Source organism: Nyctibius grandis, chromosome Z, assembly GCF_013368605.1.
Source record: "Nyctibius grandis isolate bNycGra1 chromosome Z, bNycGra1.pri, whole genome shotgun sequence".
Lineage (NCBI taxonomy): Eukaryota > Metazoa > Chordata > Aves > Nyctibiiformes > Nyctibiidae > Nyctibius > Nyctibius grandis.
The window spans coordinates 28,725,154-28,790,248 of NC_090695.1; the positions used below are offsets into that span (position 1 = coordinate 28,725,154).

The following is a 65,095-nucleotide window of genomic DNA, read 5'->3' on the forward strand; positions in this document are numbered from 1 at the left end:
ACATGGAGAATGTTTCAGAATCACTTCTGACTCTTGTGACCTGCACAGGCTCCATCATCTTTCTGTCTATCTTTTTTTCTTCTTCTTTTAGCACACAAGCAGAAGATTTCATGATCTAGATGGAAATGTGGTTAAAAGTGACTCTGGTATATGGATTAATGGATTTGATTATAATGGAATATCTCACATAACTCCCCATGTACCTGAAATCAATGACACTATTAGAACTCCATGTGAGGAGCAGGCTCCTTTCTGTGGCCTTCCTTGGATTCTGCCGATACATTTCATGTTCCGGTCAGTGTGAACCCTGCTTCACTTAAGCACTTACTGCCAAAGCACATTGGTCATTTACACAGTCTTACTTTTTCTTGCCTTACATAAGCAAGGCTAATCTTGGTCTAAAAGTAAATAATCCTTCCACTTCAGGAGACACTTAAACTTCTGTCTGGTGTCTTCTGCCAGAATCTCTGCAAGAGGTTGCTGGGTCTCCTGCAGGAGCTCTAGAAGTTGATGTCAGCACTAGTGGAGAAAAAGGTGATGGTGGGGGGTGCTTCTGACGGGCAGTTCAGAGTAGAAGTATGTATGTCTCTTCCCTTCTTCCCCACCTCACCCCAGCTGACACCAGAGGAAGTCTAGAGTAGCTGATCTCCACAGAAGACTACTAGCTGCTGTGACTGTTTCTCATTCTTACTTATTTTATTGTTTTTTAAATTAAGGCAGATGAAGGTAATGAATGAACACACTGATGAATATTTTTCTATTAATATGCCCTTTAAATATGTTTGGCCACAAGCTGCTAATTTTACCTGCCTTCTGCTAGAATCAGTAGCTTTTGAATATTTCACTTAGTAACAGCACAGTCAGCTATATCATACAAGAATTTTTTCTTGGCTTCTAATATTTAATACTTCTGCATGTTGCATTGAGAATAAGTTAAAACTTTTTTTTTTAAAAACAGAAAAAACTGGTACCTTCCTGCTCCAGAAATTTTTCCAAGAAGCCCCATTCACTTTAAAGTTCTGTCCAAGGAGCTGATGCCCTGGAACTCTGTGAGGTTAAGCTTTGAAGTATCTGGTGAGTGACTGAAGCTTCTGGTTTGTGGTTTGTGTTCATTTTTATGCCTGTAATAAATCAGTTTGACTTCAGTACTGCAGGTTCTAGTGCCATTGCCAAGATAGTGAGCTTCGTGCGAATAGCATGAATTAATTCCATTTCATAACACACTAAAAGCTATGGGTGTTGAGTTGCAGTTGTTATTTGAGGGACTGATTACCTTCTCTATTTTGAGTAAGCCTTGATCTTTTTATAGCAAGTCCTTTCTTAAAGTCCGTTTTATAGCTCTGTCCCTCTCCTACATCATCATCATCTCATTTATCTCACTGCTTAGACATAACTGAAGCTTCTTCTGTAGAGAAGACAGTTATATAATGTTTTGGAAGACGCGAATAGTAATACACAGATAACATGCAACTATAGACAAAAATAGATGGTTATTCTACCTCAACCTGTTGATACATCTAGATACGTATTCCTATCTCTGCAGGTCCAAGTCATATGTCTCTGTATGTTCGGCCACATGAAGGAGCAGCTCTGTCCACCTGGTCTCTTGGGGATGGTGTGCCAGTTGCTAGCTTCGGAGGAGACTACTTTGTGTTTTACTCCCACGGGCTGCAGGCTACACCGTGGAGCTTCTGGGTAGAACTGACGGTGAGTATGCTGCTGCTGGAAGCCCGGCCATCTCTTGGTCTGCGCTGTTGTCACCATTTCTGCATTCTTATGTGAAAAACATCATAATAATTTTTCTTAAGCTTTGCTTTATTTGATAGATCCTAATTCTAGCTTCCCTCTTTTAATTTGTTCCTTAATTTTATATATCAGCTCACATATGTGTTTGATGCTTAGTCCACTAATTTGCCAAGCAGCCAAAAGGAGAATATTTTGCTTGTCTCCATGGCCTTAGGTCATAAGTTTGGATTTCTCTGATCTTAACCTCACAGTTCTTGAAGTTGTATCTTTATTACTGTTATTTCAGAATTCTTTTGCCTGTTGTGAGTAGTTTTCTTTTCATGTATTTTGTTTGCATGGTTTTGGAAATTACAGGGAGTCCTTGGTGGGAAACTTACCTGTCTTGAAGCTGGAGAGAGTTGTAAAAGCTTTGTTTTCTAAATTTTCTTTTCCATTATTTTCAGTTGGAAGCAAGGTTTTCAGCATTGCTATATTTCAGTGGGATTTATGATCCGCCCACCCACCCCTTAACATGACAGTGAAGAACTTTTTTCCTATCTGTGTTTATTACAGATTTAACAGTGTCTTATTCTTTAAGTAAATATTAGAAGAACCTTTGAAAGTTCAGGAAGCCCCTTGCTCGTTCCTGGATCAGGCAGTCTGAATACTTGACCAAATAGTCCTCTGAGGGTACTTGATAAAGGCAGACAGGTATCTGCCGTGTGACAAGCTTTGCAAGATTTCATAGTGGCAAAGTGAGGCAGAAAAGGCTTTTCATCCTAAGGATTCACAATAGAAGGGTCAGTATAAATGCTGTGTTGAGTCCATTTGACAGATATAAACGCTGAAGTTAAAGCATGTGCAAGCTATGTAACATGTCAGAGGCACTGTGATCTGAATGCCTACTTGCAAGTTCAATTCAAATTGAACTCACCATGTAATCAGACTGATACGTTTGAAGATAGTGTTTTAACATATAGTACAAAGAACTGCAGGATGAAGTTTGTTGCATAGATGCTAAATCAGTGGAAAAGTACATCTGGATTGATCTTATGTTTAAAAGCCATAAACAGTCATAAAGACTGTGTTGCCCTTTTCTCACTTTCAGGCACCAGAAAAGCATTCTGATGGAATAGTCTCCCTTGCCATAGCAGCACATTACTTTTTTGGGGAAGATCAAAAGTCACCTCAACTCTATGCCTTGTTGGAGAGGTTTCCAAACTGGACGTTTTTTTCTGGTTGGTCCTGCACTTACGACCTTTTTGTCTTTTAATGTTGACAGTAATGCAGTGCTAATAAGGTAGTCTCTCTGATGCAGAATGCTGTTGTAGCAAACAGTTCTAAGAAGATGCTTGGCAACAAATGGTGTTTCTTTGGCAGTTTGACTGTTTAAAGACTATTGCTCTCTTGGGGATATAGTGATACTTCGTGTCAATGTAAATACAGTTCACCTTGGTTCTTCCACTGAAGTGGCAGTTTGACTAGTGGGCTTGTTAAAATGAAAACTGCATTTGAGGAGGCAATGCTACCATAATGTGATGGCAATTGTAATCATTAAATTATTTTGATGTTCTGTAAAATATAACTGTACTTCACACACACGTGGGGACTATCACCTACCGATCTTATCCGTCCTATTAAAGTAAGACCTTCAGCTAAAAGATGCTTGTTCACATGGCAGGAGGCAGGGGGAGGACAGAGGTGGCAAAGTCCTAAAACATTACTTTTGTCACTGGATGAAGTCACTAAAAGCTATGATGCTTGTGTAGGTTGCATTCCCAGTCCTTGGCAAATGCACAATGCAGAAAAATTGATAGGATGATGGAATGTGGTAATTATTTACCTAGATTATCTTTTTCACATAATATGTTTCTGTTAAAAACTTCGTTCCTACACTTCTGCCTGTCTCTTCAGTGTTACAACTTGAGTGGGTAAGTTTGACCTGAAGATCATCTTGTTTTGTTCCTGTTGGGATCTTTCAGTATCAGCATATAAGCATGTGACTTGCTCTCTTGTATGTAAGAGTGCTAAGTCCCCACTCCTTGATGTCGATGTCTTATAATTAATCTACTCTAAATTTCAAGTTATCTTCTAATTTATTAGAATTGGCTAATTTTTGGTATCTCCTCTGGAGAGACTTTTGGTAATGTGATAGTATTGCACTTTGCTAATACTGTTTCTTAAAATACAGTTTGCTTTCCATAAGGAAAAATACCAAGAAGAGTCATCTTTAAAAAGATGTCTAATATCTCTGGATTGCTCTTGTTTAATTTCCACAGTGTGAGTGATTTAGAATATCTTCCAGTTTTAATTGACAAGCTTTGAGTTCAGAAGCCACTGACCTCTTTGGTTTTTTTTATACTCCCAGGTTTTTTTTCAGTGCAGCATAACAGTTAATGCTAGTTTCTGAAATTCAAAGAACTCTCTGTACCTGAAGAAACTTTTTCATGCTTTTTTCCAAACAATACATAAAACATTCTGTGACATCAATACCACAATACAGATTGTACAGATTAGTATTTTGTTTATCTCATGAGTATTGCCAAATTGCATGCAAAGCAGATTTTGTGCATGCATCATCATTTCAAGTAAAAACATGTAAGTACAGGAAAGTTTGCAGGGCATGTGAAAGAGAATTCTGTGACACTTTCATTTGTGTGGGCTGTGATGGACAGCAGCTTCCCAATCAGGTATTTTTCCTTCAAATTGTTCTGTAGTTGTGTATGATAGTGGCAAGAACCAGTCTTATTTGTTGCAAGTCAGCTGACTCAGGGATTAGGGTAAGAGGTTTAAGTACTGTAATCATAATGAACTGGCCATCAGTATCTTAAAACCAGTGGGTCTTTCTACACTAATGTGCATTAATCATCACTTGATTATATCTGATTTGAAATGACAATCCCTATATTATGCATTTATTTTTTTAAAAAAAGTGCTATTAATGATTTGAAAAACAGAGTTTTAGTTTGTAACTCACATGTCTCAAAAAATGTTTCATACTGTACTCTAGCTGATGCACAGCTAGTTCACTAAAGCTGCACTGATACTTACAGTCTTCCAGAGTTTTGATTTTTATCTTGTGTTTTGCCTCTGATTTAAAGCTTTGAAAAAGTGCTACGTGAAGAATTTGTACTGGGAGCCAAAAATATAAAAATGCCTGTTAGCAATTTTTGCAACTTCAGTGAAGCAATAACTTTTGCTAACTCAGGATTTAACCTTTATTAAATAATTTAATTAAGAGGGATGTCTAGTTTGTTGTAAATTTGTGTCTTTGTAAATAAAAGTGAAACTTAATGTTGAGTTGTTTTTATTCATTGCACTAATGTTTTATTTAAGCTTGGGGTAGAAATACTGCTAGTGATGCTGGAGTTAGACAGCTAGAGTTAGAGCTGTGTGGAAGATATGCATAGCCAAAGAATGTAAAAATCACCTAAGATGAGAAATGTTAAAATGAGGGCCCTGGCTGGTTGCCTGGAGCGGAAAGTTCTCCTTGAAACAGGATGTGGTATGGAAGAGTCACTGGTAGCAAAGCTAAGTATTCTTTGCAAAACTGATAGTTGAGAGCAAATTTATTGTTGATCACAGGTAGAAAAACAGGATGGAAAATTTCGCCAACTGTTTTAGTGTCCATCTGCTTCCCCATTCAGTACAATAGATTAGTCTTCTGCTACTGTGATTTATTATTTCTCATAAAAAGTATTGTGTGTCTTATTCTGTGAAATATACAAAAAGTAAACAGCTGGTACTTTTAAGGATAGAAGGGCATGAGAGTAGAAGTAGTCTTTATTCTTAGTGGGGGCAGTAAGCAGCTAGTTGATTGGAATTCCCCTATGTTCATCTGAAACAATTTACATGCACAGCCTTTTCTAAATTGCTTTACTCTTCCTTAATGCTAGAGTTCTTCCCTGACTTTTGATGGCTTTGAGAATCTGTTATGTTCTCTAGTAACATACATAGTATTCTGTTATGTATCTATAGGTAAAAGAGCTTCAGCTTGTCAGTTTAAGCATGTGGTGGCAAAGGAGGTCGGTACATGTTGTGGTTATACAACCTAATGTAGCATTAGAATGTGTCACCATACCTTCAGATTGCCTGTCAAATAGAAGTATGCATTTGAAGAAAGAAAGTGTTTGCATTTGAAGAAAGAAAGTGTTGGGGTAGGTGCAATTAAGAGAATTTCAGCTATTATACACAAAGTGACAGATTGTTGAGCTGAGTGGAGCTGTTCTGTGTTAGAAAGACCTGTCTTTAATGTCTGTTCAATCTAGGTTGGGTTGCAAGCCTGTTGTAAAAACATTAATCAAATAGACAAGATCTAACAAGCCTATACAGAGCTAATTGTAGCATATGGGACATAGCTGGTACTGCTGTTCAGTACTTTTTTCCTTGAGGGCTAAACCTAATCTGGTTCTTGATAATAATCTGGAAGGAGCCTGCAGGATGACCCATCTTAGAACTTGATATGTGGCCTTAGTGAAGGATGGTGTCTTAGTTTAGCTCACACCCAGGGCTAAACAATAAACAGTTTTTCTCTCACCCAATGTCCCTTCCTCAACTGAGGAAGGGAATTGGGAAAAGAAGGGAGACTTGTGGGTTTGAAATTAAACAGATTTAATAAAATAAAGAAACCAATATCAATAAGAACACAGAACACCCAAAATTATACTTACCTACAGAGCACTGGCAAGTTGCTCCAGGAGTAGCAATTGTTAGGAATGAGGAAAACGGAGAAGAGAGGAGAGCAAAAAGAGCCCCACTCCTTCCCAGCAAGCTTTCCTTTTTATAGTGAACTTGATGTTAACGATATAAATACACCTGTGGGCCAGCCAGGGTCAGCTGCCCTGGATTTAGCTGCTAAGGGCCTTGATCACCATGGCTGGCCACAAACTGAAACAAAATCCCCATGAAACCAGGACAGATGGTTAAAAAGCCATTGCAAGAGGAGTAACAGTAAGTGCTGTCACAAAACCATGTGGTTAGACAATGTGAAGTTGTCTACGTTTGGGGGTTGGACTAGATGATCTCCAGAGGTCCCTTCCAACCCTTAACCATTCTGTGATTCTGTGAAGTGTGACTTCTGTTTTAAACATAGAACATGGATTCTCAGTCTTCTTGAAAATCTATTCCAGTCTTGGAGGATAAATTAGTCCTAGAAATTAGTCAGGCTTCCCTGTTGACTGCAGAAGAGGTTCTGCTGGGCTGTGACACTTTATGGTTCTGTCAAAGCTGCAGACGCAGCTTGAGAACATGCCAAGGATAAAGCTGAGACTTCAGCAGGAAGTATAAGCCAGTTTAGGGAGATCTCGTCACTGCTACCTATATTTCAAGCAGAGTGTCATACATCACTGGCCATTAACAAAACAGTTTAAAAAAAATCTTCAGTTTCAGAAAGCTGTAAGAATCAGTCTTGAAAGTTAGGAGTAGTTTGTCTAGAAAGGAATAATTCTGTCAGTCCAGTCTGAGACTGGAACAAACACAAGCTTCAAAGCCAGTAGGTGAATTTAAGTAACTTAGAAAGCTGCCCATGCACTGTTTATTCAGGGATGTTGCTTTTTCTGTGTGTGGCAGTGGGGTGTTTCTTTTTTTGACAGGAAACAGTAATTTGAAAAAAGTTACGAAGGAGTAGTTAGGTGCCTTATATCTGAACTGTTTAGCTAGCTTCAGCCTCCAGTTGTGGGCTTTTGTGAAGTCTCTTCTGAGTGCTCTCTGGTAGGGAACTCCTTGAGTTTACCTATTTCAGGTGATACATGATAAATAGAAAACTCAGCAAGTCGTATCTTTCTTTCAGAGTGGTATGAGAAAGCTCCTCCCTTTTCTTTGTGTAAGAATTGGGACTACTTTGCAAATTTGCTGAGGGTGCACTCAATCCCACTGTCCATGTTGCAAGCGAAGATGTTAAACAGCACCGGTCCCAATACCAGCCCCTGAGGAACGCCACTTGTCACTGGTCTCCACTTGGAAATAAAGCTGTTGACTGCTACATCTTTCTATGCCATTAAATTCTAAATGCTGACATAGGCCAGGCTGGCAAGAACCAGGGCAGCCAGTTTTATGTGAGCTGGATCAGCAAAGTGAGAGGAAAAACACGGAGTTGGAATTCCATAGATGATGTTGATCCTCAACTAGTTAAATGGCCCTTTTTTTCCTGTTTAGGTTGAGGTAACAGTGCATGTTTGTAGATGAATAAACCTTTTGTGGTGGGTTAACCTTGGCTGGCTGCCAGGTGCCCACCAAACTGCTCTCTCAAGCCCTCTCCTCAGCAGGCCAGGAGGAGAAAATAACATGAAAAAGCTCATGGGTTGAGACAGGGAGATTACTCACCGGTTACCATAATAGGGAAAACCACCTGGCCTTGGGGAAAATTAATTTAATTTATTGCCAATTAAAAATGAAGTAAGATAGCAACAACCGAAGAGAAAAATAAACACACCTTCCCCCAATGTCCCATTTCTTCCAAGACTCAACTTCACCCTTTTACCTCCTCTTCCTCAATGGTGCAGAGCAATCAGGGATAGCCAGTGAAGGGTCAGGTCATGGTCAGTCTGTAACAGCTCCTCTCTGCTGCTCCTTCCTCCTCACACTGTTCCCCTGTTCCAGTATGGGGTCCCTCCCATGGGATACAGTCTTTCATGAACTGCTACAATACGTATCCTCTTCTTGATGGGGTAGTCCTTCAGGAACAGACTGTCTGGCATGGGTCACAGTTCCTGCCAGAAAACCTGCTCCTGTGTGGGCTCTCCATGGGCTGCAGCTTCCTTCAGGGCTCATCCACCTGTTCTGGTGTGGGGTCCTCCACAGGCTACAGCGTGGCTACCTATCTGCTCAGATGTGCTCCACAGTGTGTGGCATGGGGACAGCCTGCTTCACCATGGTCTAAAAAGATTTAACTGCCAAACAGTAGCACAGTAGTAAGATACTAATATTAAGAATGTTAGTATATCAGTTAATGTATGTGTTTGTTTACTCGTACAGATCCACAGGCCCCAGCAGATCTCTGCTCCAGTGCCTGGATTACCTCCTCCTGCTCCTCCTTTATGGGCCTGGCTGTCTGCAGGACTGTTGCCCACATCTTTTCCTCACTCATCTCTCACAGCTGCTGCACAGCATTTTTTTGCCCCTTGTTAAATATATTGCAGAAAGGACGCACCTCCTTGGCTGATGGGCTCAGCTGTGTCCCTTGCTGGGTCTGTTGGAACTGGCTGTCTTCTGACACATAGACAGCTCCTGGCCACCCCTACAGCCCCCCTTGCTACCACACCCTTGCCACCTAAACCCAACACACTTCTTTTCAAAACAACAGGTGGATGTAACTTCAAAGATGCACTGATAAGTTAAAAATTAACTTAGAAGCTTGATATATTAATCCTGTAAAACAGGCCATAGGGGTATGATGTGGCAAACTAAAACAATCATCATCGGGTAGTTTGAGAGCTTTGTTTCTCTGAGCCAAGATACTTGAATTCTGGTAATTTACTGTTGATGGCTTGAGGTCAGAAATAGTTATTTTCCACAGAGTAACTTCAAGTAAAGTTGAATAAATTTGTCTTTTAATTGCAGGTATAACAGCAGTGAAACTGAAATACAAAATTAGCACATAAGATTTGCATAGAGATAATTACTACTAAAGAAGTACAAACTTCTAAAATTTCACAACTAAAAAGATTTAACTGCTAAACAACAGTAGCACAGTAGTAAGATACTAATATTAGGAATGTTAGTATATCAGTTAATGTATGTGTTTACTTGTATAGATCCAAAACCTGAACAGCAGAAAGCTGATCAGGATGGGCTTGGCTTACATCATTACCACAGAACCACAGAAAAATATTAACTTGAAGCACAGTTTTTATTTCTTTTAACAGAGATTAAGCAGGTTTTTTATAATAAAAAAGCTTTAAGTATCCCCTTATAACAATAATGGATTTTGACGTCAGATCACAACAGGCTTGTAGGTATGATAGACATTACCTGTAACCAGTAGCTACAATGCAGACTAAGCTTAATGCTTGGACTTGTGAACCAGATTCCTTTCCTCTAACGTCAATATTAGTTTCAACTCTTAAATGGAAAGTCAAGCTGCATTCACTAAAATCTCCAGCTTTCCAAGTAATACTTGCAATTATTGCACTTGTACTGGTTGTATTGGCTTAGTAAAGCCATTCTAAAGCAACAGTTTAATATTTGTACATTTTAAAGCACTTGATCTTATCTACAAAGGAAATAAAGATGATAAAACCACAATTTATTTCAACTTAATTGTGAATATTCTTAATTTTCAGAGTTTAAATGGATGTGCATTTAGTAACTACACTAGAAAAGCAACAGATACTGTAACTACCCTATGATGACTAGTTTGGTCCATGTCAGTAATCAAGTGATGTTATAAAAAATAAACTAGTTTATTTTGTATAAAATGAGTAATGTTGCATTTTTGTTCAGATTGCACAGTACAAACAAGCTAATGTCTAAATTAATACTGTTACAGGTAGTTATTACATAGGGACAGCAGCTAGAAAAAGAAAGTACCTCAAAGCAACAGACTTCTGCAGCCAGCTTTCCATAACACTGTATGAAAGTTAATTATGTCTTAGTTACAAGTATGCATATTATAAAATGTTAGAAAAATGTTTAAGTATGAGCTGTTAAACTAGTTTTCCATAGCAAGTGTATATGATTATTTACATTTTAAAAATCCATTTCTCAGAGAAGAATTTACAATGAAATAAATAACCTTCAGCAATCCCTTAAACCCAACTACAAGATCTGTAAGTGGCAGTAAAAAACAGGTAAGCCACCTTGTGTCAATGTTAGGTCAGTAAAGTATGCCTCATCCAGAAAGAAGTGCAACTCTGCTTTAACTTTACTAGTAATCTAGAACCATGCACAATACATATTGTGTACCTTCAAATATGGTACAACCTTGAATATTTGTACAAAGAGTATTCACAAAAACATACAATATATTTTTACAGTTCTTACATACAAAATATCAATATCAAACCAATCTGAACTGCATTGATCAGACATTCCTTAGGCAGGCAAGCTGCAAAGGATAAGTTTTAAAATTTAATCCCCTCTTCACCTTTTAAACTCAAGCAATAGGTAAGTAGTTTCTTCAGAACATGTGTTCGTAATGTAAAGGTACTGATGAACCTTAGCTGAACCTGTCTCCATATGTATTCACAGTCTGTCAACACTATAAGTATCAAAACCTAAAGCTGCAGCCTGAAGACTGCGTTAAAAAAAAAAAAATCTTGCCTTCTTTTGAAATTATTAGATGAAAATGCTGCTTAAGTTATCCCCACTAAAGATGTCAAAGATTGAAATAACCAAAAAAAAAAAAAAAAAAAAAAGAGTTCAAATCCAAAACATGGAAGCATATCTAAGAGCTGGTTTGCTTCCTTTCACACCTGATGCTTGGGAAGTTGTTCATCTTCCATTTAAGATACAATACAGTCATAACTGCTTTCTTGGAATGAATCCTCATCCTCTGTCTTGGACTTGTCCTCTTCGTGCCTGCTAGCATTGCTGTTGCCAGCATCACTCTGAGGATTAGTGCCATGGCTAGATGAAGTCCTGCTTTCCTCAGCTCTGGGGTTTGCTTGTTCAGTAACCTTAGAAGGATTCACTGGCTGAAAAGCTTCCAGCTGTACTTGCTCTTCTGCTATTTCACTTAGTTTCTGGATCTGTGGTTTGATGATATTTAGAAATGGCTTGTACCCAGGGCTAGGAAAATAACAGTATAGAATAACATGAGTGAATTAAAAAATAGTACTTCTGTCATATGCCTGAAAAGCAGCTTTTCTTGGGAGATGTTTAATATAATGAGCATCTTCTATAATCCCTCCTGTACAGAAACTTTTTTTTTTTTTTTTTTAAATAAAGGGGGAAAAAGGCAACCATAATGAAACAATAAAAGTTGGGGGGTTGGTTGTTTTGGGTTTGGTTGGTTGATTTGGGGGGTTTTTTCCAGTTTCATCCCAACTGTATTAAATGACTGTCCTGAAATTTTCTGCAGAAGTTCTTTTAAATAGTTGTTTCAGCTAGGGCTGAGATAACTCAAAGTTATTTTTTAGGTAACTAATTATCTACAGCTGGAGTGAAAATGAAGGTGGAAAATAACACTTACCAATCTGTAGAAGCCCATTTGTCAACAGCATATAGGCCGGTCTTGATATTCTGACAGATTTCTCCATCGATATCAGAGGATTGCATTATACTGAAAACCTGGTTGATTACTGAAGCTTCTCTGAGAATAAGGCCTATGATAATACACCAATCCAGACATCCTGCTTCCATGAAGATATGTAGCAAGTACCTATATGGAAAAACAGTCTACTTACTACTTTTTCCACTCTGAAGACAAAATCCCAGTGTGATTCTGTAGACACTGTTTCTTTCTCCTAATGCTGCACACTAGTCATTTTAAGTTTCAAATGCAGACATCACGTTACTTACCGCAGCTGGACCTGTGACTTGTGCGGCCCTTTACTAGCCAGTTCTAGAGAGATATGTTCAAGCTCTGACTGAGTTAAACTTTGACTGGAGAAGTTTTCATCCACCATAGTCCAGTCACCATCCACCATAGAACTTGTTTCAGTCAGGTCTGTTGCTGAACCAGTGCTGCATTCATCACCTATCAAAAACACTCAAATACATAAGGGAAAAAAAACCTATTTCCTTTAGTAAGACTCAGAATTTCTAAAACACTTCCTATAGAAATTGACAAATTACACAGTAATGCTTTGCTGTGTATCACAGTGCTAAGAAGTTACTTTAGGCATACTGTCCATGCCACTCCAGCATTCTTGTCACGCTATATGGCAGAAATATTATTGCAGGAATGCAGTAGTTTTTCTATCAAATAAAAATAATTCTGCAGAATAATATCAATAAGGGATCCTAAAGATGTGTTGGCAATCATTGTAAGAGCACAGTGACAGCCTCTTACATACTGCAGTCCTAGAATTAAGTCTGTAGAAAGGGTTGCAGTCTGCCTAAAGATACTGCTTGCTTGACCTTTGTTAAAAATGAACATGCAATAGCAAGTTCTTCATTCAAAACCGTGAAGATTCTGAATGCTTGGTAATGTAAATATTTACCTGCACTAATTACAAAAAGAAAGAAGTGTTTCTAATAAAAACATGAAGAGCAGATGCAGCCACAGAATATTCACAGGAACAGTAACAGCAAAGCTAAAACTGTTATAGTGGTGAAAGATGAAGGCACCCACCCTCCAGAACAGTTTCCATATTAAAATATATGCATCTTTTCTGTGGAAAACGTTCAGAAAGTCAGCAAGTTATTTTATTAGCTTCTTGTCCATGAATACCACTGCTGGGTTAGTTATTTATGAAATTATTATTATTAGAATTCAGCACGCAACATTTTAAACACTATTTAGTTTAACTTTAGAAATAAACTACTTCAAAATGTTGCCAAAGTCCATTGAACTCAAAGGTCTTCATCCAGCTCAGAAAAAAAATGAGATGCTTGCTTATAGAAACAGCGGTAGTGGCAGACAGCGGTATAAGATAGTGCAATGAAAAGAGAAATAAATTTTCCCCATTTAGATTATGCTTTTTTTGAGAGTTCTATAATAAAGTTACTTAAACCTAATGCATTCTTGCAGTCTCCAGAAGTAATAAACAAGAGAAACAGGAATGAAAATAGAATGAGGCAGTGCCCAAACAGAGAGAGAGAACCTTACTCTCTTTAATATTTTTTTAAAGCCTGTCAATTTGTCAAACAGCTCCAAGTGCTCTGACTCTCACAGGAGGCCCTAGCATCTTGGGGAGATTGTAGTTCACACTTAGGTACTTAAGTATTTCCTCTAATAAAGTGGAAATCATATGATATATGCACTGTTGAAAATGTTGCTCTATGCTTGAGGACAAGACAGAGTAAAAAGAGATGAACAGTCAGACAAACATTCCCTTTCTCTGGCTGTGGTCAGAAAAGATGCATAAAGAATAAAATTCCCCTTTGTATTTTCATAAGCTGATCATATCTCTGAGCTTTTAGAAAAGTGATTTAAACAAAGCCATAGGAAAAAAGAAAATTACATGGGACTATAATTTCCTCAACTTCTTCAATAAAGAAATGTATCTAATATGGAAAAGCACAAAGTTCATGCATCAGAACAGTGCCAACCTGTGCAAGAGGCCTACCCGTTCAAGACACAAAGACAAAAAAAACTTAGAACATACTCTTCCCAGCCAGACTGTAAAAATACTAAATTTCCAGTTACCACCACACAGAGGAGCTTCAGCCAATATCAATTTCATATTCTTCTTCAAGTACTTAAAGATGTATGACGTGGGTATTATCTTTCTGCTGTAAAACTTTCAGTTCACTGCTCAACAAGTCCTCTTTCTTTTTTTTTTCTGAATTATGGTTATCAGCAGTTGAGAAGCAACAATACAGCAGTGGCATGCAAATATCAAAATACAAGTGCGTAGTTCCAGGTGCATTATTCCAATAAGCAGACAGAAGGAAGAGTAACTAACCTTTACTTAGCAAAGGAGAAAGGAATGCATCTTGCATGTGCGGTCCATGGGATGAAACTGTGTCAATCTCTCTCTGAGAGGAGCTCATAGTGCCAAGCCAGCTGTGACTCCGAGGTGTGTTTGAAACACCTGTGTCCATTTCCATGTTTACAAAGGGGTCTGCAGACTGAGATTTTAGCAGCTGCTCCCCCACAGCTAAAAAAAAAGGAACCCACCAAAGAAAAGTCATGTAACCATCAAAAAGGAAGTTTAGAAAGTTCTCTCCAGGCATTTCAGGAAGCTAAAACTTATATCTAAGTCAATATTCAATTAGTTTGCTGGGGGATCACCAAAAGCAAGGGAACGTAGCAAGTTTAGGTATTTCAGGAATTTCTGATCAGCTTTTTATGTCAGTACTGGCATAAAAGAAATATCAGCTGATAAAGTGTTAGCATCAATAGAAGGAAGTAACAGTGCTGCTACTACCAAAAAAAGAGGAAGACTTGGCAGCTAGTATCAACTTTGCCCTAAGAAGATAAACTAGTGAACTGAGAGATAAATAATACAAAGGAGTTTACAGCAAGTCCTCAAAATTCTTACTCTTTAAGATAAAGCAAATTTCAAATATTAGGAACATTACTTTTTTAAATACAAAAAAGTTAATCAAAACCTCATCTAAAGACTATATAAGAATGTTGATTTTTGTAATTTTCTGTAGCAGAATTTACATCAAAGAGTAATATCCATGTTCAACTCAACATTTGCACAAGTGCTATCCAGTCCAGTGCACCTGAGAAAGCAAGAAATCTCAACAGAAACAGTAGTGTAATCAGGATATGCAAGAGATGCTATCTGTGCTAAACAGAATCCCTTCAAAAAACACTCCCTGTGTGAGAAAGCTGTGCAGGTGGCAAGCCTCAGCCTGTTCTTTGCTTGGCTGAAACTGAGGAAGGACAGATTCAGACTGATGGGTGTAGGACTGCAGGAGGGAAACATAGCGCAAATCAACTGAGCTGTTACAGCACCTGTTTTGTACTTTCCATTCTTGAAAGGTGAATTAATGGATGAAGCTGGTATGACTGGAAGTGGCCAGAGGAAATCCTTGTGTAGCTTTTTCAAAGCGAACACAAAATCCTCGACACGGGCAGCTCTGGCTCGCTCCTTGCACAGCCAGCCTATCAGCTCAAAGCCTAACTGTGCAGCAAAGCAGCCAAGGTCTTTCAGCTTGATTTCTTCTAGCAGACGCCGAGCATGCCGCCAGAGCATCATGTCAATGTACATGTTCTCGGCACAGTCACTATCTTTACTCCACCTATAGACAGACCAGAGAACAGTGACATTAAGATGATAAAATGGAGTCGTAAAGGCTGTTGGCCGCAATCACAGTACATTGAAATGACCAGAGTAGTAGTGGGAGCTTTCTGTATACCAAAAGCAGTTTCCACCATTCCTTGCTATTTATGTTCTCTAAAAGATCCCACTGCCTCAACAGCTAAATGAAATAAGGGAAGGAAGTTAGTTACAACAGCAGCAGTGTCCATAGAGTATTAAACTATTGGCAATGCAGAAAAAAGTAAAGAAGGAGAAAGAAAAGGCAGATGCCATTGCAAAGTGACTTCTGAGAAACAAGTTTAGAGAACAAGTCAAGTATTAGTCTAGGACCCTTCCTGTCAAAACTTTTAAGTACTTTTTACAGAAAATTACTAAATAAAAGCATTTGAATTTGTACTAAGATTGTTTTGAAGGTCTTATATGGAGAAAAAAAGCCAAACCCATGATAATAATGAATCCCAGCTCAGTGCTGCTTCTGAACATTAATACCAATCAATATGAATTCTGCATACAGCAGTTTAAAAGGAATTCACCCCAAGGTGTAAAAGGCTCTATTTATGGCTTGGCAACACACTGCTGTATCAAGATGTGCACAGTATTATAGTGCTATGATGCTGCAGTACTGTGAGCTGTTCAAGTCGTATCTTTCAGCAATACAGATCCTTCAAATATACGGCATGCGGTCTCACTAGCTATTTAAATCACTACATATGCATCCAGCGGATTCGGAAGCTTTTGGTCAGCAGTCTCCATGTTAAGTGTGCCTGTTTATGTATACATACAAACACAAACACACAGAGATGTATTTACATGTGTAAGAATATGTTCTCCCAAGAACGTAAGAGAGAGGCACAGACATGACAAGAGTCAGGAAAAGACAAATACAGGAGGACGTGGAGGGAGACTATGACAAATCTAACTGTACTATATAATGTACTGCTGTAGCTTAAATTCATAAGAGAGTTAGTATGGTACCTAATAAAGTGGGAAAGGATAGGGCATTACTACCAATTACCTTTTTCCAGATGGGCCAGAGGGCATACTCAGTGTTTTTGTCAAGTTAAATTTGCTATGGAGATTCTCTGCTGATTGGGATAAACTAATGCTGCGATGCCTGAAGAACTCGAAGCCACTACTTGAACTAGGTTCCTAAAACCAAGAAAACCCAAACATACAGTCAAAGGAGCAAACATGCTATATAATAGCAAGATTAATCATACAAGGTTTGATGCACAGTATTTACTACTTTCATCACAAACCTGAGTTGTTGGTGTAGCTGGAGGTGTCTCTGTTTCTCCAGAGCCAATGGCTTTAAGAAATCTGATCATATGACGACAAAGATCCCACTTTCCCTGCTCTAAGGCAGTATTAAATAGAAGAGTAGCATGTTGTCTGCTAACTGCTGGAACTTCCATATTCTGCAAGTAACAAAGCATAATTAAGCCATTTGCTTTTGCCATTGAGCTACAAAAGTCCAATTAAGTCATTTCATGCTATTATTTCCTTTTTATAACAGTAAACTAACTACTTACATTGCATGATATCCTCCCCCCTTCATAACTGGACATAATCTCAACAGAAAACTGTTAAATTAAAAATTTGTTTAACATGCATAACTTTAGTATGACAATATTTTTTAAATGCTACAACATTAGTAAATATCGCCTCTCTTACAACATACGAGGTACCATTACCTGTAGGATAATAAGATAAGAGGCAGCTGTGTCCAAGTCCTGGGCCATTAAGCACTCTTCAAATAAGTCCTTCGGGTTTCCAACAGCAGCAAAAAGGTAATTCCACAGGGCATATTCTGTCTTCCTAGCACAATGAACAACTGTCTGCAGGAAGAGGGGGAACTCTGTAATGAACTTCGCCACAGTGGGAAGCAGAGGGTCGGGAATGGGTTCCCGCGAGGTAGCTTCTTCTTCCAGCACTTCATGAAGCATCAGTTCTAGTACGTGAGGAAAGTATGGTAATGTGGCACACGACTGGGCCAAAAGCAAGGCTTGTTCACCGAGGTTCCTAACCAAGAGCTGGCGTAAAATGTGATGGAGGTAGATCTGAGAGGTTCTCTCAACAATGGAGAAAGGAAAGAGAACCTCTAAGTGTTCTGTAGTACTGGTTTGAGTGTATAAACAGTCATAGAGCACAGTGTCATTAACAGCACCAAGCACCAAGGCATCTTCAAACAAAACAGCCAATGGGTATATGTTGATGTGGAAAGGCAGCATGATCCGTCTTGACAGAAAGGAATGCGGCTTTCGATGATCTCTGGGAAACAGTGGAAGCCAGACTTTCATACCTGCCCCACCACAGCTGAGCCACAGAGCCTCCAATAAGTGGCGTTTCTGTTTGTTAATCCTGCAAGTAGTCCATACATTTTCAACAGACTGGGCTAGGACAACTGGAGCACAAAAAGGCAGCTATTTAAAAAAAAAAAAAGAAAAAAAAAATCAGAATTCATTATTCCTTTTTTTTTTAACCCTCTTCACAAGAACTTTTTTTTTCAGCTAAGAACTACTCTCTTCAAAATGTTATTCTAACAAAGAAGAAACAAATCTGCTTATCCCTTAACGGCACGCTAGCACCTGGGAAAACACCACTTATTACTTACATTAACTCAAAAGACATTTTGTTCATTTTTTTAACCTCCTTATACTTAGTCAGGAAGCCAGAGGGGTGAGAATAAGGGAGGAAAATAAAACCTGCTCTCTGCTTCTTCAGTTAGCTCAAGAGTCCAACCTAGAACTGACAAAATTACTACAAACACCAAATTTGCTAGTGTTTGGTTGAGCTGCAAAATTAATCTAAAAACTATTCATCAAAACTTTTCAGATTGCACTCTCCCAAAATGCTTGTTTCATGTAGAAGTGTTTTTCATCAGCACAGAAAAATTAGAAAGTTCAGTCACTGATTTCTGTTATTGTTTTTAGGAACTTTGTAAACACACTCTGCAAAAAATGATAATGTTCCATAAACATACATAACAGTTTCAGATAGACTGGAGATTTTCTGTCATTAGTGCATACCAAATTTTGCACAGGACCTTTATGCTTAAAACTTGTATCTTTCATTGCAATACAAGTAGTAAACACAAGTAATAAATACTTTAGTTAGACATTCACACAATTAAGTATTAACATTCCACAGTCTTAGAGGAAAAAAAAAGGGAGTAGTGATTTACTTCCAGCTAACAATTCAGCCCATAAGTGCAGACACTGTCTTGCATTATAGACCTCCTTTGTTTATGATGGTCCACTCATTTATTTATGCCTGGACCGCTTCCTTCCACAACTTCTTCAGTCACTAACAAGATCTTTGAAGCTATATACAATATTCCACATATTTTTACTCACATGCTTCCTTTGATTAGGATTATTATCTTTATCTCGTATCTGGGGTCCAGATCGATCCCTTTGCAACATGATGAGTTGTCCTGCTAGGTTTAGCATAATACTTTCAGCCTCACAAGCCTAAGGATAAAAGAGTATTACGCAAATTATTTAAACTTTTTGAATGCATCATTTTAGTCATAACCACAATACTAACTCACAATAAAAAGAGTAAATTAACTGCACTGCCATACAGAGATGACTAAGAACGAAATTCAATGCAGGACTCAGGAAAATCAAACAGAACTAAGTACCTAGAGATAGATTCATTTCTGTACTTCTTGTGCAAAGGAGTAAAAACTGGAAGGTTTCTGTTCACTAAACTCATTCGATGTGTTTATTTGATATGGGCTTTTTCCAAGTATGCCTCTTGGCATGGGCAAGCCACCAGTATTTTAAGAAAAATAAAGCGCTCTATTCTTATCAGTGTCACCACTATATGATTACCAGTATCTGACTGCGAAGACTAACACCGGTACACAAGCCAAAAAGAGTTGAGCCAAAAAGAGTTTAGCCACACTTTGTTCAGCCATCTTGACCTTTTAGAAGCTGAAGTTAGAGAAAAATCTTTTTAGTTAGGTATATCAAGAAAGCATTCTTTCTAAAGATTATTTCAGAACTGTTTCATGTTAATTTTAAATCAAGTCACTGGAACTAATACCATGCTGTGCATGAAGTTTAGTTTTAAAATACATGGGTAGAGGGCCTGTATGATAAATTTGCAGTATCAGGGGTTAAGGTCACTAATAGGTAAGAACACTGAAAAGGGTGACACACTCCACTAAGTCAGAAACATTGCTTTGTCTACAGTGCAGTGTCATATTCAGTGCCAACATTAATACTTTTCTTTTGATCAGGAGCATTGACAAAGTTTGAAAATAGGAGCTCTTAGTTAGAAAGAAAAGGGGTAACATTCGTTCAGTCTGAAGTTAAGTTTAAAATATTACTAGTGCTCTAAAAAGTTTCAGTAGCTTTTTCTCAAAATTAGGAAACACCATAGGTCAGGTAGTTCAAGAATGACGACACTGTCTCACGGCAAGATGGACTAGAAAACCACAAGCATGTCGACTTGTATGCCCTTGTCTAAGATCATATCAAGGTCTCAGAACACATGTTCAGCATGTGGGACACTGAAATTAGAATCATAGAATCGTTTTGGTTGAAAAAGACCTTTAAGATCATCAAGTCCAACTGTTAACCTAGCACCACCAAGTCCACCACTAAACCATGTCCTTAAGCACCACATGCACATGTCTTTTAAACACCTCCAGGGATGGTGACTCCACCAATTCCCTGGACAGCCTGTTCCAATGCCTGACAACCCTTTTGGTGAAGAAATTTTTCCTGATATCCAATCTAAACCTCCCCTGGCACAACTTGAGGCTGTTTTCTCTCATCCTATCACTGGTTACTTGGGAGAAGAGACTGACACCCGTCTCGCTACAACCTCCTTTCAGGTAGTTGTAGAGTGATAAGGTCTCCCCTCAGCCTCCTTTTCTCCAGACTAAACAACTCCAGTTCCCTCAGCTGTTCCTCATAGGACTTGTGCTCTAGACCCTTCACCAGCTTTGTTGCCATTGCTTTCGTATCTGCAAGTGCCTTTGATACGTGGAGAAAAATACGCACCTTCACATGTCTACGGGCTTGCCTCACAGACAACGCAGCTTCCAAACTATCTTCAGGTAGCTGCTCTGATGAGAAAATATGCCTCATTCTGCAGCTACTCAGTATAACAAAATTCAAGTTCTCTTTGCACTGTGCTTTCACTTTCACACCTTAGTCATTGTTTGGCTGTTGGCCTATCTCCTGATGTAACTAGTGGGAGAGATTATCTCACTTCATTTTAGTGTAGTAGGTAATCGATTAGAAGTAAGCTTACAGGGTTATATGCCATCTTTTCCTTTTTTCTGTTTTTTCTTTGAGTAATGGACCAGTTGCAAGAAAGTGACTTCCTAATGCCATGGATTGCTCTGGTGTTCAACTTTTAATATACAACAGCAAAATATAACCTTGATACAGTTAAGTTTAATTTGTCCACCAAGATTTGGTCCCAAAGTTTACAAGATGACAAGAAAAGATATGAAATAGAAGTAAGAGTCTGGCTTTTATTTCCACCTGCCCCCAATTCACACATAAAATGTCTATATAACAAGCATCAGAAAAAAACATGTTCTGCCATTTTACCACATAGAAGAACCACTGATTCATGATTCATTTATCAGGCAGGTAACCTTTGAGGACTAAGCTAACAAATCCAAGCACTGATTCTTTTAAATTTTGAGCACTATGGACCTGTTACCTGCTGAGGCATCTTCAAGGTGATGCCAGTCTCTGTCCTCACTGACGTCAATGTAACAGACACTACAAGAAAAGGATGAGGAATGTACCGAGACATGGACACTTCTTGGAGGACTTGGATACTGGCAGTAGGATTAAGACTGAAAGGAAAAATGACCACATTTAGCAAATTCAAAATAGTATTTAACATAAAATTAATATATTGAAGTAAACCTAATGAAAATAAGCAACTTAACCTCAGGGAAAGAGTTTACAGACCAAAATAACTTTCCTCTAACTGGGAATCCCACAGGCCCACATGTCTACTGTACATAAAGTTACCAAATAAACCTAAGCTGGGCTACTTGATCTTGATAGTTTTGGTGAATACAGCTATGAGTGGATAGAAGCCAACATCAGATACTTCAGAATAAGACTCTATTCACCCTTCAGTAAGACAATTCCAGGGTTTCGATTTTGTTGGAGTTTTCTTTGAAAAGCATTGAAAATATTTTCCTCTAAAGTGGATCAACAGCTTGCCCTCTGCTAAAAAGAAGGTACCTTCTTGCTGAAACCAAGATGCCATAACAGTAAGAAAAATCATCTGCTTAGGTACTTCAAAAAACTATCTGTGAAGCTTTATCTCCTCCTTACGTTCACTAATCTTAACTGTCTGAAAGTATCTGGCTCTTATGTTGCTATTTCTTTTGCACCGAAATAGCTCCCCCCACAATCACACCACAGACGAAACTTTTTCTCTCTTCATGTTTGCTACTCCGCTGCCACCCTCACCAATTCCTACTTCTAATGTTGGAAACATTTTTTATTAAAAATATTCAAATATGTGGGTGCCTCTTAGTACCTTTTTCTTTTATTTACGTTCAGTTTTCAAGTTCCTATCAGCTAGAACATGTTTGTACAGACAGGTGGAAACACGCATATCTCAGTCACTACCTCCAAACCCAAAGTGCATATCTACATGCATGCAAGTGACAACACTCATGAACTATCACTTGTGCATACAGATAACACTTACCCCTCTGTATTTTAAAAATCTGACTCCACAAGTTATCAAACCACTTTATATTATCCCAAAAATTTACTGAGACTGAGAACAGATTTACAAGTGCATCACTGCAAAAGTATTTAAATACTGATACTCACCCTTCAGGCCTTCTCTCAATACTGTAAAGGCAAATGGAACAATCTGCTCTGAACAATATTACAATGTCCCGGAAGACACTTAGTAGTAATGTGTCTGCTTGCACTTTGGTGATCTGTGCAAATGCATTGTCAAGATTAGACGTTCGCAGGTAGATTCTCAGCTACAAGGAAAACGAGTAGTTTGAATACAGGTTCCGTCTACCAACAAACTAATAGTAATTCCACGTTCAATTATTTTTTTTTTTGTGGAATGGCTGTCAAGGATTTCTAGCAAGATACATGACTGAGTTTTTGTTTCATCAAATGTTTTATCCACTGCATTGTATTATTGTATCTGAAGTGGTTAAAAAACAGTACTGCCAAATCTGAAGTACTGAACAACAAACGTAAGGAAGGAGTTTCATTCATTAGTTTTAAAAAGCAAAAAGTAAAGCTCTTCTGCCCATCTAATTTAAACTTTACAAAAGTGTCCCAAAATACGGTAACTAAATACCTCAAAACAGGCTTCATGCTAACATGCACGAATGTCACAAAGTTTTCAGAACAATGAATAGATTACATGGTAGTCAGCAGAAAATAGTTTTTAACAGCAATAATAAACATTTGTGCAAAGAATCCTTACATATTAATACATAATTTCTGAACATGACCAAAAGCCACCTATGTATCAAGCTTTTCGTATTTATAATCCTACTGTAGAACAGATCAGATCTTCTAAACACTATTTATTTACTTTGAAGAAAAATACCTCACCTCTTCCTGATGATCATTTACATTATAACATGCAAGAACAATGAAGTCATTCCACCATGCCAAGCCACCTGTTACCATCATATTTTGCTCCTGAAAAAGAAAAAAGCAAGCAAATGACATATATGTATATATTTTTAATATACTTATACACACACACACACGTACATTCTATGGGTAATTTCTGAAAGACATACATGATCTCTATAAGCTTTACTGATAGTGGCAAGACAATCTATGTATATGAAGTATTTGTTGTTTAAAAAAACCAAAGTACTAAAGAATAATAGCTGAAGGACAAACATCATCTTACAAAACACAGCTCCACAGTTCCTTATGCTACTGGCATCCCTCAGCTCTTCCAAATTAGCTTTCTGCTTCTGGCCAGAATTTACAAGCTTGGCATCCAAAGCTACATCTCACACAAACTCTCAGATCTAAGACATATGGAGTAAGTGTCTGACTATACACACTCAGATTTGGAAACCTTTTAATAATCAGACACAAATTATTGTGCCAAAGCCACAAGATAAGTGTTTCAGCCATTTCATGAGAAACACATGCAAAACCAGCATCCCTAATCCCAGTGGGTCTACAGGCTGTTTATTTGAAAAAGATACTTTAAAATTTTCTCCAAAAGTCACATTCCAACAAATATAACCTCCCAAGTATAGCTGAATAAAGTATGATAACCTCTCACCTGGGTAATGTTTCCAAACAGCTTCCATTTTTTGGTGAGTAAAGAATAATGTGCAAAACCAAACTTGCCAACAACAGCTACATTCTGTCCAAGCTTGTCAATAGCTGAAAACTGTTCAAAGAGAAGAAACCCAGAACCTCAGGAGGGAACTTATTTAAATAATATATCCTATCTAAGTACATCACTACAAGGCAGTATGTCAAAGTCAAAACTTGTAAAGTATCTTCACGTTTTCTACTTTACTGCCCAACACATATTCCTCTTTCTGTAATTTAAAACAATGGTTTCAGCTTACAGAGCTCATCTAGCCCTAAGGGACAGTTATTAAAAACCAATACTTTTCAAGAACAAGAACATATTCTTAAAATAACTCACCCTTATAGGCCAGTTGCTCTCTAGATACGTACTATGAATCTAAATAAAAAGAGAAAACCAAAACCACTTAATTATACCAAGCACCATTAAAGTAGTGACTAATTCTAATGCTTTAAAGGAATTCATACAATGTCCACGTTTTTCCAAAACATTGCTTAAACGTTTGTAATGTTGGGATTTCTGTTTTAAATACTTTTTTTCCCCCCAAGAAAGTTACTGGAGCCTAAATGTTAGCCTGTTTTTAATACAAGAAGTACAGAAAATGCATTAACAACATACAATAGCTAACATAATATTACAGATTAATAGTCAAAATTTGCTCTTCTCTCCCCCCAGGTACTTATCCTCCATCTGAACCTTTCACGGGAACATACAAGTTTTGATAAACACAGCATTCAGGAGCGACTTTCAGTGTTGGGATGAAATTTCTAATCCCACCACATCCACAACCCTTGTTATGAGAGCACTTGACTGGGATATGTCAAATTAAATCTTGGTCCTGGATTCTTCTTGTCACATGGGATGACAGAAATCCAGGTTCAAACTCCAGTCCCTGGTCTGATATAAGGCATTACCCTGCCACTGGCTGTTCTCATGGGTATGTTGCTCTCCACAGTAGTTCCAATTGTGTTCTTTATACTCCTACACAGAATGAGGACTTCCCCCTCCTGTTCCAGTTTCAGAAGACAGAAGAGCTACTCGGCCAGCTAACGTGGAAATTCAACAGTATCTAGAACTTGACATACATGCCTAGAGTCAAATGCTGTTTAATAATACCAATTCATGTACTATGTGAAAAACAAAATCTTGGGGACCTTTTAAAAACCTTTATTTAGAAAAATATTTACCAATTCAAGTGTGGAAGAATGCACACTAGAATTACAGACTAAAAGTTATTTAATTTTTCCTCTATATTACAGAGAAAATAGAACCTGTTCCATTACTAGCCCTGGAAATAATTTCTTCTTTGCAAGCTTGATATTGTGAAGTTTTAATTACATGCTTAAATAGATATCATCTAAGACTGCTTGAAAATACAGCCAAAGTTCAAAGGCTGTATTCACCAGCTAAATATGCTTAAAGCAATTGGCATAAATAACAGAACAAACTCCTGAAGGATTTCTTGCATCTTGCACTTATTCTCCCTTTCAAAGCATAGGAAAGTAACTTAACTACTTCTTCCTGAAGTCAAAAAGACATTTAGATTTTTTTATTGGCTGGGATGCAAACTGATAGCCACACGGCTGAGATGGCCAACATTCCTTTACTGCTTAGCAATAAGAAAAAGCTGTACCAGGGGAAACTGAAGTGGCAATAAAAAGGCAATGATCTTATACTGTAGGAAAAGGGTATGGCAGAGCGTGATGAGATCAGCTGCAAATTCCAGTCCTATAAACTCTCGCAAGCACAGAGCACATATGGGCAACCAGCAACAATTACCTGTACAACATGCCAATGCCTGTGTCCTAGTAAAGTGCTTAAACCCTGAGAATCTAAACTGCCATCTGAAAATGCGCCTCTTTCCCTGTTAGGCTTAAGTTCAGAGTGTGCTGAAGTATTTCTGGGACTCTGAGCCTGTGTTGCATCTCCACAGTTCAAATACAAGCGATCTTCTCCTTGAAGGAGGACTTGCTCCTGGTTACTCTATATTAAAAACAAAACAACAAAAAAACAAAAGCAACCTTGAACTCCACATACACAAACCAAAGGAAAACAAATGATCAATATATTAGCAGGTTCTATGTAAACAATATGAAAAACAAGCGTTAAGGCAGTTCTCAGTTTTTGCATCTCTGTGTACTAATAGGTTTTATGTTACAGTATTGCATAGCAATATTTTCAAAATACCATTTTAAAGGCTCTATCAAAAAAAAGAAGACCAGTCTAAGTCTGCAAAACAGACTTAAAACCTGTTAAGAGAATAACTCAGAGGTCACCTGAAAACTGGAAATATGCTCTAAAATAAGGATATATTTATCAACAAAAAACTTACCATACAAGGATTAACAGTGAGTGCACTCTTGATGAAATGAAACTGCAGAATACCAAACTGGCGAGCTTCATTATTTGTATCTCTTTCAGGCTTCATGTTTGAAGAATAATTCCCATCAATAACCCACAGATGATACCCTTCTGATCCCCAGGTCTGAATGTAAAAGAATAACAATAATAAAAGGCCAAAACCAACACTATATATTCTCAGAAAACAAGAACTACAGAAACTTACTGTAACTGATCTTATGATAAACATGAGCCTGGCAAAAAAACACACAGTTTGATGCTCTAAAATGTATCATCACAAGAATGATAAGTAACCCATTTTAGCAGTAAAATCCAGAAGGAACGGTAAAAATCTAGCTTAAATTATTTTATTTTTTAGGTAAAAAATAACGCATAAATGAAAAGTAACTATGCAAGACACCCACATAAGAAATGAAGACTGTTTAGTCTGCATCTTAAAGCAACTAACAAAAAATCCACAAACAGAATCAGGTTTGAAAAAATCCTGATCCCCAAAATTACATTGGTGGTTGTCCATTAAATGCAATGGTATCCAAATTTCAGTCTTTGGGGTTTTTTTAAAAGGTACATTGTACTATGCTTGCAAATATGTATATACACTTGGGATGCATGTTTAAAAATGTCAATCTTCACAGCAACTAGCCTATACATTACATAATAATTAAATGTTTTAGAAGCATTGTACATCATGGTTTGTAAAAGAGGCCTTGAAGGTTGTGTTTGATATGTGTTTCTCTTGAATTCATATTCTGAGTTAAGCTACTTCAACAGCCAAAAGTAAGCTTGTCATTTTAGGAAAATAAGTAAGTTTACAATTAGTAGTGTCTTGTGTCTCATTGTACTCTGAAACACAGCACCAGATGAAAAAAAAAAAAAGAGATTAAGGAAAACCAAAAGTGTTCATTCTTTATATTAAAAGCAAAACCAAGAAAAGACATGTCATGCACACTTCATTATCAGGCATATGCATGAAAAAAAAAAATCAGGTGTCCCCTTTTCCCTCTTCCTTCAATACATCATCAGTGTTAGGAAGTGTAGTAAAGGCATCTTACTCTTTAAAGTAATAAATCCAAAGACAGCCAGTTTGATTTTCTGAAAATGTTTTACTAAAAATAGTTTAAAAAATTAACAGCCATCCTATTACACTATTTTTATATGCATATTTACCATAGAACTGATCTTTAGAGGGTCCTTTTTGGCACCATCAGACTGATACCTTAAAAACAGAACAGAACAAGTTTGATCTTGGAAATAGCTTCATCAAGATAAGAAATTTTCTTCCTATCTTTGTATTTTCATATGGTTCTATATTGAACCTCACCTCAAACTACAAAGCCTATTTGATCCATGACACTGCATAAAAGGCAATGCAATTGTCAGATGTCTAGCATAAACTGTTTGAATTCCGATTTCTGGATGTTAGCACATTTTCAGCAAGTATATACTGGCACTGAGGGAATTTTAATATTTGCCTGCTAAAGCCTGCCTTTGGGGTAATTTGTTTATATGGCCAAAAAGACCACTGCAAAAAGAAAACAATACATTTTCATTTATATTCAAATGATCCTCTCCTAAATATTATTCAATGATTCCAATATCTAAGGAATTATAATGGAAAAAAGATGTTAAGAAGCTAATTCAGTGAATTAGTTTCTAATTAAATGCTTTTAATTAGAAAAATAAAGGTTTCTAACAAAACATTTTACAATTTCATTAAAGATACTCACGCAAAATCACCTCCTAAAGTACAGATAAGCTGGGCACCAAAAACACTCCATAAGGACAAGCCCCCACATTCCCAGGTCACCATCACAACACAGCTATCAGGTGACCATCTGATTAGTTTAACAGGTCCTGTTTTATTCCAAATATCTGTTTAAAAACAGACAATAAAATACCACGTGAAAAACATCAAACGTCCTTCAACTGCTCTCACCATAAGAGTAAAACCAAAAAGATATGGAAATAAATGTTTGATTTTTCAATTAACTTATTTACTGCATTCATCAAATTGACCATCTCAAAATGAATAAGCAGCAAAGGAAGAATTCATGTTTTCTTTCCGATACATGTTTGTTTTCATAGAAAACTAAGAATATATGAAAACAGGCCAGAAATACACCATGCCACGACACAACCATAGAACTGCAATGCTGGTAAAATGATTTTTAGGACAAAAGAAGGTTTTATATTCACCCTTGAAACATCTTCCTTTGGCATTTAGCACAACTGCAAAACTCTGTTATTTACAGATTTGGATTTTTTGTTGAAACCTAATAGGCATAAACATTTTCAGTTGAGGATGCAATTTACCCACTTTATATGTTCCTCTCACTCTCAAGCCCACAATACTCATCACTACTACATGAAAAAGTCCACTGAGTTTTTGTTCACTGAAGTTCAAGCAGGGTGCTGGATTACTCAGTTTTTTTCTGCACCCTACATGTCACTTGTTTCAAGTTAATTCACACCTCTATTATATTCATTACCAGTTTTGACAATAATCTCTCATTTTCTCAGGTAAGTAATGGAAAACTAATCTCAAGACTACATGTGGGAAATAGTAAGATCTGCAGCATTTAAAAAGGAACAATCAGAAGCAGCACTGTCTGTAAACTGCTAGCTCAGATTCAGATTTAGAAAAAAAAAAAAAGAAAAAAAAACCCCCCACACACACAAAAAAAACAAAAACCAACCCCAGACCCTCATATATGAAACACATCCAAAAGTCAGTTAAAAGCAAGCAGCTGAAAGAACAAATGCAGAAGAGTAAATCACTACAAACACGCAAAAGTAAATACTAATCCCACCAGTGATAGTGCAAACAACAAATAGTTGGATAAAAATACTCTTTAATACCCTAAAAACAGCTGGAAAATTCCAGTAATAAAAGTAGCTCACCAGGATACTGTTTTGGTGTCAGCTCCAACTTATGAGAAAACTGCATGGCACCAGTGGTGGTATCTATCGTATAAACTTGCACAGAGCCGCTGGAAGAGATTAGAATTACACATGCTTTAGACTACAGACCATTTGGAATTCTCATCAGTTTCAAGAGGTTAATAAAAGCTGCTTTTTTCTCACCATTACCAAATTTATCTAGAACAGAATCACAGAATTCACCGGGTTGGAAGAGACCTCTGGGATCATCAAGTCCAACCGTTGCCCTGACACCACCATGTCAACTAGACCATGGCACTAAGTGCCATGTCCTGTCTTTTTTTAAACACATCCAGAGATGGTGACTCCACCACCTCCCTGGGCAGCCGATTCCAATGTCTAATAACCCCTTCTGAGAAGAAATTCTTCCTAATGAACAGAAACATTGTGTTGAGTAACACTCGAAGAACTTTATGAAACAAATTTATAAGATATTTTCCAGAAGGCAGTGGAGGACCCAAAACACCAGCCCTATAATAAACAATGCACAAAGACTATTTCATTCTCTGAAAATACACATGCACACACAATCTATGTATATTTATGGCTTCCAACTGGAAGACAATCCATGAGGGATGTCACTATTCACTTAGTGCTAAAGTTTCCTCAGGAGTGTACTAATGCATAACAAGATCAATGAATTATAGTAACTATTCCTGTTTCAGAGGCAAACACCAAGACAGTGCATTGTTACTACAATCAAGAATACAATTCCTTAAGAAGACAGCTGAAGACTAAACCATCCAAATCTTCTGAAATGCTCTAAAACACAAACAAAATACAATCAAAAAAAAAAAAAGCTGCACTCTAGACCAGCTAAAGCAGTATTATGCAGGAGGAACCCTCTTGAAGGAGCAGTAAGCAAACCACCACAACTAGAAGCTCTTTTGCAACATTTAGTTTATAAACTTTCACAGTTACTCAAACAGGCAACATTTTTCCTGACCAAATCAACACCTCACAGAGCGTTTTCTGAGTTGGGTGCAAAGTGCTGATTCTTGTCCAATATTATTACGATTAACTGCTTAAAACTGACTTTATAATCCTGCTTTTTGATTAACTGGGACAGCAGCACTTTCCAATCCTTGCTATTGGTCCAGCCACCTTTTAATTTTTTTCCAGAGCTGTACAGCAAGCATCAATTTTAACTGCAGCTCAAGCAGGCAATCATTTCTATTCTCTTCCCTCCTACCTTCTTGACAGAGCACATCATACCACCTCTAGGAAGACTGATCTTTTTCATCTTTACAGCTGAAGAAACTAGTACTTAAGCTTTATAATAAAATCATTTTCCCCGCCATTGAACCAGCCTTACAAAACTTACTTGGCACATCCAAACGCCATTAGCCTGTATTTGTTATTTACTGCCACACAAGTTCCATCAATCACATCTTGTGCCCAAACACCATGAAGCTGCTGTAAAGAAAGGAATTCACAGAATTTTTGGTTAAACAGTTCTTTTATTCATGATGGTCAGCTTCTACCCGTGTACGCCATATTACAGATCTGCCAGCTAACCTTCATCACCTCAGGAGAAGACCTCAGAATGATAATGACATTTTGAAGCAATGAACAAAATTTAAATCTACTATCAATTATGCTCTCCCATAGACAGGTATTAGCCTTAGAACAACGTAGTTCAAATTATGGTATGAAATATAGTCTTGTTCTTATGTTACCTCTAAAGCAGTTACTAAATTTTGATTTTTTTTTCAGCTGAACAGAATTTAAAGTAGAAAGCTAACTGAAATGCAGAGACCAAGGAAAATACATTTATTGTAGAGTGCATGCTAGAAATACTAAATGAAATATACCTCAGCAGAGAATCTACTTGACATTGGTGTAATGAAACCAACTCTGCCATCATTAAAAACAACGGCAAAACCATCAAGCGTGGCACAGTATTCCATATCTCTGATGTAAACATCTTCAAAGCCCAAAAATGAACCTGCTGAGAAAATATCAGTAATTTAAAAATATGTGAACACAGTGATACTGCAAGCCAACAGACTTTTCAGTTGTTTCCTTATTAGTTCACAGAAGAAAACTAACGTAAACAGGCTATTTTGTTCACATTTACGAAAAACATTTTTCTCACCTTTGCTTGAGAACCGGGATAATATTATATATTAGACAGTATTTCGACAATAGTTAACTATCATAAGCAACAAAAAAGCCCAAAAGCTACCTCGAGAAGACTGCAGGTCCACAGAAAATGGAACTGTACATAGGTTGATGGCCTTCCTTCCATTGGTCATACCATCCCAGTGAATGAGATGGAGAAATCCATCAGCAGTAGCAACAAGTAGATCCTCTAACATGGACTGCAAACTGACAAATGTATTTGTTATTCTCTAAAAAACTGCATCTCAAATCAATATCACAGAAAAATCAATTAATGTAACAAACACCATATTACTACTTCTTGTATCAGCAACTATGTTGAGAAGTTACACCAAATAAGTTACAAACTAAGTGCCTAAGTCCTCTAGACTGTAAAGGTATCAAGCTGACAAAATATATGTCTCTCTTTTTCTCCAGGAATCAGAGCTCATGAGGAGATCTGTATTGTTAGAGCAGTTGTTTAACTGGTATATGAACTGCTGAAGAACATTTCAATACTTTTGACTAAACATAAGACATTGCTGCCAACCATCAACTATTCACCTGTCCTAGAAAATTACCAATATTGCCTAGGCTGTGAATAATCCACAACACTTTCTAACCCGCAGTCTAAGCTCCTTGATGAAGCAGAAATTAAGACCTCCCCTAAACCTTTCCCCAAATACCTCTAAAATTCTGAAAACCACTGTTAATCTATTTGCATGCAGATAACAACCTGCAGATTCCCAGGAAAGCTTTTTCCAGTTTATAGTGCATTTCTTCCAACATCCATTTTCTCCTATGGGGCCTCTTCCCAAATTGCACTTTGTTAATTTCCCACCCCACCATAATGCCATACAGTTTCACCGACTTTTCATACACACTTATTTAGCATGTTCAAAGCTTATTTATAGGGAAGGCAATTACCACAAAAAAAAAAGGAAGAGGTAAACAAAACCTTTTTCCAGGACAAATAGGGACCCTTTGTGGGAAGCTGGAGAAATGCTGAAATGCTATGTACAGTTTTGCTCTTATGTACCTATGTCTCCATGAAATCTCTAATCCATACTTTGAGCCCAACAACAAACACATTTATAGCAACATAACGTAATACTGAACATACATGTGCTATATACTTCTATATGTCAAAAATATCAGTATAGCCAAGCTCAGAAAGAAAGAATTCTTAACTGCAATTTACTTTTTCACCTCCCTAGACTTACTATAATTAACTTACTATTAGTCCTTACTATTAGTAACTTACTAACTGGTAAGTAGAAACTTACTTGAAGTTTTTTTCCATCCAGTTTTCCCTTCACTTTTTAACAAGTAACTGCTATATGCAGAAAAATTCTTAAGACATGATTAGTCAGCATACCTTGTGATAGAGGCTTGCAAGTCCAGCACTTTCTTCATTTCTAGATTTAATGAAGGAGCACATTGTTCTTCCTTATAATGTGGCGTTCCCTTCACATGTGGGCTTCCTCTAAAATAAAAGAGAAATACTACAATTGAAACAAGATGTCCCTCAAAAGAGGTAAGAGTTACTGACTTATATTCCCGTGGGTTTTTTTCCCCCCTATATACATACACCAGACACTTACGTGCAACCTGCCACAGGCAGCACTTAATATCTAGGACATAATTTTAGTGCAAAAAGTTTAGTCTCTCATATCATCCTATGAGCCTATGAAGAGTATGTAAGCAAAATAAGGCAACGAACAGAGAATACAATACAATAGCTGTGTAGCCCATCTTAATAATCCCAAAATAAGTTATATATATTAATGCAAATTCTGATTCAATAAAATGGTATTCAGCTGCTTCCATTAATTAAATGTGTTGAATTTTTAAGTATCTCCAATTCATTTTTTGCCAAGATGCATTACAGCTATTACAGACTGTAAAACATTTACGTCTCTTCAGTTCCTTTTGTCAGATCAATGTTTATACTATTAATTCATCATTAATTCCTTATTCTAAATTTCATATTTCATTCTCTAATGAAATGCGGTTATTTTAAAATTCAATACAGCATCATTGATGTATTCCTTTTTTGTCTGGGTTATCAGATGTGCCATGCATTTCTTAATTTTTTTTTAAATGAAAAATTTTTTTTAAATGAAAAGTGACCTACAATCATAAGTATTACGCCCATGTCATGAGTACTGTGCTAGTAAATGAAGCAAAGTATTCATGAAAACAGGCATCATAGGCAAGTTAGAGTTTAGTATAAATTCAGTAGTCAGCAACAATAGATACGTACACAAATCTATGTAACCTTTACCTGGATTTTAACTGACAAAACACTTATTTTACATCAGGGCAGCCAATGCAACTGCCTAAGACATGGCAGAAACCAAAGCAGCTACAGTTTTAGATAAGTTTGACACCACACGGACACCTCAGTCTCTTTCTTGCCTTGGTTATCTCAGTAGATATCAAGTGCCTTAATTCCATTACCATTGTATAGCAAAACACAAAATTCGTATCTGTTATTCTTTGATGGATACTACACCTTTTCTTATGCAGCAAGGACAAAGATAGATGCTAGCTAAGATAAGACCACAGGAACCTTTCACATTCTGGAGTTAGCAGACAGAAGTAGTAACATCTTTCCAGAACAAAACCATGGTGACCATGAAGGATTATAGAGAAAAATGAGAAAAATTACTTTAAGGTTAGTTAATATACCACCCACAGACAGTAACTTGTATAAACGGTAAATTATTAAAATGGTTATTTTGCATTTCAAAAGGAAATCAATTACAAAATACAGCTATCTTGGGAAAGAATAGCCCTTCATGTAAGCTAGCTATCATGGATTGACAGAAGGCCTGAAATTAAAAAAAAAGGTGACTAGTTAATACTAGCATTGTAGGGTTGTTGTGGGTTTTTTTTTAAACAGTAAAGGAGACTGCATTTCTTGAAGTTCATGAAGCCAAATCCACCTGATTTGGCCTGGTATCTTTTAGAGTCAGGGATTTCAGAGATAAAAAACATATCATACAGGATTAATTCCTTCAAATCTCTACATCACTATCTGCAATGCAGCATCCTGGGGGTTGGAGAAAGAAACACTTACAAAACCCCAGGTTTGGAGACATGCCTTTCAACCCATGTGGACATACAGGTCCAGATAGTATACTTCCCAGAAAGATGAAATTACTCTGGGTTATCAAGAATCGGTGGTACAACTGAATCTTGTAAGCAAACAACTAAAACGTTACTGTTATGTAGGTATAACATACCACGCCTGATGTAAATGACTGAGGTACATAACCAAGTATAAACACAGTGTTTCTGCACAGCACAAACTAAAGCCAGAATGGGAACAACGTGGTTTAAAAGACTTCTTTTGCTGGAAGAGAAACTTGAAGTCTCCAGGTGGGCAGGCTTCTTTTTCTTTAAACAACTTTGATAAAAATAGTTTGCAAGAATATTTGAATATTTTCAGTTTCATGAGCCAGTTTCAGCAAATTTGCTACCATCTGCGGAATATGTATTTTTCCATTGAGGCATTATCATCATGACTGAAACTCCAAAATGTCAGTATTGTAAATAATTGCCTGTGATTATGTCAAATTCATTGATTCAAAAAGAAACCCTTACTATGGATGCAAAGGAAGCGTAATCAAAAGTACACTGTGTTCATATAGTCCATATCTGCATGAGTCAGCCTTCCTAGTTAAGTTACTTTGACCTTTAAATGAAGAATGTGCACTGCTGACAGGAAGCAGTAAGAATGTTTGGTCTGGGTTGCCACATCAGCATCTGCTACCATTGTAGCCAAACTTTTAAGTAACTCACTTTTGCACAAGAATTGAGAGGGATGGACACATCCCAGTGACCAACCAGCTGCATGTCGAAACAAATATAATTACTTCACTTCTATTCGCACAACATCTGTTAATGTAACTAAACCTGCGAATAAAATCTCTTAACACTCAGAATTGAGAAAAATCTCCCACTACATCTGCAATCCAAAAAAAAAAAAACCCAAACATGGAGAGATTAGGAATGACAAGCTGTTTTTTTAAAGGCAGAATACAAGGTTTATGGGGAAGTTTCAGATCTTGAATTGAAGATCAAGGTGTATTTTTCAAATCACCAGGTTCATTCTCTGTTCCCTATTTAGCATGTCATCAGTGACAAGCTTGTTCACAGAAAACAGAGCACTTATACAGTGTAACAAAATGTCTTTCAGATGTTGAAAGCCTATGTAACCGTATCTCATGAACCACCTTTTAAAGAACATAGAGAGGAATGGTAAATATAAGTCTGCCTTAAGGGCTTGCCCTCTTTCTCCAAACTCCAGTTCTCTCAGCTTTCCCCACATTAACCTCCTCCTACTGTTCAGTTCTAACTGACTTCCCCAAAATGAAAGAGGAGCCTATAAATAAGTGAATTGCTAAAATTCTTAGGACGAAGTCCTAATTTTTTTTTATTCATTTGATCTTTTACAGGGGAAGAGCTGGCTCTGGAAGTAACACTTTGTTTCTGTTAGAAGAAAAAACTGTAAGCTCAAACTATGATGCAAGATGCAACAAGAAGAAAATGGAGAAGTGTATTTAACCTTGCCCCTCCACCCCCCCAAAAAACCCAAACCAACAAACCTTAAGCATCCTAAATTCCAAAAAGGGGCAGCACCGTGCAAAAGCATAGTCAGCTAGCCTCCCTTGAACTGGGAGGAAGAATTTCCTTGGAGTTTGTTAGCTGGGGTCGGGGGGAGGTTCAGGGAGGAAATAGGACACCAGCCAGCTAACTTTTCTAGCAGCAGAGTACTGCACTTAGGTCCTCCACTGCATGCACCACAGTTAAGTGATACAGCATGATCCACAGACAAAACTCACTCAGAAATATCATTAACTGACTTAGTCACTGCTAGCAGAAGCAACTAAGAAATACATAGGAAGTTCACTACAGCAGAATCGGAAAGGATGTACTTGAGGACTTCTTTGTAATGTGCAATTAAGGTATATAACACGTAATCTTTTTCAGCCTAAGTATTTCAAAAAACCGTTGTTTTTCAAAATAATGTTCACTGTTTTCTGCTTATTACTGAAAAATTCTATTCCAGACGTAGAAACAGCACTAGATTAGGACTTAAGTTTCCACCTTACTATCTGGGGTAATCATAGTAATATAGGTAGCTGTTATGGCTGGATAATAGTTCAGAAAAGTTCAGAGATACTCTCACAGTCAACAAACATTCTGCTTCCAAAAAAAAAAAAAAATAGTGTGGCTAATGCCACATATCACATTAAAACAAACAAACAAACAAGTCAGTAGCATCCATTCCCACTAGTCAAATTGCAGCTGCTTGTGAAGTAATGGAGATAATTTACGGAAAAAAATACTAAAGACTCCAGACTTGCTCATCAGTAAATATATTTAGAACAAATAATTGATACAAACAAGGTAAAATATTTTTATACTACTTTGGGTCTATGATATTCTTAATTGTTGCTGCTAAAATGATTTCTTCAGTAGCACTTTTTGGAAAAAAAAAAGAAAAAACCCCAACACCTTGATGTTCCGACTATTAAGGGCATTATACATGCGAGAAAAACAGGGCAAACAACATTTCTAAATATATTTACACCACCAAGGACTCTGAGCTGCTCTCCTTGAAGGCACAAAAGCAAAAAACTGACAACAGCTATTGTTGCATTAGCACGATTACACAATGTTTATTAACTTCAGTTAGCGAATTGTCTGCACAGCTGAGGACTTAATTTTTTTTTTATACCTGATTCAAAGAGCCAGCATCATCACCTCTAAACATGTGATTCTTCACTAACAATTCACTGCCCACCATGCTTTTTAAGACTGGTTCTTAAACAAGCAAAAAAAGTTACACTGCGAGCTTTGATTTCCATATGACTAGTGTCCTCTCACCCCTAAACCTGTATCTCTCCACCATATGCTGCAGGCAGCCACCAGCTGAAGACGAAATATGTCTGGCTGGATCCAGAGCTATACACACACAGATTGGCAAGCGCTGGACAAACAAAAATTTAAAGAAAGTCTACGGAAACAACTATAAAGAATGAATAAGGGGTTAGAAAAGTAATTCTTAGTACAGCCTTTTCTACCCAATTAAGTAATAACAGGTTTTTGTGGTTTGAGAAGGGAAATAACCAGCTAGCATATTAATCAACTATTTATGTAAAAAAGCTACATGGTTTACCAAATTATTATTCCAGTTGCAAAGATTTCTTGATGACATTTTAAACCTCCTGAATCACATTGTCCTGGTTTCAGCTGGGATAGAGCTGATTTTCTTCTTAGTATCTAGAATAGCATGTTTTGGATTTAGTATGGGATTTTGGTATGAGAAGAATGTTGATAATATACTGAATGTTTCTAGTTTTTGCTAAGAAATCAAGGACTTTTCAACTTCCCATGCTTTGCTAGGGTGCAGGTGCACAAGGAGCTGGGAGGGAGCACAGCCAGAGCAATGGATCCAAACTGGCCAATGGAATATTCCATATCATGCAACATCATGCTCAGTATATAGATGAGAGTTGGCTAGGAAGTTGGGCTCTCTCTCTTCCAGGATTGTGGTTTCAGTGTTTCTCTCCTCTGGGATCGCTAGCCAGCGATGGGCTGAGCATTGGTCAGCAGGTGGTGAGCAGTTGCGCTGTGCATCACTTGCTTGTATATTCTATTATTATCATTGTTATATTTTATTTCAATTATTAAATTGTTTTTATCTGAACCTACGTGTCCCTTTACCTTTCTGATTCTCTCCCCCATCCCCTGTGGAGTGTGGGAAGAGTGAGCGAGTGGCTGCGAGGTATTTAGCTGCCTACCAGGTCAAACGACGACACGCACCAAGGGCTAGCAAGTGCCATAATGGTTAATATAAATTCTACAACTAATCTAGTTTTTAAAATACATTTTCCAACCAATGCTAAAAACAACTTATTGGGAAAACCATACTGTTACCAGCTTAGTACAAGCTCAATTCCGAACAAAAATTATTTAGCAAGTTAATTAACTGTACACCTCATCAGTTACCCTTGCAGAGTTTAAAGTTCAAAACCTTTGTACGCACTAATCTGAAGTCCGCTGAATCAGGAAAAAAATCTCCACTGATGAGGTAATTTATGGCACCCATAAACCATCTTGCTATAGAAAAGGAAAAAGCTTTGAAAAGTGCCAGAAAGAGTAGGACATGAATACAGTAACCAGATGTATAAGCAACTATACAGCATCGTAAACCAGGATATAAACACTAGCTTGTTCACATGCCCATGTTGGTTAGAAAACAACTTCAATTTTTAAAGCATTTTCAGGTACTTAAAAATCTACAGCACTGAGGTCTCATTCTAAATTTATGCAACACTCATATCGCTTCCCCCCAAACCTCAAATGCAGGCTCCACTTGAGGATATGAAGAAATCTGAGGCAAAAGAATCTCCAGTCACCATGTTTAGTTTTTTAGCTTTTGTCGTTTTTAAAGGCAAAAACATCCTCAGCCTAAGTCACCGCACACTGTCTCTTGAAGTGACAAATCTTAAGTCACTCTCCTTGCCAAAACTCTAAACAGAAATATCTATCAGTTCAGTACAGGGAAGCCTCTGCTGTGATGGTGTTACACTTCTCTTCATTGTGAAACAAAGGAATATCTGTACAAATTCCTTTGGAAACTCCTCAAAAAAGTACTACCATACCTTGCCACAGCTTACAAAGCCACAAATTTGCTTGTATGCACTACCACTTTTCTTAAGTGTATCACAGGTGGAGATTAATTTTATTTTACCATTCTTTTATCTTACCATACATACATTCTCTTCATGTTTTATCTTGTAATGACTTTACTAATATCGTGGTAAAATTAGACTGAATTAATCAAAGCGTGACTTTGTGCTTGTGCTCACTGCAGGAAAGTATCCCAGAATGTGGGCTAATGGCCAATACTGATTCTCTTCCAAGTCTGCTCTAACAGGAGCAAAGTCTTCGAGAGCTGGAATGAAGCTGCAGACTATTCTAGCTTGATTTAAAAAAAAAAACAACCAACCAACCAAAAAAATAAATACCAGACAATTACTGCTTTTTTCACTGTTTTTAGTCTAACAAATTAAGTAGGACACTTTAGGTTTTCATTGAGCATGAACGTTCACTTCAAGAGCAGACTAGCAATTACTAGCCAAATATCAACAGAGCCAGAAACACTGCCTTCAACAGAACTGCAATTCATAACATTCCTAAAATATTGATTTGACAAATAAATATCAAATGACTCCAGCAAAACTTTAAAAGGCTTCCTTTTTTTACATATAAATATAAATACTCAAAATTCATGACAGAACACTCCACTTATGATATGAGCATTTGTTTTATCACATTAATCTAACAATAGATTTTACACAAAACGTGCATAATGCTGAACAGGTCGGTTCCTTAACCCTTACCATACCTACATAAGTATATTTTAAAGCAATTAAACCTCTAAAGGCATACAATAGCTAGCATTTAAAAATAATTTCTCACTCAACCATCTTAAAAGTATTTCATATATTCTCAGTTTTGTAAGAGATATGTTCTCAGATGTTGATAGAACAAACTTAAAAGTTTTTGTGGGCTCCAGCCATAAACATTGATAATCTTGAATTCCAGTACTTCCATTAAAACACTGAATTTCAGAATATAAAGACCATTACAATAGGTTGACATGAAAAGGAGGAAGTCATGCCAAATGGGCATTTTTAAACTGGAAATCAATTTTCTTAGACTCTGTTTTTAAACAAACAAAGCAGGGGGCAGGGGGAGTTCACTCAACCTTACTTTCCAAAATCTGGTTATTTCACACTACAAAAAGATAAGGGGAAGAAGAGACTGTTGCATTTAAACACTATGAGAGCTTAGCCTCAACTCAGGCTTTAGCTCTTCTACTAAAGCTGTGTTGACTAGGTTGGGAGAGAAGAGAGAGACTTGGCCCTAAACAAAACAAACCAACCATACTGTGATTAGATATACTGCAATGCATATTGAGTTATAAACAGCAAAAGTGTTTCTGTCACTTCCCATGCAGTTTTGGGGTTTTTTTACCTTGAAGCATTTCATTCAAGCTGTACCAGCAAAAAACTTTTGCAAGTGTAATTACAGTTTACACAATAACTGTATGCTAGAATAGTTCTGTTAACAGATCAAATACAGACAAGCTCTTCTGGATCATCTTGCTCAACAGCCATATATAGTAACAACTCTGTGCAATAACAGCTATGAACTGGAAAGCCTGTACTTTTTCTCCACAAACATCCCTCTCTCATATGGACAAAAGAGCAGTGATTTTTATTTTCAGCAACGTTTTTTGGTCCTTTTCTTCAAACCAAGGCTAAACCATTAACAAATAAATTTTAAAGCAGTTACTTAAAAAATACCAGCTGTAACTTTACTGCACCCACCAGTGTTCCAATCTGGAAGACTGCAAAAATAACTAAAGTGAAGAAAGTGGCTGTCTATCATACACCCGAACACCCACTTCTCTGATGTTCTTTTTTTACTTACAGTAAAATACACACATTTCATTTAAATGAGAGCTAAGCTGACAAGAGCTGACACAACCTTTCTCAATGTTTTCACTTGTACAAGATCAAACCTAGCCACTAGTTCAACTTCAGGATACTGACTAAACTAGAAAATCTTGCACCAGGATTTTGGTGCAGCTGAGGATGTAACTGGTGTGTACTCCCAGTGCATGACCACCTCATTATGTTGACATGCACTGTTTAAGAATTCTTTTGAAGCTTAAGTTGTATTAGGGGAGTTTTCCTTTATTATTTGTAGTCACTACATTGAAATTTTATGTTTCTGTCAGAACGAGCCATTATTATTTAAAGAAAGAATACTAGAGAATAGGCTTCATTCTGCTTACAAAATGTTAGAGGATATGGACAGTTCATCAACATCAAGAGTTATACATGATTTTAAAAAGTAGAATAAGACCAACCTTTTAGAAGCACTGACAGAAGTGTGCTCACTAGCTAAAAAAAAAAAAAAAAAAAAACAAAACAAAAACACCCCCCCCCCTCCCCAAAACACAACTGATTATATTCTACATCTCTTCACTTTCTAGTGTGTTGCGGAGGTGTCCAAAGAGAAGAATGGTAGACAAAAAAACCTTTACCTCAAATACACGAAGTGTAGAAACCTACATTTGAACCTGTTGTCCATCCATTTCACTGTTTTTACTGACTTTTTTCCAGCAGCTGTCCTATCACACCACTAATGCAAGGACAGCCTTACATCTTTATAACCCCTGCAAATGCTACCATCCTCCCACTCACTTTGTCTTATGTGGTTATTTACCTATATTTGGCAGAGCTGGACAAGCCGTAATTAATATTTTCATGAGAGTTAAAGTGTTGCAAGTGACTGCTTTATCACGAACTATCATACAAGAACTATCATACGAGTATCACTGAGCAGTCACTCCATATTTTTTCACTTCCCAGTGCTGCTACTCAGTGCTACTTCAAGGTCACCATTTTCTAATGCCAGTCTTTTATTACATGCCAACTTGCAAGCTAAGATACTGGAATCCTGGGGAGGGGATGGGAAGGGATAAAGGGAGATAGGCCGGTTTAGTTTCCCCATCAGGCCAGCAACCCGACTTTACTTAAGGCACAGCTGCATAATCACTGCTGCCAACATAGAGGAAGGAGCCAAGAACACACTGTTAAAGTGGGAGAACACAGTAAGATGTCTCCTTTCAAGTACAAGGCAAGTCACATACGAGGCCTTTCTCTGATTTTTAATGGCTTCAGAGCTAACAAAATTAATTTGGTATTGTTCAGTCCAGTAGAAATAAATCCAAGCATTTCAGTGAAATAATGTCTTTGGAAAACAAATATATGGCAGAAGAAATTTAAAAGTTTTAATTCTGGGCTTTTGGTTTAGTTTGTCTGTTTGTTCATCTTGAGTTGGGATTTTTTTGTTTGCTTTTTTTTTTAGTATTTGATCTAAGAAGCAAACTAGTGAAACTGCCTACAGGCTCTGCACCAGAAAATATTCATCCCATTATAATAGCTTATACAATAATTTGACATTAATCACAGCAGACATAATTCACACACAAATGCTTGTGTCTTTCTTTTGATCTAATATAACCAGAACAGTAGTAATTTTATGTAGGTTTTCAAAATTAAGCACTAAATATAGACAGACTAGTAATCCCAGTAAATTCAGTGAGATCACTCATCTTCTTAAAGTTAAGCACATGCATTAGTCTTAGGAGATTGTGAGCAACCTATCATAAACACTCCAGGGACAAACACCTTGTCTTATTCATCCACAGAATCAGCATTATACCCTCTTGGGCTATAGAAATATATTCTAAAAACCTGACCATTCAACACAAAGACTTTTTCACAAAACACACACTTTTAGGTCAACAACACAAACCAATTACCAATGTTTTATATAAAAGTTAGACTAGTTAGTCACTGACTGCTTAATATATATTTTTCAAACATTCCTACATGTGGCATGTCTAAACATACTCTGCAAAGCTTCTTTTTTAACTCTTACTGCATATTTTACACATATTTCCATATATTATCAGATTTTGCCAATTAAAAAAAAACAACTTTCCAAACAGAACACGAACATACCATAAACTACTGTTCAGTCTTTTGCATTATGTACAGCTGAAGATATACTACCCCCTTATTTATTTCAACAGGTTCCAGCAACAGGTTGTCTGCCTTTTTTTTTTGACAGTAAGTCAGATGTGAAAAGTCAGTTTGAAAAATGCTGTTCAGCTCTCAGAAAAAGTAAGTAAAGTAATATAACTTGTCTACATTAGTCTTAAGTTTTTGGAAAATAGACAAGTAAGTTGCAACAGTAAATTCCATTTAATACCAGAGCTTTGAGAACTATTTCAGAGGCCAAAAGATACATTATAGTACTAACACACACAAAATTTTCCACTCAATGAAGCAAGAACTCACTTCAAAATCATCTACTACCTGTCAAGTCATTTCTTCCTATATGCACTTGAAAAAGAAGAAAGATGTAAGATTTAAGTGCTTGTGAAGACCCAATTTATTTTTTTTAATCTTCATGGTTTAACAGGTATGGTTTAAAAAAATCAAAATGTTTTCCTTTTACATGACATCATCAGTTATCCAATACTCCGCACAGATGTCCATTTGGAGACACCCACTGATCAACTTTAATTCATTTTATGAACATAAAAAAAACTTAAAATTTACTAGCATTATTATAATGATGAAAGTATATATAGAGATACATCTGAAAAAGCAGTTTCTAGCCAATGAGAAATCAAGAGCATTTTATTATTCCTGTGAGAAATTTGATCCAATCAATGACTACAGATTCTGCCTATCTAAACACACACAGACACACATAAACACAACCCTTGAGGTTTTATTCTAAGTATTTCCCAGTTTTGCCAAATCTAAAGTCAACTAAGTCAACCACAAACACATCCAACATACACTCACATTTTAACACATAAAATGTATTCTGTCATTCACAATAAGGAAAATAAGATGATAATGACAACATAACACACTGAAGTTAAAATACTTGTATATTCTTACTGAAAATTATTCATATTCTTTCCAAAATATGGAGAATTTATTCCCCATTTGTTTCAAAAATCTCAAAGTTATTACAAAGTTGAGGGGTGGAAAGGAATCTATTAAAAAATTGCGCCCTAATAGTTTCTAAGAAACATGACTTATTCAACTGAGTTACTCAAAAGGAATTTCTAAAGTTTGTCGCAGATCATTAATTCAATAGACTACCTCAAATTATAAAATTAGACAATTTTAACCCTGTATTTAGGATTTTGAGATCTTATAAGATGGATCTAAGGAAACTTATGAGTGCACAGCAAACCAACTTCTCCTCTGAACTGACCCTTAACTCATAGGAATGATACTTCATATACTCATCAAGTTTTAAAACATACTTTGGAAGGAAATATTTTTTATCACAAAATCTGCTCAGGACTTGCCTAGTCATATTTTTTCACACTGTGGGGACGCAAAGAAAGCTTAAAATACTTACTTGGGATACATTGGCTCATAAAGATACTTGTCCCTTGCTGGTGGGATTTCAAAAAATAAGATGTATCCATTTGTAGTCTGAAAGAGAAACACTGATAAGATATATATCTAGTCTATCTGCACACGTAAAATTTATACAGACTCTTGCGATTTCTACAGATGTCTCATATATTGAACAAAAATATATATTCATATCAAGTTTCAGATATATTAAAAAACTGTCTGTTGAAATTCCTTCTAGGTAAAATCCATACTATCCCTTAAAGCCTACTGAATAGATCACTCAGTAGAAAAATGGAAAAACACCACTGCTGATGTTATGCACCCAGCAAAAATTTTCCTCTGATTCATATGAATACATAAAAGCAGACAGCTACATCAGATATTTACAACCTGGGCACCTGATTCCCACCAAGGAAGAGAATTAATGCAGAAAGCATGTAGAAGGTAGCAAGCCTTCAGAACAAGACCTCCAGGTGTCTGAACATATACGGACACTACAGAATGCAAAGAAGCTAGGCACTGCCTCTCAATGTTGGTCATCCAGGTAGTTTTCAAAAAATCCTCATGCCACACAGTATCTTTAGATACCACAACACCTTTTCAAAATCTTCCCGTGTCTGAAAAAAACTCTACTATAATTCAATCCCAGGTCATACTGTGTCCTTTTGGAAGACTGACTTCAAACTATAATGCTATTCAGAGAACAAATATAAATCATTTAGTTATCAGATGTTCCAATCACAACTAGAGGCTGATCCAGTGTTTGTGTAAGCACAGGAGAGGCGGATGACCAATAAGGTTAGTTGTTCAAACAAGTATGATTTGATTAAAGCACAAATTTATCCTTCAGGCAAATCAGCAAATGCATTTTGGTTAAACAGTGTTTCCATCCAATCATTTTAATATGGGCTGGGCAGGTACCCAAAGCACCGTTACTGGAGACAAGCAGCACTGAAATAAATGCTTTCAAGTTGCTTTGCAAGGTTGGTTTCCTTTTCTTTGAATAAAGGAAAAAGTAACACTCTTGTTAGCTTAGTTTATCAGTTCACAGGTGCCATGTTTTTCCCCAGTGAACATTTTGCTCTATCATGAAAAAAATTTGTGTTTCAGTTTCAAATTCCAAGAAACGCAATTATTCTCATTCAAAGCAAGTATCTTCCCTCATGCAAGAATAAAATCCAAACCTTAACGGCGAGCTTGTCACAGGCTGAAAATAAATGGAAGCTTTTCTATGTGCAGTAATATCATGTTCAGGTATTATGTGGTAGAGAAACGTGCTCATTTCTAACATCTTTACAGGTTCTTTCCATTACATCATTAAATATTTAACCTGTAAGTTATCTTATCCTGGAAGAAAAAGTAAAAAAATACTGTGAAGTATCTTTATACTGGTATTATGGTACAAAGGGCCTTACTGAACACCATTCAAAGCACAAAGTTGCTATTGTAACAGGTTCATTTCTAAAGAACCTCAAATTCCATGAAGAGCCAGATGAAATGCAGAAGCATTCAATCACATGCTTTCTGCATATTGATCATATTCATTCACATAGGTTTCTACATTGCTTCAGAAATGTCTGTGTTGCAATGAAACTTACTAATGTAACCATCACTGTCATCCCTTCCCTGATCACTCTCATCTCTGACAGTCAAAAGTTAAACATACAGTACCTTGCAAGAGATCTCACTGCATGGTTTCTCATATGCCACAATATTTAATAAAGCTCTGCCCTAGCTATGGGAATGCACATGGAAGAGAAGCCTGTATCAGAGGACTGCCTGTAACAGGGGAAGGACTAAAATGCCTTGTTTGTTTCTCTCTATTAAAGCACCTTGACCTAATTCACAAGTTTTTTTAACTACTAGAATTACCTACCTTGGGTGTATGTACTAAACTAGACAAGAAACAAAATATTTCCCAGTAACACTGGAAAAATTACACATGCTGCAATATGAGAAGAAAAAACTACAAAACACAAAGGAAAAAAGAAGATTGGTTTAGAAAATGTGCCAACAGTTTAGCAGCAGAAGATACGAGTAGTAAAAGAAGTTAGAGTTGCTAGGGGATGATGACAGTGTGAGAATTGTTAAAGTTTGTTTAACTGCATACTATTAAAGCTACTTCAGGTATTTTATAAAGCCTTATACGCTAGACCAAAGTTTGCCTTCAGTACAAATAATAATTACCTCAAAGCATATACTGCAAAGTGATTTATTGCAATAGAGATGCTCTGAACACTCTCAGACAGAAATAAAAAACTCTGTGTATCACTGCTCCAGTGGACACTAAGTCCAGACTGCACTCCCCATCATTATGTCATTTAAAAAAAAAAAAAGGTGCATGTACCACTTGGCTAATAAGTAAAGCCTTTTGTTCACCTTCTTAAAAACAAAGTACAACATAATTTTATTATTACATAAAACTACTACAATCAAGAAACTCAAGAACACAGGCAGTAACAGGTGAGAAGCTAAATCACCTGACTCAGCTTTCAAACTAGTATTTTTAGCTATTGCACAGGACTTCAGTAATTAAGTGAAGTTAATTCAGTTCAACAAAACTAGTAGTACAAACTATTTTTTTTAAATTAATAACTTGCTTTGCTATTGCTCCTTCAGTTGTACTCATTAGTTTTCTTCTTAAGGAAAAGTCACAAAGAAGGGAGAAAATGTTTATTCTCTTGGAAAGAAGTTCACAGCTCTACTTGGAGATAAAAGCATCATGCATCAGCAGGAACGCCTTCTTCATTAAGCTCCCAAAACTGCCTTTCCGCCCTGTCGCTTTATAACAAAAATACCAATATTTGTAAATGTGGTCTTTCAGTAGGACTCATTAATGGCTTCAAATTAAACTTCATATATATTCCAAAAGTGTATTAAAAAAATTTGCAAAACAGAACTGGTGTTAAAACTACCATAACAAACATGCTAGACTATATTATTTGTATATATACACCCAGGAAATGCAATATAAGCGTAAGAAACATGAAGAGTATTAGAAATCTCATGACGCTCATTATTTTATAAACTGTTTGACCATTTTCAATTTTATTTTGTAAACCTTATGTTTATAAACTGAGACTTTACAGACATTTAGATTCTGACGTTATCTGCCAAAAAGAACACTATACATTTAGCTGCAGAAAAACTTGAAAGTACAGTAACTGAACTGGCACAAATTAAAGCTAGTCTTACTGTCAGCTGAACCATAAGGTCTCTTGAGCAAATGGATCCCAACATTACAGAAAAAATATAATATGCAAAGTAATTCAATATAACAATTTAAATCTCTTCTGAACTACTGCATAAAGGTATAACTAAAATGTGTTTGGATGGTTTACTGGTGATTATGTGCTGTACTACAAAACTGAAGAACTCTTTTTATTGGTAGTAAATGTTACAGAAGTGTCTTTTCTGCCTTGCTGGTAATTATTAGCATTTGCTAACTGAAAATATAATCTGACACTAACAGAAATACTTTACTGCATTAATGCCATAAGATCCTCTTAGGTGATTTACACATTCTAAACCACTCAGAAAAGTCTACCCCTACATTACACACAAGAAAATGGGAGCACAGGAAGTTTAGTTGATTTAGAGTCATGATTATATTGGTAGAGACACTAACTATTACATAAACCTCTGGTATTTTCCACGAAGATAACAATATCTGATTGGTTTAAAAACTACAAAGCATTACAGGCATCATTTTAAGCATAAAAGATGGTTTCTATTACGAGATGAAGTCAGTGTACCAACAAATACAGTAGTTGTTATCCCATTTGTAATTCCACATAACCAACTTCTGATGGGGAAGTTTAATGATTTCATTCTTTTCTTCTGTACCTTCTCACAAGAAAATCTTCAAAATCTTTATTTTGAGAACTAGAAAAAGAAACTTAGCCAATTCAAGACCTAGTCCTAATGTAAGACCTGACCAAAAGTCATCAAGAGCATCATCCCATATTCTAACTCCTATAAACTCTACTCCCACCTTTGCTGTGTCTACCTTCCACCTTGAATTTTTAAATGCTGGTGCCGAAATAGTCCACTTTACTGCTGTGAGCACAGCACGAGCTGCGAAACAAGATTTTATTTCCATGTGAGACAAGATCTCATCTTTACCTTTAAGACTCTTAACAGAAGAGTCTATGTACCATCTATCGCTGCCCATGTTTCTGTGTTCTCAGTGACTTGCATTTTTTTTTAATCACCAAAAGATACTGAACCTTAATCCTCTTAAGACCCACCTCTCTTAAACATCTGTAAACCCTATTTATCAAGCTCAATACATCTATGTCACCTAACTCCTCAACTACTTCTTTCATTCACTTGTCTTTAAATTCCCTTATTCTTTGTGACCAGATTAATGAGATGCTGGCCCACCACTCGCCAATACATCTAAACATTATTTTAATACAAAGAACTGCAGTTCATTCTTCAGGGGAAAAATTAATAAAAACTACTAAAGGAAGCTTCTATCATCCAAAAATCCTTGGTACTACTACTTATTTTCATAAGGTAAGTATCAATTAAATGTATACAAAATTTGCAACTTTGTATAAGCACAAAAATTGATAATACAAAACTCTCTTTGCAATAGTTTAACCACAGTTAGAAGTAAAAACTCTACTTACTGAAACAGCTATCATGGTGCTGTCAGGCCGCCATTCTGCTTGTTTATAAGGTCCAAACTGAGCAGCTGCTTTTGATAGTTCCTTGTAGCTTACGATTAATACACTGGGCTGGAGGAAAAAAACAATAATTATATCTCATATCTAGAAGGAAGGGGATATTTGTTATATTGTGATATAACTGTAAACAACTATGTTTCCTTAACAACAACCACATTTCCCTTGAAAAGGAAGGTTAAAAAATTAATGCATATTTGACAACACATTACACAATGGTGCTTTTAAAGGGAGTTTACGCAGAACTCCTGCCACACTCTCATTCCTAATCTCACTATTTCAAACACAGGACATTTAAATAAAATACTTCATTTGCCCAGAAAGGAGTCGTTACAGAATACAGAAGTAGTTTCAAGTTAGACAAAGGGTTACTGATGCTTAAGATGAACAAAAGCATCTCAAACAGGCTCCTATAATAAAAAGGAGTGTCAAATTAACTAGCATGAAATATTCCATAGAGTATTTTGTACAATCCATTTGTTTAGTTTCTATTAAATGGATAGGCTATTGTATCAAAGAAAATAATAATCAGGAAGTCTATTCTATATCTCTTCAAGAACAGGCTGCCAGAAATTGTGCAGAAAATCCACCTCTACAGTTCGCTGAAAAGATTTTGCATATTATGAAATGCACGCATTAGCACCTTTCCTCCTGGAGAAGAGCTTTGGGGTCATGAAGCCCACACAAAGCTACTATAGGCACTAAGTCTTCATTCTCTTTCACAAAAGCAGGTGAAAGCTGTGACACAAAATTCTAATGGAAAGTTATCCTTCCTTGCTCCAGTGCTTAGAAACATCCTTCCTCCTTAAATATATTTAAGAACTGTTTGTACTTTCTTGCTCCTGAACCACGAATAGCTTTCAGCTTAGACAGATATTCCCCCTTCTGCTACCCTCCATCGCCAGGAGGTGGGGACAGAGAAATACGTACATATATGTTGTTAGATGTCAACTGTATTTCATGAGCCTTCAGTTAAATTAAACAAGACACGCTTTTCTTTTTGTAAAAGAAGTTTCCCCTCATCTTCACAACAGATGCTCTCCCTAACTTTATCAATGCCAATTTTTCTTCAGAGTTGTAGCAGCAAACTCTGTACCAAAAAGAGCACATTTCTCCAGGCCCTGGAAGGGAACCAAAAGGCTAAATAGTAATCACTCTTTTTGCTGAAAGTAATCCTGAAACTGCTTGGCAGAGCTTGTCATCCACCACTAGGACCACAAGTGATGGCAACTTACTATTGTTCTCAGTTTACTTGCTCAAACAGCAGAAGCTGGTACAACTCTGAAAACATTAATTCTACTCAGAAATCATGTGGGTGTCTGCTACCCCAGAATTTGGTGGGTATCTACATATTTGGAATCACTTGCTTCAGTTTCCCTTAAGAAAAAGTAGAGTTACAAACAAATTAATTTAAAAGGAAAAATAGTATGAAACGATGTAATCAAATGTTTTCACCATACATACAAATAAGGAGCTGAATTAATGTCACACAGGCAGTCTTAGCCTTGGTAAATTCATAGTATGACTTTGCATCCTGTAAACAGCATTATTACTTAAATTTCACACCCACACAGAACTGAATTATCAAAAATAAAGTTAAATATTTATACTGTAAAGTATAACAAGCAAACTAATCTTTACCCTAAGAACTATTTATGCCAGCTTTTTCAATGCACATTGCTTCTTTTGCAGATATTTGCAAATCAAATTATTTAACATTTAACAGACAACTAATTATTCTTAACAGATTCTTACTGATTGTTCTCATGAACTACAATGCCTCTCACTGCTTGGCTTAGACCCACCTTAACTGCCTTAGATGTACAGAGAAAAAGTGCCTTGTGACAGTACAGTCTTGGTAATCAGCATCATTAGTGCAGATTTGGAGACTGATCTTAAAGTACTTCTGTGCTTCAAGCATTTTAGCAGCAGGCAAAAAAAAACGTTTTAGAAGCTCATTCATGCACAACAATTTTATTTCTATATTGCTGCTTTTACAGAACAGAATGACAGTATTTATACTGTAATGTCCTTGTGACATTTATTCATGAGAAAGCTGCTATTACACCTTAGAACCTGGAAGAATATTCTGCATACACAACAGCTATAAAATTTATACAAACTGATTTCTAGACTGATCTCATTTTGTGCCTTACAGATGAGAACTAAAGGAGTTAATATTGAGTGTGAGCAATCATTTTTATCTTTTTGCAGTTTAAGTAGCTTCTTTTCTTGTTAGAAAGCAGATCCACTTTTAACTCAATAGGTCACAAAGGCTACCTAGCTAATGGTTAAACCATAAATATTTCACTGATACAATTTATTTCCACATACTCCACAACTTAAAAGCATTATTTCATATGCGAGAAAAACCCTAACACAGAAACCTTATCCCCCTGTTTACAAGCTTCCCACAAAAGTGTGAACTCTTACAAGGTTAACAAAGCTAGGAAGGCAGCTCGATATCCTCATGCAAAAGAAATGGTCATTTTACATCTGAAGTCATTTATTACATCTGAAGTGACTGAAGATGTATAATGGCACAGGAGTATGCTCTGACAGGAGTATATCAGCCTAATTTTAATTACTTGCCCCAAGCAGAGCAAGCCAATAAACACACATTTTAACAAAAATAAGGGCCTAGTTGTACAATACTTTCTCTGCTTAGTTCTAGATATTTAACTCATAGCCTGTACAGAAACAGTAGGGGTTTAGATTCTATTACACAGAATTTTCCCTGAATCTTTACATTTGTTCCTGTTGGAAAAACCAACTCTCCACGTTAGCTTCATGAAAACTCCACATTTTTTCCCTCTTCACACACCTGCATGCAGCTACTAAAATTATAAAGAAATCTAGTTAAGAACAGCTAATGAAACATGCACACTGTCTCAAATAAGCCAAGATATCGATACTCCTTCTTTAAAATGCTTACAATCTGCTTGCTGAAATATTAATGGTAGAGCCACAGATTCTGGAGAAACTGGTGATTCCAGAAACATAGCAAGTGACCTAACAAATGAAGATGTTTAAAAAAAATAATTTGTCTACAGAACAAAAGTAAACACCTTCAGTTCTTAGGAAGAAAGCACAGAAGACTAAGGAAGAAAGAACTGAGTAAGCAAATCTTTACTCAAATTGCAACTTCAAACCAGCAAAAGCTTCCCAAAATAGATAAGAAGCATATCTGGCATTTTACAGTCTGCTGCAGAGAAAATCTAGCATTTTGATATAGTACATTTTGCCTCTCAGTAGGAATGCAAGAAGGTCTGGCAAAACAGAAGCTGCCACTCACTTCAGAACGGAGGCAGATGCTCACAGAATAAAAAAAAACGGTGAAAAGAAAAAAAAGGGAAAGATAACCTTAAAAGAATATAGTAGTATAATTACTAAAGAGTAAACAAATTCTCTAGTTAATGCTGCTGAAAAGAGAGAAACACAACTTCTTGTTCCCACAGTTAAAAATACTTTAACTCCCTCCTTTCTTACACATCATTCAGCTACCTTGGCTACCTTTTCACAAGAGCGCCTTCCACAGGAGCTCTTACTCTGAAATCTTTACACTTCTCAGCAATGCCTTTCTAACATAAAACATGCCTTTTTTTTTACTCGCCTGAGATTATGACAACATTCACAAAAGACAGCTAAAAGTAAATGTGTTTTGGATGATCAATACTGAAATAGAGGAATTGCACTATTTATAAAACAGTAAGGTAGCAAGACAGCTTCATGAGCAAAGACACCTAACTCAAACTACTTTAAAACTCACTTTTGTTTCATTCTCAGTTGTTGTACATTGAGAATTCCTTTAGACTTTCCACTAAGAAAGATGAGCTCTGCATCAACATCAGGACAAAGTACCTTAGCAAACAATTAAAAAACACCACAAAAACACACAAAACCAGATCAAACCCATTTTAAATTGTTACTGTTTTACTTGATTCTACCTGGCCAAACACAACATCTTTCCCATTTCCCTTTTTTAAGCAATAACTACAAGCAGCATAAGTAGTCTCAGAACACTGAACCATATAAAGTAGTTTTTATGACTAAATCCATCAAGATATACAAACCCTTCAGCAAATTTTCTCAGCAAGCTTAGACATGGGATATTACCACTTCACTTCTCTAAACACAAACATCCTACCACTTCTGATGTAAATGTAAATCAAGTAGACATTTAAAACCTGAACTAAGACATGAATGTTGCTCTGAACAAGCCATCTTTAAATAGGACAAGTAGTACAGACTTGAACAGCAACCCTCATAGGAGCAAATGTCTGTCCTAATTGAGATGTTTAAAGGGCTTCAAAGAAAATGTACCTCTCTCCAATTGGTTAATGTATCAATCACTGTTTGTTTGACAGAATATAAAATAATGAAAAAATGAGTTTTCCTTAATTTGGATTCTGTGGTTTGACTGCTGCAGGTTAGTGACAAACTGTGCATATAGTAGATTTAACAAGTTAAGTAGGTCAGCAAATACAATGGAAAACTACTGGACTAAGTTTGAGAAGTAAACACCTAACAGCATGTATGCATTCAGACATTGAAACTTCTTAGTGGTCCTTTATTTTTAGTTGCTCTCCTACCATTAATTCACTTGAATTCAGAAGGAAAGAGATCAAGACAGGAACACTGCCATTTACAGTCACCCAAAAAATTACTAAAAATATGAAGTAATACTCTTGCTCAGGCCTGTGGATGTTCCTGTAAGACACCAGCACTCCCACAATTTCTATGCAAAACAACGAACTAGTTGTTCTATATGTATTAAATATGAATAGCAAAATCATAACCTTGCCTAAATTCTAAGAGTGTTGCATCAAGCAGTTGATACAATCATACTCAAATGCTTACATACTGCAAAAAGTTAAAGGATTTTTTTAAAATACTGATAAAGTTTTACTGAATTCAATTATTTCTGCCTAAATAGTACCCAAGAACATTGAGAAGTTCCGAATGTTTTGCCTAGCCTATCCATAGCCAACACGTTCATCTCTGAACTCCATTTTTTATTTTGCTCTTTCTATTGTAACTATAAATACAATGTAACTTAAATTTTAAACCCAAGTAAATTTCACAGTCCTTAATACTTCCTTCTGTCTTTTCAAGGATTCTCATCTTTAATGCCACCAATTCACTATTACTAATTTACTTTCCAAAGAATTTTTTACATTTAATCATAGCTTTCAGACACTGAATACATGGAAGACTAGCAGTCTTTTCTAGACTGTTATGTCTAGGAAGAAGATTCTTGTATTTGCCAAGAGCATGCAACAGTATTAGCAGCTGACAACATGGTATTATGTACAGGCTTGGGTTTTTTAATGTGACATCAATACAAGAATCTGCATGTCTGTAGACAGTTGTTAAAACCCTAATGTTCTCATCCCCTAACAATTTAGTACTCTAGACATCAAAAATTACTCTCATTTAGAATCAAGAGGTAATTTCTTTCAAAAACACAAATGTTCTGTTTAGTTTTGCAAGACAAATGCTTCAATGCTTCATTAGGTTGTATGCACAAGACAAAAATGAGAAACATGCTGTTCTGATGAGCTTAGTGGCAAAGACAAGGCCAGGAGAAAACAGAACAAAAGCGTGATGACACTATGCACTTTTTTCATTATTAGATGGTCTGTGCTCCACTTTAAAGGCTGAAGCTTTGTAGGTTTATAAACTAATGAACCAGAAAGATTAGATGGAAAAAAGCATGCATAAGGAGGAGGAAAATTCATTAGTAAGGACTAGGAGTAAAAAAAAAGACCACAAAAAGCCATTTTGTCAATAACAGATATACAAGGTGGCAATAAAAGAATTTCTAAAAGCAGGGTTAATTATAAAAACATAACTCCTTTAATTCAGTTTTAAAAGCAGCTGGAAAGCTTAGAATCAGCGGAGTATCCATCCAACAAACACAGCAGACACAACTCCCAGTACTGTGCTTTATGTAAGCTGCTGTGAAAGAGTTCAAAAAAAATGAAGTGCACCAAAACTGTCTATCATTTCCTCTCCCAAGTGAAAGTTTTCAATTAACCTACTGCTCAAAAACACTGTCAATAAGAAAGGCCATGTTCTATACATTCTTTGCTGTTCCTCAGCCCCATGAATTGCCAAATGCTTAAATTTGGATTAAACGGAATTGCACATGATAGAGAAGAGACTCTACCTGATGTCATACTGGCAAACGACTATTATGTGCAACAAATTGGACAGTCAAAACTTGTAACTGAGGATGCTTTTCTCTTCATGCAAGTAATTCTGACATGTCTTTCAGGGGTCATCTGTTTTATGTTAACACACTAGACACAGAAAACCTGGTTAGGCCTACTAAATATTCACATGACAATTTCACATTTCACATGATAAAACCATCAGTCTAACAGGTATTTCTCATTTCTTTAATTATGTAACCTCAAATACATCTTTATAATAGAAGCAACAGCATAACTGTTACTGTTATTGACATATAAGAAGAAACGTCCTTCTCAGACAAATGACTGATGGGTATCAGTAAGAGGTTAGCATCTCAGGGGTTAAATTACTAAGGAAAAAATACAGTAGAAGAGGCAATACATCTTAGTTTGCACTGATGTCATCTGTGTCACATTGCTCACAATACAAAACCACTTACATCATTATCAAGACCTCTGTTGTCAATTTTGCAATTAAATTTCAGATAAAAACGTTACAGAGATTGTATCTAATCCTATCTAGGAAAAGGCCACATACAATAATTCAGTAAATTATTCTGCTTACAGTTCTGACATGAAAGCATAATCTTGAAAGCACAGTGAAATGATAATTATTTTTTTCTTTTAATGGCTACCTGTAATAAAAAGATCACAAAAACAACTGCGTAGTTTTTTAATGTATTTATTCATATAACATATCAACTATGAGCACCGGTGTCACAAGCAACTCCTTTGTGTGCCAAAATTCCAGATTATGAAGATCCCTTCTCTAACAGCAGCATAGTCCCCTCTTTTGTCCTATTTGTTTAAATAACATGTATGCTTAGATTTAAAGCATGTATCAAGTTCAACTCTAATACTGCAACAGCTGAAGACTGAAAAGCACATAAGAGTGATTTATGAGAGCTGTCTGAGTATAGACTTATTCAGCATTTAGAATGAATACAGATTGTTTGACCATCTGGCTTCTGACACATGTGCTTTCCCATAGCTTATAGTTCATTTGGGAGATCCAACTCAACATCAGATCATCACAAAAAAACAGGAAAGTTTAAAAACAAGGATAGATCTAAATCATAAGCTGATAAGCATCTACGTAATTAAATGCTCCTCAAAATGAGTAGTTGGGGCAAGCTACTCTTGGCTTCAAAGAGCTTACAAAACTGGTTTTGACTGGCAGAGTCATAGCAGATAGTCCAGCCTCCAGGAGGACTAAACATTCAAGGCCAGTACTTATTCCTGTCATTGCCACAAGGTTGCTAAGACTAAAGAAAGGAAATGCTGAACTATATTTATACATACAACTACGTCATCAGACTATTCTTGTTGCACACAATTCACCCTTCAACACTTACAGGGGGAACTCCACTCATCTATCACACCTCCCTCCTCGGTTGCATACTTCCCTTAGTCTTCCCTTAGTATCTAGAGCTCTGGGGGTGAGTATCTGGAATTCCCTGTACTGCCTCAAGCTCTTATTTCATGAGATAACCAAACAATTTAAAATTAAAAGGCACTACTGTTAAAGGAGTAACACTTTCAATGTGCCAACTACAATGTTCCTTTCATCCCTTCATGAGTTGAAAAAAATAGGCTCCTATTTGTTCAGCAAGCTGAACAACCCTGTAAAAGCCATCACTAGCCCACCATAAGAGCCACTCAAATACAGGTGCAAGCAGGAAAGATCACGACACTGAGGACTGCACAGCTGCCTCGTGAAACCTCACCTTTAGTTCCCAAGCCAATTTATTAAATTATCTCATTTTGGCATTTCAGAAAGTTTCTTTCATGATTTGAAGTTTCTCATTTCAAGACATCCAAGTACTTAACATTACCAGAATGAAAACATTGACAAGCTTTCCAATGTTCTCAATGAAAACAGTTTCACTGGCTCTCAGTGTTAAGGGATCTTCTGAGGCACCTAAGCCAAAAATTTCTTCTGATTTAAGAAAAATACTTGGAACGGCAGTCTCCAAAGTGAGATGCACTTAATACAATCCATTGGGGTGCAAGAAGAAAATATTTTTTGTACCATTAATAAATAAAGTAAAAATTGTAAAACGTGTTTATTTCAGCTTTACCTCATTCTTCTTTTTTTTCTTTTCAAACACTGGAACCAGCTTCCTAGAGAGGCGGTCGATGTCCCATGCCTGTCAGTGTTTAAGAGGCATTTAGACAATACCCTTAGTAACACGCTTTAACTTTTGGTCAGCCCTGAAGTGGTCAGGCAGTTGGGCTAGATGATCGTTGTAGGTCCCTTCCAACTGAGTCTATTCTATTCTACTCTTTTTTAATTTCTACGTTGTGTGTGCTTGATATTGTGCATACTAGTACAGTAGCACATGCAAATAATTCGTAAATAAATAAATGTAAGCATACTGGGGGTGCATGCTCAAAAAATCTTTCACAAATACTGCTACATGATCAAAAATGTTCACCACTGATCAGTGGTCTTTTCTATCCACAATCCAATCTCTCCCTACAAAAAAACATCTAAAATAGTCAGGGACTTTTTGGTTCAAAAACACTAACAGAATTCCATCTCTTTTTACCTACACCATTTACCCCAGTTTCTAATCTTAATACCTGTATTGTTTCCAAACCAGAAAACAATCCACACTTTGGGATAAACTTTCCTTAGTTCCATTAGTTCTTAGCACACGGTAGGTGAAAATGAGCTTTAAATATTACCACCTCACTTGAAAAATACACATACTGAATGTAAATTCACACACCTAGAAGTATTTCAAAGGGCCTCCTTTTCTTGAAAAATTCAAAACAGAACTTCACCAACCTCATCTTACACAGAACTTTCATATATAGCTGAGAGAGTAATAAGTCTTAAAAAGAACATTAGCGTGAAGGCTTTTCTACTTCAAAAAATTGAATTAGTTCAACCTGACCAGAACTTAGGGTTGTTCCAAAGAAGACGGTTCTGACAAATTACAACATTTTCTACAATGCAATAATTTTAGTTTGTTTTATAGAAGTCCAACATATGATTTCAAGCTTCATCTTCAAAACCGAACAAAAAACAAAACCAAAAAACAACAAAACAAAAAAAAAACCACCCTCAAAACCCCAGCTATGTGCATAAAAATAATGCAAGAGATTCTCTTAAAAAATGCCCTTAACAGAAACCTTTGTCTTACAGGATTTTGCTAACGGCCAGATGTCCACAGAAGTAGTGTAGTCTTCAGGTACGTTTTAGTCTAAGATCAGTCAGTGATCAAGCCTGGTAAAGGCAGCACCTTCCTCAAAAGCACCCATGACATACCGAATTAAAATGTATTTTAATAATTTTAATGACCTGTAAGTTTGTTCAACTTTTCTGCATCGAGTGAATTCTTTCAGTGCTCTCTCTGTAGCCAGTTACACAACATTTAACATTTCAAAAAAAGTCCAAGCATGTAAGTTAATGAATGTCACCCTCAGAAATAGACCATAAAGTAAACTACATTCTAGAAAACAGGGCGCATCTTGAGAAGCACAGTACAAGCCTGTTCTTTTTCATGTATTCTCTTGGAAAAGAATATCAGTTGTGCTCTGTTGATGGACTACAACTATAGGTTTAACAACTGGCAAAAGAGCATACACTTTATCTTCACGATGTGTCACAAAGATAGGAAAAGAGGCCACATGATGATGTTTACAGAGCATAGTTACCGGGCTGACATGTCCTAGTCACATACTTGTATAGGTTAAAAAAAACAGAATCAGCCCCCACCCAGGAACTAAAGAGCAGCCATGCAGAGCACAACACAAGGTAAACTGATGAAATCTCAGCGAAACTTAAACCAAGATTTTAAGGCTATGCCTGTCATCTGATACCTTTCAGTATAAATTTTCTAAAATTGGAATGTTAGTTTTCTCCTGTAATCTGAGATGGACTCTACAAATTATCTGGAGTTGGAGACATTTATAGACAGATTTAGGGTCTAATCTAGGCAGTATTTAAAAGGATCCAGCAGCAAAATTTAAAGTCAGTATCCCAGCTGTTTCACTGACTGCATCAAATCAAACTGACAAACGGCATTTTTGTTACTACGCTAATTCAACGTGAATTAAAAGCAAGGCATTTAATGTCAAGTATTCACATAGTCTCCAAGTGAATGTTGCTAGAGCAGCAACTTCCATGCAAAAGCCATGACAATTCTTCCGTTTAGGGCCGCAAAACTTTTAAACTTTCCATAAAAAGAAAAGTTTGTCAGCTTCTGTGTTATATCATTACACAGAATGTAACAGTCTGTGTCTTTTAAAAAATGTGTTTCATATCTCCTACATTCATATGTTCTTTTATATAAAACACAGAACATATGAAGGTAGAAGACATCAAGCGTATTTGCAAAAAAAGCACTGCTACAAACACTCTTTATAGTAAGGCTTAAGTACTATTTAAATTTAAAAAAAAGTTTGTTACAAGTCTCATTTTCAGGAATAACAGGTGTTAACTCCAAGTAGATTGATCTTACATATTTTCTTAACACTACATTGCTATCAGTAAACATCGCGGCTTAACCACTCTGATTCACAAATAAAGTATTCTGTAAGCTTTAAGTCCCAGATTTTACAACCCGTTCTGGAACAGGAACGAAAGAACATTTTACAGATGAGAGGGCCTACAGCTGGGAGAGCAGGCTCTGAGGGCTGACAGGAGAATGGATACTCACCCTGCAGTACCAGATGCTTAGCTGAGATGGGGATAACACTGCGAAAAAAGCTCTCTGGGGATCCGTCTGGATGTGAAGAGGTTGCTCCAGGGACTCCAGAGGACACAACAGCCTCTTGGGCCAGCCGCTGAGAAAATACATGGCTGTAGATTTCCCTCTTCCCGAGAAGCAGGCTCTCAGCTTCGTGTAGCCTAGGCAGGGGACGGCGGGGACATCAGCCGAAGGAGAGATGCAGGAAGGCTCTCGACAGCCTCCGGACGAAGGGCTTCGACCACCGGGCCGGGCCGACCATGCATAATCACCAGCAAAGCGACGGGACCCCTCGGCTCACCACCACCGCCAGGGAGGGGGGCGGCTAAGGCCTCCCCGCCGCCGGGGGCCGCCGCCCCCAGCCGCCGGCGCCGCCGCCGGTGCTCTTGCGCGGGCGTGCAGGCGGGCAGCGCCGCAGCCACCGAGGGCAGAGGTGGAGGCGAGTCCCAGGGAGGGGCGAGAGCAAAGCGGGACGCGGCCTGAGGAAGGCCGCGGGGGAGGCGGCCGATCACTGCTCCGAGCGGGCCCACGGGAGCTGCGGCGGCTGCAGCGGCGGCTCCTCCCTCCTGCGGGTGCCTCGCCCGCCCGCTCTCCGTGTCGCTGTCGTCGTCGTCGCCGCCGCCGTCAAGGTCCCCGCCGCCATCTCCCTCCTCCTCCTCCCCCGCTACGGCGTCTGAACGCCGCGGCCCCGAGCGCGACCGCAGCCCCGCGGCGGAGGGAGGGAGGGGGCGGGTTGGGGCCGGCCGCGAAGGCGCCCATTGGCCCCGGCGGCGGGACCGTGCGGAAGTGACATCATAGACGTCAGAGGCTCCCGCCCCCGGCCCCGGGAGACTCCGTGTCAAGGTTCCGGGCGAAAAGGCGCGCGCCGTCGTCGGAGGCGGGTAGGGAATGGGCGGGGGAGCGCGTGCGCATGCGGGGGGGGGGGGGGAGGGGAGGCACTGGGAGGGGTGTTCTGCGCAAGCGCGCAAAGGCGGTGTCCGTCACTTCGCGGGGGGGTGTGGTCTGGTAGTGGTCTGCGCATGCGCGGGCGGCGAGCAGGGCTGAGCGGGGAGGTGCCGTCCCGCTATGGGTGGTGGGTAAGGGGCCGGGGGGGCCCCCCCCACCGGTTCGGGGCGTGTGCGCAGGGCGGTAAAAACCGCTCCGAACAGGCAAGCCGGGAGGCTGCTCATGTCGCACAGCTCATGCCGCACAGCCCTAGGAGGCCCGGGCCTGCGTCGGGGCTTCACGCTGTTGGAGCCTTTGCTCGAAGGAGATCCCGTTCGTACCTAGCCTGCGACTTAGGAGATGAAGACGTTATTCAGTGACAGAAGGGTGCCAGGGAGGGCTGCTGTAGGTGATAAAGACAAGTCTGGGTGAGAAAGGCCTGTGAGTCGCCAGCATGGACGTTGCCATTGAGGCTGTATTTTGAGGACAAGGTGAGTGCAGGCACAGGGAACAGTTGCTCATGCAGTGTGTGTGCAGCATCGTGGTTTTGGCATCAAGCTTCTGTCAGGTGCTGGCACAAACATTCTTCCAAGTGATGAGTTAGATCAAGGATCCGATTCATCAAAAAAAAAAAAACCTTTTTTCACTGGTATATTTTTTATCCGAATCCTTAATTTTTTTTCCATGATTGCCCAAATGCTTTTATTCACACATGAAGGAGAGAGCAGGAGCATGTGGTGTGAAGGATGAGAAGTAGAAACTAAAGCTATAGCTTTAGAGATAGTGAATGAGGCTTGTTAGTCTCTTCTAGTTGGAAAATAAAAGGAGATGGAAGAGAACTAAAGGCAGATGTCCACACCATGGCAAGGGTGGTACCTATGTCAGAAAGACACAGCTACCAGTACAAATAATCAGGAAAGTTTACTGAACCAGTCCCCCAGCACTGCTTGTTAGAGTTCTGGACTGAGCTGTCTCAAAACAGGTCTCATGGCATGCAAATTGTCCAGTTCCCTTCAAAGAACATGGTCTGTCCCCACAACTAAGGCCTGCTCTCTTCTAACATCTTCTAGCAGTAAAATGTTGTTACCATATGAATACCATGTTCCAGCTGAAATATTTCTGTCTGAACACAAACACAAAAAGTGTGCCCATACTTCTTTGTAGCTTCCTTAGTTAATGCTGCAGCATCGTAAACCATGCGTATGCATAAAAGGCAAACATGCTTCCATCTCCTGCTGTTCCTGCAGAACAATGCCAGGTTGTGTGCTGAGAGCAGCATTAATGAAGGAAACAGCTACTGCTGTTAATAGCAACTACATTGTAGGATTTTGTTATAACTGTACATTGTGCAAAAAGTAAAGAGACTGAAGTCTTTGTAATGTTTGCATTGTTGCTATTGTTGCTTTCTCTGTGGAGAGGCATGAGGCACATAATTGAAATTAGAAATAGTGATGGTGCAGTGTTTTGTTAAAAGTGTGGCTATCCTCACATCAGTGATATGAATACGACCTAAACTATGTCATTTTTGGTACATTTTTGTGGGCTGAATCAAGAACATACTACTTAGATACCTAGAATGGTAATTTGGTAATAACAGACATTTTTTAATCATAAGCTGTATGTATTTGAGTACAAAAACATACGCACATTTCTCAGTGTTGTGGTATGGGAATGTAACTCATAATACCCTGGGATGCACAAGTTGTGTAGCAATGAAATGCATGCAGGGAACCAAGCTCACAGAGTTCCTGTGATCTGGCAGCAGCTACCAAGGCACAATTACAGGATATAGCAGCGAGACTATAACAAAGCTCAACAGAGTTGTGAAAGCCCTTTATGCACAGAGGTCCAGTTGTCAGTTGTCATCAAGTTCACCTAGTTGAAGATAAGACTTGCTTGCAGCTGCCTACTCAGTGACAGTCATGGTGGTTTGGAAACTTCACTCTTGATATAGCTGTGTCCTGAAAAGGAAGAGCTCATGCAGAGCTGTGGGACATCCAGGGACATTGAAATACCATAAGCCTAGATACATGTCTTGATATTAGCAGGCTGGTGAAAGGAAGGAGGGGACACTGCTGTTGGCAAAAGTAGATCCATGAACTGTCATTTAGAGTCAGTTGGCAGCAGCGGCGGCAGCAGCGACAGCGACTGAGGTGAGTCCGGGGCAAGGGTGAGATCGGGCTGTACCGGGCGGTTTCTGTACTCAGGGCCACCCAAGCAGCAGCCCCGAGTCCCGCCTGGACCCAGAAGTTCCCAGCAACGAATCAGGCGAGGAGGGGCCGTAGCCGGAGGCACCGCGGGAGATTTGAAGGGCCCATGGGGAGCGCAAGCGACCCAGAGCGGGGCGCAGCAGTTCGCGCAGGCAGGGCGAGCAGGGCAGGCGGGCAGGAAGGTGCAGTCTCCCTCCCATTGGGGCAAGAGGAAAGTCCAGGAATGGTCTCCACTCGGCGGGGCCCTAAGTCCTCTGCGGGTGCCAGAAACGACATGGCAATGCAAACGGCCCTGCCACGGAAGCATGCGGAGGTGCAGGTGTCAGGCTGCAGGGAGTGCCAGAGTCTGGCCCTGGCACTCAAGGGTAATGGAGACCTCGCCTGTGTGAGGTGTGAACAGGTCGACGACCTGATCTCCTTGGTGGCACGACTCAAGGAGGAGGTGGAAAGGTTAAGGAGCACAAGAGCATCCCAGGAAGAGGTTGGCGGGCGGTGCTGTTCCCTGCCTGTCCTGGGGGAAATGGACGGGCCTAATGCTCCCCGGCTAGTGGAGGATCCTCTTCCTCCTCCACAAGGAGCAGGAGGAGACCTAGGGGATGGGGGGGAATGGAGGCAGGTCCGTGCTCGGGGTGGTAGGCGAATCCCATCCCGACCTTCCTCCCCCTGAAGAATAGGTATGAGGTGCTGGAGCCCATGTGTCTTCCTGAGCATCAGGAAGACACGAATCTAGGTGAAGGACCTTCTACGGGGCTACGTAAACAGAAGCAACCAAGTAGGAGGGTTGCAACCAGCTCCAAAAAGGAGAAAAGAAAAGTAATTGTTATAGGCGACTCCCTGCTGAGGGGAACAGAGGGCCCCATATGCAGGCCAGACCCGACTCACACGGAAGTCTGCTGCCTCCCTGGGGCTCGGGTAAGGGATGTTGCCAGGAGGTTCCTGAACTGGTGAGGCCCTCTGACTACTACCCACTATTGTAGGGATGAGATTGAAGGGAGAAGTCCCAGGGCAACCAAAAGGGACTTGAGGGCCCTGGGGCGTTTGGTGAAGAGGGTAGGTACACAGGTGATATTCTCTTCAATTCCTTCGGTGTTAGGTGAAAATAGGGAAAGGACTATGAAAATACAACAGATTAATATGTGGCTAAGAGACTGGTGCTGTAGGTGGGATTTTGGGTTCTTTGACCACAGGGCGGCTCTCATGGCACCAGGCCTCCTTAGGCCGGATGGGGAACACCTGAGTCAGAAGGGGAAAAGGGTAATGGCCCAGAAGCTGGCAGGGCTGATCAAGAGGTCTTTAAACTAGGTTTGATGGGGGAGGGGGATAAGACCAGGGCAGCCACAAATGAACCTAGGGGCGACAGGCCTGCGTTGGGGGCAAGGCCGCTAGCCCAGCTGAAGTGCATTTACACCAATGCACGCAGTATGGGCAACAAACAGGAAGAGCCAGAAGCCACTGTAGAGCAGGAAGGTTATGATGTGGTTGCCATCACAGAAACGTGGTGGGATGACTCTCATGACTGGAGTCCTGCTATGGATGGTTATAAGCTCTTTAAGAGGGACAGGCAAAGCAGGAGATGCAGTGGGGTAGCGTTGTATGTTAGGGAGTGCTTGGACTGTGTCGAAATTGAGGAAGATGATGAGGGTGACAAGGTTGAATGTCTATGGGCAAAGATCAGGGGGAAGGTCGGCAGGGCGGACATTACGGTGGGAGTCTGTTATAGACCACCCAACCAGGATGAGCAGGCGGACGAGGCGTTTTACAAGCGGCTGTCAGAAGCCGCCCGGTCGCCGGCCCTTGTACTCATGGGCGACTTCAACTTGACAGATGTCTGCTGGAAATACAACATGGCAGAGAGGAAGCAATCTAGGAGGTTCCTCGAATGTGTGGAGGACAACTTCCTCATGCAAGTGGTAAATGAGCCCACTAGAGGAGGGGCCCTGCTTGACCTGTTGTTTGTGAACAGAGAAGGACTAGTGGGAGATGTGAGGGTCAGTGGCCGTCTTGGGAGTAGCGACCACGTTAGAGTTTTCGATAGTGGGGGAAGTAAGGAGGG

At 38.1% G+C, this 65,095-nt stretch overlaps 2 protein-coding genes across 5 annotated transcripts in view; one reads left to right on the forward strand and one right to left on the reverse strand.

Annotated features, from left to right (window-relative positions):
- Nucleotides 1–4,985, forward strand: part of ERMP1 (endoplasmic reticulum metallopeptidase 1) — a 19,990-nt gene extending 15,005 nt beyond the window's left edge. The window contains exons 12-15 of the mRNA XM_068422736.1: nucleotides 92–294; nucleotides 959–1,074; nucleotides 1,544–1,707; nucleotides 2,834–4,985. Of these exons, the coding sequence (XP_068278837.1) occupies nucleotides 92–294; nucleotides 959–1,074; nucleotides 1,544–1,707; nucleotides 2,834–2,998 (648 nt within the window). The 3' untranslated portion in view covers nucleotides 2,999–4,985. The remainder of the gene's footprint in view (nucleotides 1–91; nucleotides 295–958; nucleotides 1,075–1,543; nucleotides 1,708–2,833) is intronic.
- A 4,567-nt stretch (nucleotides 4,986–9,552) lies between these two features.
- RIC1 (RIC1 homolog, RAB6A GEF complex partner 1) lies at nucleotides 9,553–60,167 on the reverse strand. Of its 4 annotated transcripts, none has more exons than XM_068423702.1 (26): nucleotides 59,879–60,167; nucleotides 48,958–49,065; nucleotides 44,319–44,395; nucleotides 32,647–32,754; nucleotides 31,354–31,496; nucleotides 30,980–31,113; nucleotides 30,490–30,581; nucleotides 29,127–29,215; nucleotides 27,953–28,097; nucleotides 27,393–27,441; nucleotides 26,197–26,349; nucleotides 25,644–25,847; nucleotides 24,204–24,242; nucleotides 23,829–23,939; nucleotides 23,132–23,221; nucleotides 22,379–22,539; nucleotides 21,237–21,375; nucleotides 18,902–19,018; nucleotides 17,240–17,968; nucleotides 16,805–16,963; nucleotides 16,561–16,694; nucleotides 15,239–15,525; nucleotides 14,235–14,429; nucleotides 12,184–12,373; nucleotides 11,855–12,043; nucleotides 9,553–11,451 (listed from the first exon to the last, which is right to left on the reverse strand). In XM_068423702.1, the coding sequence occupies exons 1-26, from the start codon at nucleotides 60,017–60,019 to the stop codon at nucleotides 11,166–11,168; spliced, it is 4,269 nt and encodes a 1,422-aa protein (XP_068279803.1). In that variant the 5' UTR covers nucleotides 60,020–60,167; the 3' UTR covers nucleotides 9,553–11,165. The 4 variants fall into 4 exon arrangements, with proteins under 4 accessions (XP_068279803.1, XP_068279804.1, XP_068279802.1 ...); XM_068423703.1 differs by having other exon boundaries at nucleotides 12,184–12,361; nucleotides 30,980–31,116; XM_068423701.1 differs by having other exon boundaries at nucleotides 30,980–31,116.
- Nucleotides 60,168–65,095: the final 4,928 nt, after the last annotated feature.

Coding starts and splice junctions, on each gene's coding strand:
- RIC1 (XM_068423701.1), bottom strand. CDS start 60,019: ATGTATTTTCTCAGCGGCTGGCCCAAGAGGCTGTTGTGTCCTCTGGAG. Junction 49,066..59,878: donor TAAGCATCTGGTACTGCAGG/GTGAGTATCCAT, acceptor TTTTTCCTCCAG/CCCAGTGTATTAATCGTAAG. Junction 24,243..25,643: donor GGCATTGGCATGTTGTACAG/GTAATTGTTGCT, acceptor CTTTTTATTTAG/ATTCATAGTACGTATCTAGA.